The sequence below is a fragment of the Camellia sinensis genome, chromosome 5, assembly GCF_055761805.1.
Source record: "Camellia sinensis isolate YWXY chromosome 5, ASM5576180v1, whole genome shotgun sequence".
Lineage (NCBI taxonomy): Eukaryota > Viridiplantae > Streptophyta > Magnoliopsida > Ericales > Theaceae > Camellia > Camellia sinensis.
In genome coordinates this window covers 19,154,914-19,227,002 of record NC_138965.1, presented here as the reverse complement: position 1 = coordinate 19,227,002, position 72,089 = coordinate 19,154,914, and the positions used below count along the sequence as shown (strand labels likewise).

Here is a 72,089-nt window from a genome sequence, read left to right as displayed (position 1 = left end):
AAGCACTCGCATCAATAAAAGAGAAAGATGTGAAAAAGTTTGTTTGGCAAAATATTATAACCCGATTCGGCATACCCAAAGCACTGATATCTGACAATGGCACCCAGTTCGATGGCAAAATCTTCAGAGGCTTTTGCGAGGAATACAAAATAGAATTCTACAACTCTACGCCAACATACCCTCAAGCAAATGGCCAAGCGGAGGCATCAAACAAGGTCGTCCTTGATGGTTTGAAGGAAAAGTTGAAAAAAGCGAAGGGAAAATGGGCAAAGGAGCTTCCTCATATGTTATGGGCTTATCGTACCACACTTCGGTGGTCAACTGGAGAAACACCTTTTTCCTTGGCCTATGGCATGGAGGCTGTAATCCCACTGGAAGTAGGCCTCCCCACTGTCAAAAGTGAAAATTTTGACCCAGACTAGAACAAAGAAGCCATAGCCTTGGAACTCGACCCTGCAGAAGAAAAAAAGGGAAAGAGCTCTAGTTCACATTGCCTCATACCAGCAGGAGTTATCTAGAAAGTATAACAAAACAGTGCATCCGAGGCAATTCAAGATTGGGGATTGGGTATTACGCAAAGTAATGAGCAACACTTTGGTACCCGAAGATGGAAAGCTAGGACCTAACTGGGAAGGATCATACAAAGTAGTTGGTTTGGCAGGAAAATGGGCATATCACTTGGAGGATGAAGACAGCAAGGCCATTCCCCGGCCTTGGAACACTGTCAATCTCAAGTTATTTTATTTTTAGCATTCCCTTAGAATATTTGTAATTTTTTCCCCCTTTTTCAAATAAAAAAAGTAGCTTACTTTTTTAGCATAAATCTTTCTATTGTAATAGTTGTTCTCAGACATTGCCAACAAAGGGCAAATAGAAAGTTTGGCAGGGATAACCAAACATTGAGCTCTCTTCAACCGAGATCAAGATCTAGGCTGAAGAACGTTGGCCGGAATAACCAACATTGAGCTCTGTTCAGCCGAGATCATAATCTAGGCTGAAGAGGTTGGCAGGAAAAACCAACATTTATCTCTCTTCAGCCGAGATCAGGATCTGGGCTCAAGAGGTTGGCAGGAAAAACCAACATTTATCTCTCTTCAGCCGAGATCAGGATCTGGGCTAAAAAGGTTGGGAGGAAAAACCAACATTTATCTCTCTTCAGCCGAGATCAGGATCTGGGCTAAAGAGGTTGGCAGGAAAAACCAACATTTGTCTCTCTTCAGCCGAGATCAGGATCTAGGCTGAAGAGGTTGGCAGGAAAAACTAACATTTATCTCTCTTCAGCCGAGATCAGGATCTAGGCTGAAGAACGTTAGCCGGAATAACCAACATTGAGCTTTCTTTAGCCGAGATCAGGATCTAGGCTAAAGAAGTTGGCAAGAATAACTAACATTTAGCTCCCTTCAGCCGAGATCAAGATCTAGGCTGAAGAAGGTTGGCAACAATAACCAACATTTAGCTCTCTTCAGCCGAGATAAGGATTTAGGCTAAAGAGGTTGGCGGGAATAACCAACATTTAGCTCTCTTCAGCCGAGATCAGGATCTAGGCTGAAGAGGTTGGCAGGAATAACCAACATTGAGCTCCCTTCAGCCGAGATCAAGATCTAGGCTGAAGAATGTTGGCTGGAATAACCAACAATTAGGTCTCTTCAGCCGGAATAAAAATCTTGGCTGAAGAGAGTCAGTAGGTATGATGGATATCTCGGTCATAAAAATTGAGGAAATGGCAACCGAAGAAAATGTTGTAAGGCAATTATAAGAAAAGGTATTACCGAACAAAAAGATTGGAAATTAGCATATTTCATTCCAAATGAAAAATGTGCATTACAAAAGGAGGTGCCTTAGCCCGGTTACAAATTCTTTCAAAAAATTAGCATTAAAAGAAGAAAGTACAAGATCAGGAAAATAGATCATCCAGATCTGCATCCAGGTCAACCCGAGCTTCACCACTCGGCAGCCCAGTTCCAGCAGGAAGGTCGGTCACCACCACATCTTCAACCGTAATGGGCACCGGTGGATCCACCCGAGCTGACTGATTAGTTTGGAGACCGTGATCAATAGTAGCAGCTGGGGCGTTGTTTGGTTCTGGGGATGCCTTTTTCTCTTCCTCCCCTACTTGAAGAAATTTTTGTTGAATGGCATTGGCGTAGTCCGCCATGTAACTCGGAATGAAGTGAGGAGGAGGATTCTGGAAGACCTCGGTTTCTTGGCCATAACCGAGCTTTGACAAAGCTGTCTTCCATCCGCATTTGAAAAATATGTCCTTTACGGCTTCGCATTATAGGATGTAGGTGGCCTCCCCTTCCTTGTAGCCGCGGTCCTCAATATCATCCGCGCTCTTCTTCAGCTTGGCGATCTCGGTATTTTTTTTCTGTTCAAGCTTGGCTAGTTCGCGCAGATAACGGTCTTTTAGCGCGGCCAAAGACTTCTGCTTGTCCGTTTCCGCCGAGTTGACCTGCCCGGTAAGACAGGCGATTTCAGCCTGTAGCTTAGTCATTTTTTGTTTGGCTTTCTCTAGTTCGGTCGTCTTAGCGTTGGCTTCTGCCACGGCCAAACGAGTTGTTTTACGCAGCTCCAACACGCGCTTGTGAGCAACGTGATTCTTCTGCATGACCTGCAAGAGGAAAGATAACAATTATGATCGAGACCGAGCAGACAAACGTATGAAATAGAGAACATATGGGGCACTTACCAGCACCATCGATTTGGTTACCGAGCGTATAGCCTTTAGCTCAGTTAGGTGATCATGATGCTCCATGTCAGTTGGTAAACACACGCCTCTTGCAAGATTGAAGGCAAGCATGTGATCTTTGTCTGCAACCATCGACTCAGTGTTTGAAATAGCCCGATTCTTATATGTCAGTTTTGGAGCCCATGTGGAAGGGCTAGCTCGGTCGATGTGGACGGGCTCAGGTCTCGGTGGTGTTGTTTCAGGAAGCACGAGGTCCTCTTCATCGATCAACCGATGCTGCTTGATTGATGAGGTACGGGTGCGCTTATGCGGCCGAGATGAAGAAGCCCGGGTTGTTAGGAGGGCTACCACGGCCTCCTGTGTTTGGCCAGCTTGTGATATCACGGTTTGATCCCCGTTGGCTGGAGCTGTTGTTTCGGTTATCAAGGCATGAACAGCCCGACGCTTTGCCATTTCTTGCTCGTCGGTTAGAGGAATGAGATTGATCTGTGGTAAGTTTGGGTCTGCTTCTGGTGATGGTTCGAGAAGGAAGTCGGCTACCCTGGTTTTTCTCCTGCCACTGTATCTATATGTCAGTTTAAAGTTTAAAAGTTCGGCCCAACCTCGATCACGGTATCGAAGCGCGGCGCGAAGAGCTTCTAAGTTAGGGTATTGGTATTGTGACTTTAACTGGTTCAAATTTGCATAGAGAAAAAGGCCAATGGTTAGCGCAGTGAAGAACTTAAAAACAGCAAGTGCAAAAAAGGAACAGATTGAGCCGAGGTGTTCATACCGACTGTTTCTTTATTCCAGTTAATACCGTAGCCCGGTATCTGGGCTTCCTGGTCTTCAAAATTTCTAGAAACCTAGAAAAGGTCGTCATCATTCATGTCTTTGTCCGGTGTGTTTTTAATTATTTTCTCTCGGCGTCTTCTTATTCTTAAATAGTATACCCAGCCGTCTTCATTCTGGCCAAGTGAGTATTGGTGAAATAGCTCGGTTAAATCGAGGTTGAGTCCAAGCCGGTGATTTAGCTCGGCGATGCCGTTTATTATTCTATATGAATTGGTAGAGAGCTGGGTGGGGCAAAGTCTTGTCTGCCTAAGGAATTCACAAAGGAGAGGCTGGACTGGGAATCGGAGATCGGCCTCAACGATGGATATTACGGTGAATAGGACGAAACCTAGTTTTCCCCAGGGAGTAGTATCTAGTTCGGCTAACGAAAGGTGAATATCATCAGGGATGTTGTAGTCCTTGCGGTATTCGGCAATGGCCCTAGGTGAGTTTACTAGGAACCGATATTTGCCCATTTATAAATTATGTATAACTTAGCCTGGATTCCTAGCTCGGTGTTGAGATGACGTTGAGTATCTCGATTGAGCGTGCAAAGGTGTGCCTGGCCAACCTAATCAGAGTTTGTAAAGTGGGGATAAAAAGTGTTATGCCCAGATCACTGGATCGGGCTAAAAAAGAAGGGAGGATAAATAAATGAAAACCCTAGTTCGGTTAAAAGGGTTACAGCCCATCCTTAGTTCAATCATAACACAGGGTGTGACTCCAAGTTTTAGCTCGGTCATTGAGCAGGAAGGTTCTTAGTTCGGCCATAACACAAGGGGTCGTTCTAAGTTCTAGCTCGGTCATTTGAACAGGTTCCTAGTTCAGTCATGGTGTTATTTTCGATCAAAAGCATCACATTACAAATTATTTGTGAATCCAGTTAAGAGTGAGATTGAAGGCCTATTAGGTGGTTCATGGGGGGTTTAGGTGGTGCTTACCCATTCGTGTGAAAATCATGGAGTATGTTTTGAAAAACGTATGTATAAATATATATACATATCTATATCATACATACTCATGGAGTAAATGAAAAAAGCAAGGATTAAGTCACTTACAGTTTTGAGATGAAGGGATGAAGATCAAAACAGTGAGGATGCCAAGCTAGAGCACGAGCTTTGCAGGCGCTGTGGTCGTAGAAATGGAGGTTCAGAGCACAGAAGCGTGAAGATGAACAGTGGTGTGTAAGGTTCAAAAAGTAGGGTTTTTGTGTAAAGCATAGGTTTGGGAGGGACTGTGCAAAATTTGCGAAGTACGAAGACGGCTGTGATAGCTATACTTGGCCAATGGGAGCTTGCCACGTGTCCAAGAGAATAGAAAACGATTCAGGCGTGCAGGACAATTGAAGAGACGTTTTTGGACCGGGCTCATCAGTAGCTCGGTGGAGGTTGAGGACAGATGGCTAGAATGTTTCTAGCTTGGCTACAGAAGGATAGTCCCAAGTCATGCGTTGCAGATGGCATTAAAGGGCAATTGAGAGGGTAAAATGTGTAAATTTGGGCCGAGCTAGGTGAAGTCATTGCAATGGGTCGGTTAGTGGGCCATAGTAAAAAGGACATCGTGAATTGGACCTAGCTTTCTTAGCTCGGTCTAAGTATGGTGACAGTTGCCTCGGTTGAAGAGATGGCTGTAAAATAGCTCGGTCCATATAGTCTGGTCCAAGGTATAGTTGGATAGTAACCGAGCTAAGGCATCGATTGTGGACACGTCGAGCAGAATTATAAGAGCAAGGTGGGACCGAGCTAGGTGAAGCACGGTTAAAGCTGCCACCAAAGTATAATGAAGTTAGCTCGGTTGTTTTTGTCATACTACCGAGGTAAAACCATTTCACTTGTTTAAAGCAGTGAGGAGGGTGTTGAAGGGTAAGCATTATCTTTCAGAAGTATGATTCCTAGGAGGACTCTACATTGATGAATAAGAGTCCTACTAGGATTGTGCCAGGCAAATTCCATAAAAGCTCATAGCAGGACCTATGGACAGTTATCACAATCACAATTCTTACTTTAGAGGAGATAGAGCTTATTGTTTATTGTTTAGTTGCTGACTTAGGTACCGGAGGGGTTTCCAGCACACACCCGTCGGCTAGCTCACATTTGTGTTTTCAAGAAGTAAAGCGACGACGTTTAGAGGAGCGCAAACTTGATCAATAGGATCATACGAGAAAAATTATTTCGTGCTCGTACAATTACCATCTAAAAAAAAAGGACCAAAAATTAAATGACTGAACATTATGATGAGTTCATTCAAACCAAGTTTGCTAACACATTAAATCGCAGAAAATATAAAATAAAATAAATAATAGATAGATAATTGATAATAAAATTTGATTTTATTCAAACCACCAAAAATTAAATTATATGACCAAACATTATGATGAGTTCAATCAGACCAAGTTTGCTAGCCCGTAAAATCACAAAACATAAAAATAAATAATTAATAATAAAATTTGATTTTATTTGCATATTTTTAAAATTCGTAAATAAAGCACAACTTTCTATTAATTCAAATAGTAGAGTCAATAATTGTAGGCAGAGAAAAAACACTCATAACCTAATATTTTAGATAAAGAAAAAACTATTTTATTTGAACAAAACTATTTTCCCTTCTATCCCTCATCAGTCCCTGTCAGTATGATTTACATAATTGATACCACTTATCAACTACATTCAATAATACAATAATAGTAATAATAGTAATGTTACGAATACAAAATAAAATATAATAGACCCCATGTTATGTGAGTCTCACTTCTTGTGAGACATCTGTATCATATTTTGTGTGAGATTTTTGTGCACATAATGCAATAATCACTTAAAATTGGTGATATCAAAAACACCAAAGCACAATCTTCCAAAAGACAAGGCCGATAGATATGGGCCAATGGCCCGCTAAGACTACCCGAGCCCACCCATGATTTGTTGGATTTTTTTTTTTTTTTTTATAGATAGTATGATTTGTTGGATTTAGAATTATAGTTTAAATTTATAGGATTGAGTTGAAATATATATATATATATATATATTCATTTCTTAATTTTATCTCCTCAATTTCATCCTCAATAATGCAAAATTAGAGGAGGCTAAAGATGAGAGAAGAGAAGTGTGAGACCGTAGATCTTAATCACGTCATTGAAGGTAGAATTGAGAAGGTAAAATTAAGAGATGTAGTATTACTAAAAAAAATTAGGCACAATTATAATATGGGTCAGATTTCAAAAAAAAAATATTTTAAGCTTAGCCTTGCAGGCTCGCCCATAAACTATATTATATAAAATATTTATATGTATGTTTTTACTTTTAAAAATAGTATTAAAATTACATATTTTCAAATGAGAATATAACCCAACCAATCCAATTCAAAACAGATGAGATTTAAAAAAATGGGTCACCTGACCAATATGTTGCATTGATTTCTTGCCCAATCTTGCCTAAAAGAAAGCAAAATGATCAACTAAACAAATAAATCGATAAAATAAAAATAAAATTTAATCTACCCATTGTAGCTACAGCTCTCAAAACCAATTCCTCATTATCTTCAACATCACTACCCAAATCTAGTTTGTGGAAGAAATAAATTGTAACCTCCCATTCACATAACCAATATAAATTTCTTGTCCGCAATATGGATCTCAAAGATTGAAATAAAACCTAGAATGAATTGTACAAAAAAATAAAATAAATAAATAAAAGTTATTAGGGCTGTTTATGCAACTTATAGAACTGCTTATAATTTATATATTTATTTTTAATTTTAAAATTTGTGTTAGTCTGTTTGATATAGTTTTTACTTACAATAATTAGTTTAATTAAGTATTAAAAACATTAATTATCTAAAAATTAACTTTAAAAAAAGGCAGAGCAAAATAGATCCGTTGTAAGTAGCATTATATCGAGCAGCTTATGATCACAACCACAAGGTAATAGTCCAAGCCCACAATTGTTTTCACAGTACTGCAATGGGTGATTTTAAAATTTTAGTTCCTATTATATCCTAATGTAAATTTATTAATAAAAATAATGCACATTAAATCTTAAAATAAAATATTATTTTTTTCTCATGGTAAACCCATACGTGTTATTTCTATTCAACTCTCTCCATCTTCTTCTCAAATTTTCAATTATTTTCTCTTCATCTTTATATTTACTCCAAAACTCAAATTCACCCAACCAAAACTTACCATCTAAAATCAATTTAATGGTTTTCCTTAACTTGTGCAGTGGAAATTTGAGGCCAATCAAAATAACTTTTAGAAGCCAAAGACAGTTTGAGGAATGCCGCAACAACTACTTTGTGATCAAAACTTGGGACTCTCTTACCAAAAAAAAAAGAAAAAACTTTAGACCATGTGTTGTTAGCTATTTACCTTGACCAAGTCTCTTTTGATCATATTTTCGCCTCTGTTTCACTTCTTTATTTCTGCTTATTCCTAGGAAGTCCCTCTTTTCTCTATTTCATTTTTTTTCCACCAAGCTCAAGAATACGTTGAAACATCGATGCTACAAGTCATAAGATAAATGAAAATACAATAAGTTACCTCCCCAAATAACTGAAAATGATCAATTGAAACAAGCATAAAAAGGGTTTTTGAAAGAGTTTTTCAAAGTGATGTAATTTAGGATTTTGATTTATTTATTATTTGGGTATACACCTTGAAGGGTAATTTGAGAACAAAAATAATAAATAAATAAATAAGATGTATTGACAGTAAATTATAATTCTAAATAATTTATTAGCACGTGAGCATATTTAATATTTTTTGGGTGGAAATAGAATCCTCCTAGTACAATTTAAGTGAAAGTTGTGGCCTGAGCCACAACTATTACTTGCACCAAGTACAATTTTCACTATACTCTATGAATTTATGATTTGAAAAATTTTATAATACTCAACCCCTTTTAGGGTGTGTATTATATACCTCCAGTTACGACGTTTGTAATTATGAAAGGGGAAATTATCCACAGGAAAAAATATGATGGCGTGTTTTTTTCCTGACTCTGCAAGAAAAACCAAAGTTAATGATCACCCCTAGAACCAACTATATAGCATCTATATCAAGAATTTAAGTATTGTATACGTCATTAGTCTGATCTTTTGTAAGAACTACTTGAAATTACGAACTTGTAAAATGAATCTGTTTATTTCGACGATCAAATTAATATACTGATCGGCCATGATATGAAATAGATATTGACTGTATTTAATGGATTTCTTGGCTTGCCTTGGTCTATCCATGTGCTTTACCTACTTCTCTTTTAAAGTTTTTTAGTTCTCATTATGTTCGTGCATTTCTCTTCTTTTTTTTTTTTTTCTTTTTTTATAATTTGAGGGTTCTACCTTCATTAGAAGTCACTTGGGCTGGAGGCAAACTTGTTTTTGGCTATTGATCATCGAATTCGTGTTCATCGGACGGTGAGGATGGTGTCAGGTCATTGTGGCCAACTTGCTTTGTATTATGATCCTTGGATGAAAATGATCTAACAATCTTAGTTGTTTCCAACGATTTACCTTCTAAAAGAATATATTTCTACTTTTTATTCTTCCTACGCGCCTAAGTCTGGACCTCGCTTGGGCTGATATTCGTTTTGGGCCTACTATATACATTTTAGGGCTTTTGTCTTCTTTGAGCTGAGATATATTGAATGGGCCTTAACCTATATTTTTTTCCTCTACAGTAATATTTGATTATAATTTGGTATTAGTTATGACTCATTGTGATATTAGTTATGATCTATTGTGATTATAAATTTGATTATGATTCAAAAGGTCTTTAATTATGCCTTATGTAGCATTTAGTTATGATTGAACATGATTTAGTTATGACACTTGTGATAACTTGTATATGGTACACACTTTTGTTATAGTGTGTATATTAGAATGGCCCTATATTTTTTACTTCTCACTAATCTTATATTTTTTTACTAGGTTTTAGCCTTAAATTTGTTATTAAAATAATAACAATTTGCTTAAAAGTCACTAAAATTAAAATAAATAAAAATTAATCGAAAATGATAATGGTGTCGTTTGGTATAGCTTATTGTAAATTAAAAACTGATGATTTAAAAGCAAAAGTCAAAAATATCTTTCACTCAGCTTTTTGAAATTAACTTTTTTCTTCAACTTATTTAAGTTATTTTTGTTTAGGGTTATTTATACAAAGATCCCCTAAACTATTGAGAATTATCACTTTAATCTCATAAATTATAAAACGTACAAATGAATCCTTTAAACTACTAAGAAGTATTACTTTAACACGATAAACTATAAAAGCATACAAATGGATCACCTAAATTATAAAAACGTACCAATTAGACCCCTTAATGGAATGGGTCAAATTGAAATACATCAATAGTTTAACGAGTCCATTTGTATGTTTTTATAATTTTAGAGGCAAAATGATATTTCTCCATAATTTAAGAGGTATTTATATATTTTTATAGTTTAAGAAGTCAAAATGATACTTTTCAATAGTTTAAAGGGTCTTCATAGAAATAACATTTTTTTGTTCAATAAATTATAAATAAATAATACACTAAACACTTTAATACAAACTTTTAAAATCAGAAAGTTATAAATAACTCAAATAAGTTACACTAAACCGTCCAAATATGACAATAAGAAATTAAGAAAGTCTTTAAAGGTGAATCAAACGATTCCAGACAATGATATGGAGTAACATCACAAGTTCCAAATATAGATAGGTAAATGATGTACATATCATTTGTCATTGATGCATCAAATTATTAAGGCAAAATTGCCCACGGGAGAAGTGAATTCTGTATAGATTCCAGTAATTCAAATAATGCACCCATCAAAAAAAACAAAAAAACAACGTGGCAAACACATATTTAATCCCATCCGTATCAGTGCCACTGTGCCACACTATCCATGCAATTAAAGAGTAGCAACCACAGTTGTTTACATATTTTATCATATTAAACTTATCAACCTTATTTGTTAACATAAAATTAATCAAATGGGTCCTATCCACAAACACACGCGCGCACATATAGCGAAATCAGAAAATTAAATTAAGAGGAACACTTATTAATTATAATATTAAATATTTTTATAAAAATATTTTATAAAAATTTTCATAATTGATTTTGAGAAATGTTTAAAAAATAATGTTATTTGTAATTAGTGTATCATGGATAATACATAAAAAAAATATAGATATAAGTATTAAAATAAATTATATAATGATAAAAGAAATTTATTCAAAATTTGATTAAAAATTCAATATAATGGTAATAACAACACGACATCATTGATATGTGATATCACTAACTTATAGTACATAAACACATAGAGAAAACCTCACATGTCAAATGTAACTAATAATTCAATAAATTTCATAACTTTATAGTGAGATTACCATATACTTGCATATCAATAATAATAACATCACCGTTATATTCAAAAAATTTCATAGATAATATGATTTATAGTAGTCTTTTCATTTTCAATTAAGATAATCATTATTATTCTTATAATATTTAAAATGTCATTGACATTTCACTCTAATAATATTTTTGTAATTTTTTTATTTAAATATTTTTTTATGTTTATAAAAAAATTTAAAAAAAAAATCCCAAAATCCAGGGGAGCACATGACCTCCATGGGCTTTCACTCCCTCCACCATTGCCGGTAAATAATTTGAGTAAGTAAAAAATAAATTAATATCATAATATATGTATTATACAAGTATTGGAGTCTTTTTTTTCTTACACCAAAGATCTTGATTTTGAGCCTTGTGCACTTCTCTATATAACTTTTTGTTTTAAATAGAGAAATGAAAGACACATGGCATTAAATAAAAAAAATAAAAAATAAAAAAAGTAAGAAAAATTTGGATACGAAGTCCATCCTTCACTTTATACTATTATATAATAGTATAGATCGTATACATATATATGGGCGAATTACACTAATAGTCCTTATAGTTCGGGACTCGTGTCACTTTGGTCTTTGAATTTTTAATTGTGACATATTTAATTCTGAATTTTGAATCTTGTTTCAAATAAAGACAATTAAAAATACTATTACTTAATTTCAAATGTAAAATCGTCAATTTGATAAAGTATAAACTAATTTGACTAAAATAAATGTAAAAAAAAATATATATATTTTAAATTTTTAAAAAATTATTTCTATCCACCAAAGATAAAATTATGAAAAATTGATAAATATTTTAGACTTTTTTATTTTTTTATTTTACCGAATTAATTTTTATTATGTATTTGGATGATAATGATATAATGGTTGCTTGTTAGGATTTTAATGTGTAATCAATATATTTACTATATGAAATGTTTTTAGTTTTGAATTTTATGATTTAATAGATTAGTTTAATAATGATATCAAAGTTGTCGCCATATTTGACTTTTGGAAAAATAGAAACTAATTTAATGAAAATAAAAACAACTACTTATGACATGATCATCATCCAAACACATAATAAAAATTAGGGCAAATTACATATACACCCCTCGAGGTTTGGCTAAATTACAGATGCCCCCCTGAGGTTTGAGAAATTACGAATTCCCCCCTGAATGCTATATTTGCATAAGAAATTAGGGGGTAATTTGTTATGAAATATAAACCTCAGGGGGCAAATTGTTATAAAAATACAAACCTCAGGGGGCGGGATGTAATTTCCGAAACCTCAGGGGGGTATCTGTAATTTAGCCAAACCTTGAGGGGTGTATATGTAATTTGCCCTAAAAATTAATTTGGTAAAAAAATAAAAATAAATAAATTTCTAAAAGATTTATCAATTTTACATAACTTTATCTTTAGTGAGTAGAAATAAATTTTAAAAATTTAAAAATATTTTTTTGACATGTATTTTTGTCAAATTAGTTTATATTTTTATCAAATTGACGATTCTACTCTTGAAATTAAGTATTGGTATATTCAATTGTCTTTATTTGGAACAAAGTTCAAAACTCAGGATCAAATGTGTCACAATTAAAAAATCAAAGACCAAAATAACACAAGCCCTCACAATATAAGTACCGTTAGTATAATTCACTCTAAATTTATTAATAATGCAGGTAGTATAGATATATATTTATTTATAATGCAGTGTTAATAATTAGAATCACATATTAGATGATAAAATAAAGATCATAGAAAGAGATAGTATTAGAGTAATTCCAATGTTACTCTTCATTTTTTTATAGTCTAATGTACAAAAAATGTACATTACTTAACCATTTTACCTATGGGCTTCAATTCTACTAGTTATTTATTTGTCCACACAAATTGTTCAAAACTCTCCAAATGTAGTTATCTTTGAAATTTTTTGTTAAAATAGTGATGTAGTAGTTAGTGCGTTACAGAAAATAAAATAGGATTAAAATCCCCTAAGATACTAATCTAATAACTAATTACTAACTTTCGCTGATAAAAACAAATAAATAAATAACCTCTTTTAAAATGTCATATGGTAGCCAACAAGCCTCTTTTATGACTTGAGATAGTGTTTGGGTTATAATGGATGACAATTATAATTTTAAGAATATATATTCATTTTTTGTAGTATAAGTATAATTCAAAAAAATAATTATCGATATGCTATCATCTTAATTGTTTGTATTAATATTTTACTTAATAAACCTTAAAAAAATAAATAATTTGAATCACTGAGATCGGTTTCAACATGGACCCACCAAACCCAAACACTCTGTTGAATTAATATGGCTAACTCGAAAGAATTTAAAATCAAATGATAAATATAACGTTATTATTATCAATGCTAGAGTTACATGGAGACTAGGGGTCACGTGCCCCCTAAGTTTTGGATTTATATTTTTTTTATTATTGGTTTGTGATATTATGTCGATGATGATGTACTATCATTATTATATAAAATTTTTACTCAAATTTTATAAAAATTTAATTTATCTTGCCATTATATAATTTATTTTAAAACTTAAATATATGGCCTTTTTACATTATTCATAATACAGTAGTTACACCTGATACTCTTTTCGATTTTACTTGAAATTAATTGTAAAATTTTATGTGAAATACTTTTATAATAATTTATTTAAGTTTTTGTATTTAATATTAATTCAAAAATTATTATTATCTTCTTATTGTTGGTTATGAAAAAAAAAACTAAGTATCTATTCTGATTAGTTTCCTGACTCCACTACTAATTATTATATTGAGAAATGTTAGAAAACCCACAATTCTAGACTTACAAATTCATTCATAATGATGTGGTGAGTTGTATCTTATATGAGTATGTAACAAATCAAAAGTTAACATTTACCGTACTAAATCATCCACAATTTTATTATTATTATTATTATTATTATTATTATTATTATTATTATTATTTTTGAATTCAAACATTTTTCTATTAGATTATACCCTAAAAAAATTATTTCTATTTGATTTGATTTTTAAAATTTATTTTTTTAAAAACTAAAAATTAATTTGATAAAAAAATAAAATCACTTATTATTTTTATATAATTTCATTTTTTAAAAGACGTTTAACTTTTTAAAATTTTAAAAATATCTTTTTAATAATTATTTTTATTAAACAAATTTATATTTTAAAAAAAATTAAAAAGATTTCAAAAAAATCAAACTAATAATCATGGCGATAGGGTGGGCGCGGATCGGTTACGACCACGAAATCTCTAATCCGCCATCCATCCATCAAATTGGCTAATTGGAGAAAATCAATCCATATCCGTTCGCCAATCCAGCGGATGTAGATTGAGCGGATTTATGGATGAATGCGAATTGGTTTGGCAGTTTAAAATTTTATAAATTTTTAATATAATTCAACTTGTGCATTTCCTATAAAAAAAAAAAAAAGTATTACAGTCAATGACTTTAAAAAATATTATAATCATTGGATGCCTTATCTAAAGAAAGAAAGTTTGAACTTTAGAATATTACAATTACTACATGTTTCATCCACATATTACAATCACAACGTGTTTCATCCATATAAAGTATTACAATTTGTGGTTCTTAAAATATAAAAATAATTCAAACTATCAAAACTATTAACAGAACAGTAGTAGAGATTGTATGCCTCTGTATTGTTACATCTAAATCTGTTTTTCAAAACAAAAACCCAGTGTGTTTGGTTAGAGTTTTTTGGATTAAGTTTTTTCAAAACTAACTTTTTTGGTTTTCGTGTTTTTCTTTTTGTTTTTAGTGAATATTTTTTAAATTTTAAATATTTTTTTTACTTTTTTAGATGCATCTTACTTAGATGCATCTAAAAAGTAAAAAATTTGTGAAAAAATATTTTAAAAAATTAATAAATACATAAAAATACAAAAAACGTACTAAATTCTTGTATTTTTTTTTGTATTTTCAGTATTTAGTGAATTTTTAAAAGATTTTTTTTAATAATTTTTTTACTTTTTAGGTGTATTTATGTTAGGTGTGTCTAAAAAGTAAAAAAATTGCTTAAAATATTAAAAAAATTCAGTAAAAACAAAAAAACATAAAAAATAAGAAAGTAGAATTTTCTGAAAAGTATTTTTTGAAAAGTGGAAACAAGCAAGGTGATTATTTTTAGAGTTAGATTTAAAAATAAAAAAATATATTCAAGTTGAAAGCTCTTTTTTTAATAGGATATATTAAACATAATATTTAAACTATTTTTCAATTGAAAACACAAATAGAATAGCTAAACAAATTGAAAACACAAAATCTTATAAATTACTAAAGATACTCGCGATTGGTGGTTCGGTTTGCTATCAAAGGAACCTCAAATCTGCCATTCGTCTAAAATTAGGTGAATTGAAAAAAATCAATCTGCAATCGTCCTCTTATCATCACGCATTCGTCCAAAATGCGACGGATTAGTTTGGTTTAGTCGATTTGGGCGGATCGATATATTCGCTGTTCACCTCTACATGACGATTATTAGTTATGCCAGGCATTTCAAATAATTTACTAAATTTTTTACCAAATCTCTTATACACATGTGAGTTTAGATGAAACTTACATTATTATGTAAGAGATTTGATAAAAAATTTAATAAATTATTTAAAATATAGCATTTTCGAATGTAATATTATTGCAAGTGAAAAGGTTGTCTCAAACTGAATCTAGGGCCGGATTAAACCGCCACGTGTACGAAACTGCGCGACGGTGTCACTCGCAGGGCGTACCAGATGGTGACATGAGCGCCAGTGGCTTCGACCGGGAATAGGCCGTTGCAGGTGTGCGGTCCACTGCCGGTAGCCGGTAAAAATAGCGTTTAGGGCAAACACAAGAGCGTTACGAAACTCGCACGTGCTTGTTTTGTTTGGGAAAAACCATGGAATATTAGGAAAGAACACCTTTTAAATGAAAAGTAATAAAATTTCTTATCTGTTTGGTCAAAGTACCAAATTATCCCTGGATAGTTCTTTGACTTGCGATCACAAGCTGATACGTTCGGACTGTTAATTACTATGTTGCCCTTTGTTTTCTCACTATTTTCCAACTTTTGCTAGTTTTCTTCTTTTTTTCAATTTCTTTCTTGTTTATTTCTTTATTTTTGCCAAAGGAATTTGAGATTGGCCCAGTTATTCTAAAAGACAAAGGGAATAACAAACGCATTTTTGTGATTTGCTTAAAATATAAATTATTTTATATGATTTAAAAAATTATAAATATTTTATTATTAAAAAAATTTAGTTAATAGAATTAATCAAAAAAATAATTTTTTTAACTGATCTTATATATAATGATAAAATTATCAGAATTATTAATTGAAAAAAATTTCTGACATAATTAAAAATGGACGAATTATACTAACAGTCTATGTAATTTAGAGTTTGTGTCACTTTGATTCCTGACTTTTTAATTGCGATACATTTGACTATAAATTTTAAATCTTATTTCAATCAAGAACAATCAAACATGTTTTATTTGCAAACGGTCCATTTTAAGGGTAAAGTTATCATACAACTTATTTTATGTTGGTTAACTTGTATAGTTTTTGAAATGTAATAACCTTTTTTCAATAAATAATGTTGAAACTTTTTTAGTTATAAGATTTTGTTTAATTTGGTTTTCATAAATTTTTTCTAAGAAACTAAAAATTAATTTGGAAAAAAATTAAAAACACATCATTTTATATAATTTTATATTTTGGGAGGGTAGAAATAATTAATTTTTTTTTTATTAAATTAGTTTCTATTTTTTCAAAAGTCAAATATGGCAACAACTTTGATGTTATTATTAAACCAATCAATTAAATCAAAAAATCCAAAACTAAAAACATTTCATATATTAATAATCATCTATTACATGATAATTATCCAAAAATATCTGTTAAAAACAAATACAGCCATCTATTATATGATAATCATCCAAAAGTATTAACAAAAATAACCGCTCATTACATGATCATCATTCAAACACATACTAAAAATTAATTTGGTAAAAAAAATAAACAAATAAAAATGTAAAAGATTTATTCTGCTTGTTTGGTTCTAATTTTCAGAAAACAATTTTCAAAAAATCCTACTTTTTTATTTTCTGTATTTTAATGTTTTCAATAATTTTTTTTTAATATTTTAAGCAATATTTTTTTAATTTTTAGACACACCTAACATAAATACACTTAAAAAATATAATATTGGTGAAAAACATATTTAAAAAATACACTAAATACCAAAAAAATATGAAAATTCAATACATTTTTTGTATTTTGTGTATTTATTAATTTTTAAAATATTTTTTTCACAAATATTTTACTATTTAGATACATCTAAGTAAGGTGAATCTAAAAAAGTAAAAAAATTTGTTTAAAATTTAAAAAATATTCACTAAAAACAAAAAAAAATACGAAAAACAAAAATCTCAATTTTTAGAAAACCTAATTCAGAAAACTGAAACTAAACACACTGATTATTTTTATATAATTTTATCTTTGGCGGGTAGAAATAATTTTTTGATATTTATTTTTGTCAAAATAGTTTTTATTTTATCAAATTGCCAACTTTGCCCTTGAAATGGAGTAACAATATTTTCAATTGTCCTTATTTAAAACGAGATTCAAAATTGAAGATCAAATGTATTACAATTGAAAGGTTATGGATCAAAATGATGCAAGCCCCAAACTAAAGAGACCGTTAGTATAATTCACCCATTAAAAATTGTTAATTGACTTGATAATTTATTAATAAAATGAATTATTTGTTATGAAATTAAAAATTTCAAGGGATGAAATATAATTTTCAAAATTACAAGGTGCAAATCATATTTTGAGCAACCCCTGTAGTTATAATTTACCCTTAAAACTAGGGATATAAGAAAAACTGATAAAATCAAGCCAATCGATTGAAACCGACCGAAATTTTTGTTTTTGGTTTGTTTTTTATAGCATGCAGTCTGTTTCGATTTTGAAATTTTTTGTACCAATACAAACCAAACTGACCGAATATTATATTTAATTTTTTTTTTTATATTGTAATCTCTTGAACATTATATGAGAAGTAATTAATCTAATATACTTTTGTAATAAAATTAGGGAGAAAAATATTTATAGAGCAATTTTTATATATTTTCTTCATTTTATTTTTAATGTAAAATTATATAATCTACTATAAAATCTTTTAAAATTTCATATAAATTTTTCTTCTACATCAAATAGACAAAATCGATAAAACCGAGCCGTAATATACGGTTTGTATCGGTTTCTCAATCATAAAAATCAAAAATATCGATTCGATACTAAAATATACTCTCAACACTGGTCGAACCGAACTGTTTCCCCTACTTAAAACAATGTAGATGTTTATTTCTGTCTTTTAATTTTGAGGGATTTGACGAGAAGTCCCCGTTTTGGTAATTTATGTGTAGTTAACCCCGGGAAATTCTATTTCCCCGCACTCTTTTATCTTTGTGTACATAATTTCTCAATGCACACCCTTTTGAACTTGGTTTTATGTTTTTATTCTCAATCCACACCTTACATGTTCCAACTATACCCTAAACTAACATCCTTGTACACACACCACTTAAACCATTTGTTCCACGGAGAATCAATGGTGTAGACCCATTTTTTATTTCACCCACCTTGAAAACACAGCAACATCTTTCACAAGAAATCCCTCAACAAATCGCTCTATGAATCTTTAGATTATACAACAAACTGCCTCTTTTGATTTCCAATTACATCATCGAACTGATTCCTTCAATCAACAATCTAGTCAATATCAAAAAAATCATTAATTGGTATCGACTTGTATCAACATAGATCTTGAAACAACATCGTTTTGTATCAAAGTCCTTTAAAGGCGTACAACTCCATCTATCTCTTATTTTTTATAAACTCTAGTTTTTTTTTTTTTTGGAAGCAATTTGATTTTGCTTATTCGGTACTAGTTATCCGAATGAAAAAGTTTTATTCGATTTTTAACTTCTGAAACATGTAAAAAAATTTAGAACTTGGTTTCCGAAATAAATTCTTAAATTCGAAAATTGAGTTCCAAATTCAAATTCGAAACTTGATTTTCGAATAGAATTAATAATTTCAACAGTTGATATCCAAAAAAAGTAACTGTTTCGGCATTGGCTTACCAAATTAAAATTGTGATTTTTGTTTTTTGCGCAAAAAACGTACATTTGAATAACTGCTTTTGTTGCAACCAAGCATATTGTTATTTGAATTTGAATTTCTATTGATTTGTAACTCTTCCATCACAAAAATAAAAAATTATGGTGGATTTTGATGACAAAATGATATAATCAATGTAGTATAAAAAGAGTAAAGCAAACAATGGAAAAACTAGGGTTTATTTTTTTAACTCAAAAGGTATATATTCAGATTTTTTTATTGTTAAAAGATGTGTACAAAGAATTTTTCTACATAATATTATGAGTGTTGCTGGATGTCTATTATGATCATTTTTATTTAGAATATAATTGTCATTAAATTAATATTTCATTTGTGGGTGTTGATTTTTTGCCACATAACCAAACGAGGAACTCAGCTGAAGGGCACTGGCAGAATAGATTAAGCCCAACAACCTGCACGAGAAGATGAGAATCCGGCAGTGGTTCATCCACCCAGAGGCACTCCGATGATCAAGTTAATAATCAATATCTCTCAAAGATAGCAAAGAGTACTCAAAACTCACTAGAAAAGAACTTGCCTTAGACCCACGAGGATGCCTTGCTTTTATAACCAGTAGTGACCTGATCCTTTTAGAAGCCTCACTTTAATGGACTCATGCTTCATGCTCATCCTGGACCCTTATCTAAATAAAGATAAACTCTTCTTGAGCCCTATCTCTATCCAGACTGAGATCCTCTCCTGTTCTAGGACTTTTGTCCCTTATCTGCTTATCCCCTTATCTGCTTATCTCGGATTCCGGTATCTCCGCAGATAACCTGGGCCTAGTCGAGATCATCTCGACGCATAACCAAGCCATGTGGCACCTCAGCTAACATTTTGGCGTCACCTTAGCCATGTGTTGTCATTCACAAAATATTTCTCCACACCTACCCCCTAGGTTCTATTACCTGTAGACGTCCCCGAACGTCCCGGGAGGGATGAGTCCCGTTCTGTTCATTTGGGGTTCACTACAGTTTGAACTCTCAAATTGTCACGGTTCTAAATCTGAACCAAAGAGTCCAAATCCGACAAATCGTTTTGATAAAACAGATTTTGAAAGAAGTGCCAAACATGGACTGCTTTGACAGATACAGAGTCGCCACCTAAATATTTTATTGTTGGGAAATTTAGAAAACCCTGACTCGTGCCTAAGGCCACGTGTCCGTCATCACCAAAGTTGCCTCGGCTCGGGAACTTGGATACGATTGGGGAAAGTCATTTCGTGAGCACCCCCGCTCGCCCGATCAAAGATCGGCCTCTACTAGCCATGATATCTATTTTTGAAAACATTATGTGTTCTTATTTCGGTTATTAGCCTAGATTTACTATGTGATGCGCACAGCATACAAGTATAGACTGGATCGTCTGAATTGGAACAAAACATTTCATGTTTATTTTTTAAAGTGGTTTGATGGTACTACCCGCAAGTAGGCTAAGACGTGGATTTGCCACCCTCGGGCGGGCTTAGAAAAACATGATTTTGCCACTATCTAGTGGGCTTAAAACACACATTTGATGAATTGTTCCAATTGAAATAACCCAACCTTCACCCACAGGCATTCAGGCAGTTATATCACATAAGCAATTAGCCTCATGGTAAGCATGCTATCATGGCAGTCACTCACACGCATGCAAGGATGCTAAAGCGTAAAACTTACCGAGTACTCCAAGCCAAAACAGAAGCTAGGTTAGAAATCCATGCATGATCCTAACTATACAGAAATGTCTAATGCAACACATGCAAATATGCAACTATAGCAGGCTCGGCTATTCTAAACATGGCATATGAAATGCTACAGCTAACATATATTCAACTTGAAATTGAAAATACAATGCAGTTAGTATGATGCGCCGAGCCCGGTGCATGCAAAACAGATGAATGAATGCAAACATGCTATCATACTGTATGCTAATTGAAATATGCCCTAATCTAACCATCATAAGCTGGTAAATAAAAGGGAGAAAGACGTGGGGTTGGAAGACATACATCACACACACGCACATGCACACTTATTATAATATTGCCCTCACGTGGAGGGTCCAAATAAATAATATACAGTCCCAAATGAATAATTACAGTCCAAATAAGTACAAAACCCTAATTAATTAACAAATTAAATTAGGAAAGCAATAAATTGGCATGCAAGCCAGGGACTGCCTCAAATCTGCTCTGGGTGATGAATGATGCATGCTCGGGTTGCCTTTGTCGGAAAATTCCTTGTGATTCCCCAGTTTGCCTCTGTTTGCAATTGTTCTTGGAATGCGCGCCAAGCTCCGGAAGGCTGTCGATTTCTAATTTACTGCAACAGAGAGCAACAAAGGGGCATGGCAAAGTATTTTCACATATGTATGCATGACTACTCTTCGGGAAGTGTAGTCCTCGATCCTCGTGCTACCAATCACGCATATCGATGCATGATGGCCGAGGAGTCGAGTTGCACAACTCAATATGAAATGAATGCACATATAAACACAACAAGACCTAAACTCCATCATGGATAATCCGAAGTGTCGGTGACTGGGAATTGAGACACATTCCGTCACTCGAAGTACGAAACGTCCCTCGTTTCCCGTACTCGGGCTAACTCCTATCCCAAGCACAATGCAATATGCATGACATGCATGAATGCAACTAATATACAACCTAGCATGCACAATGCTTTGAGACGGCATACACAATGCACGATGTAACAAGGCATACGCAATGCTCTAACATACAACCTAGCATACGCAATGCTATAAAATGAAATGGCATACTCAATGCATAATGGACTTACACCAACATGTGTGGACCTCAGCCACACTCACATTAGTAGCCATTGGATGAAAATGAGACACTCGAGATGCGTGCACATGTGTACGCAAACCGAGGACTAAACCTAAGGCACAAATGCCACTCTAACAAAACATGGCAGGGCATGGAATATGGAATACAAGCATGCAAATTTCAGTACCAAAATATGATGCAAAAAAGCCCCGAAACATGGCAATATGGTACCCGATGCATGAAATAAGACCCGAAAAGCAAAACTAGGCACACGCAATGGCCTATAGCTATACAAAGCATGCATTATTTGAAAATGAAGTGTAAGGACAGAATCAAGGCAGTCCCAAAACATGCATATTTCCAGTTTTAAGCAAGGCCAAAAAGTGAACACAAATAGGTCTAAGTTAGCATGCAAAAATGGCCCCGTAAGAGAGATAATGAAGCAAGTAGCATCTTCTGGCCCTAAATGGCCAAGAGCCCTTCAACAAAGTTGAAGAGAGGATCAAAATGAAGCACTTTACAGTTTACAACAAGCCACGAAAACAAACACAAGTATGGCTAAACTATTGTGCAAGAAATGGGCCAAAAGGGAGACAAAGAAGCAAGTGATGGTTGCTGGCCTCAAACAGAGGAGGGCCCTTCAACAAAGTTGAAGAGGGGCCCAAAACATAGTATTTTACAGTTAGTGAACAAACCCAAAACAGTGAACATGCAAGCTTAAAATACTATGCAAAATAAGGCCTAAAAAGAGGTTTAAACACAAAGAGAAAAAAGGGAGCTTCAAAAAGCAAAATTACCTTGATAAAACATAAAGAGGGGGTCAAAATAAGTCTATTTACAGTTCAGACAAGAGCCCAAAAATACAAGCAAGAGGGGCTAACAAAACATGCAAAAATAAGGCCAAAAGAGGGATAAAGAGGCAAGTGACAAAAGGAAGGCTCAAATAGTGAAGAGCCCTTCAACAATGTTGAATAAGGGATCAAAATAAGCCACTTTACAGTTTATAACCAAGCTCAAAACAGTTTACAAATAGGCCTAAAATACTATGCAAGAAAGAGGCATACAAGAGAGGTAAAGAAGCAAGTGTAAAAAGGAAGCCTCAAACAGGGAGAGGCCCTTAAACAAACATGAAAAGGAGCTCAAAATAATGCCATTTTCAGTTAGGGTCGGAGCCCAAATATGCAAGCAAGATGAGCTAATATATTGAGCAAACATAGGGCCAAAGAGAAGGATAGAAGACTTACCATTGAAGACCAATGCTTCAACAACTCTTGGACCAAGTTTGGGAGCCCTTGACCTCTGGAAATGGCCTTGAAGCTTCTGGAATGGAGTGTGGATTGGTTGGCTTGGAGATGGAGTAGAATGGATGTAGGATTTGAGAGGTTTTGAGGGTTGGAGTGTAGAGAGAGAGATACAATGTAGGAGGCTTAAACCAAACTTTCTAACCCTTCAAATGGGAGCTGGAGGGCCTGGATATATAGGCAAAAGAGGGGGGAAAAAAGAGGGGAATGGAATTCAAATTTCTTCCCAAAAGTTGGCCATCTGGATACAAAATTTGGGGGGAAACAGAGGGCATTTTTGTAAAGTACCTGGAGAGAGGATCATGGCCGGCCGGTTTCCTAGGGTTTAGGTGGCCGGTCGGCCAAGGGTCAATAAAGGTTAATGGCCGGCCATGCCAAAAAGAGGGCCTCTCATGTGTGCACAACACAACCATATGGTCAAAAACTGGAGAGAATGAACCAGGAGAGAGAAAAGGTCACTTTTAGGAGGGGTTCAAACGGGTCACACATAATTACTGGCCGGCCATATGATATTGGTGGCCTCCCAGGTGTGTACAACACAAATATGTGGTTTGGGGCAAGAAAAAGTGGCCTTAGGGTGGTCAACATTGGCTTTCAAGCGGGAAAAACGGGCGACGGAGAGCGATGGAGGAATAAAACATGGTTGTCAGAACAATTGCTGGCCTCGCACCCTTCTATGACCTTCCTAACAATGAAACAGAGGTCCCTGCCAAAAATGAGCCCAAACCGATGCAAAATGAAGGTTCGGGGGCCGAAACGCGCAGCCCGAGGCCCCGAAAACTGACTGTTAGGCACCGGAAGTGGTGTTCGACCACGAAGTTGGTCTCTCGAGCCACAGTGTCCCTCAAAAGGGAGAAAATAAGATGCATGCCAAAAACTGGAGCAAACGGAGGTGGTTAAGCGGTCCCGAACCGAGGCACACGGCCAAAGGCTCCGAAAAATCGGAAGCCGGACTCCAAATGGGCAAAAATGGCCTACGACCACGAAACGTAGCCTACGGCCACTGAGAGATGATCTACGAGACCTCTCCCTCCCTTCAGGAAGAGAAAACAGAGCCTGGTTCACAAACCGAGGCAAAGCATGAAAGAGTCCGGAAGTCCGGAGGCGAGGCTCGCAGCCGAGACTCTGAAACCTCTAAACGAGCACGATATGCAACATCACCAAGCGCTCAATCGGTGACGTCTGAGTCTTAAGGTCGGTCAAAAATGGGGTGTCTACATTACCTTGGCAACCTAAGGTGATAGAACCTAAACCATTTATCAATATAGCATGTCAACTAAAATTCACTATTCTCTCTAACCAAGATCATGACTCGTCGGCTTCACGTAACTTAGAATCAATTGCCCAATCTAGCAAGAACCAAGAATCAAGGATCAATTTCTTTAAGCATCTCAACCAAGATCATTCCCATAACCGAGGTTATTGTCTTATTACTTCAAGAATTTCAAGAGTTCTAACTATGCATGAGCTGTCACGTATAGTCTTTTCAACCGTTTCCTCCACTTGTCCCTTCCTTATTAGGTCGTACCTAACACGAGTTATCAGGGTGCGGTTGCCTAAGGTGTATTCATTTCACTTTGCCGCCTTTTCAGTTTTTAACAAAACTCTCTCTCTCTCTTCGTCTTCTCACTTTTGTAATCTTCGATTTCCCTTGTCCCTCAGACTTTCTCTCTCTAAAATTCCTCTTCCAAACTTCCATTTTCGTGCTTTCTATATTGTCATAAATCTACTTATTTGTTTCTTGCTGTTCGAAATTCTTTATTCTTCGATTCTGATTGCCATATTTGGATATTGCAAATCGATTCTTGTTTTTGAACCCATTTTAGATATACTGATCATTTGTTTCCGCAATATCTCTTGCATTTGGATTTGCCCTATATCATATCTGTAATTACTCCTGTGTTGCGATTGAATCTGTATCCATACTTGTGCTCTATCTCTGAACACTACCTTGGATTCCTTTGTATATCATGAATTGATGCTTGTCATTATGTTTCTAGAGTGTCTGGCAATGTCCTTTGCCATGTTTATGTGTCTCTCTGTATTTCTGCTTTAGTTGGTTCTTGAACTTTTCTTGCCTCTGATGTTTGTTGATTTTGAACCATGCTCCTCTGTTCTTGTTTTTCAGATCTTTGGCCCTTGATTCTTGTTTTTGTAGTTTTAGGTTTGGGATTTGCTTTAGAACCTACATCTTTTAGGAAAATTGAAACAAAATTTCCCTCGGATCTTCAAAAATCCTCGTCCTAATGCTCTATAGGGTTTAGCTGAGGTCTTCAAACCTACCCCAGTCACTCTTTTCTAAAATCTTGTACTAACTTCATTAAACTGACATCATGGGTATGTTTAGGTAGAGGGTAGACACCCCGGCCAAATTAGAGTACTGCTGACAAGAGTTCTTCATCCCAGTCGACGTTCAACTCATGTTGGTTGGGGAGGAGGATTCTATTATGCTTGATGGAGATTCCATGCCCTTCTCAGTAGTTGCCTTCATAAAGTGTGGGTTTCCCTTAGAACCCTCTTTAGGGAAGTTCTCCACTACTACAAACTCAACCCCATGCAGCTAGCCATCAATTTCTATAGGATTATCAATGGTATAATCGCCCTAGCATGTTGAGAAAAAGCTAGGATTACACTAGTCGACATCTAGTTCTGTTACACAATGTGTGGCCTTAAGTTTGAAAAAGACTACATATATTACCTCAAGCCCAGATCCACTACCTACAAACTCATAGCCGACCTCCCAAACTCCAACAAGGGTGGTGGAGATGATTACTTGATCGTCTCGGGCAACTGGGAGTTTGCGCTTGATGACGATCTTCATCTCTTTCCTCTGCGTCGAGCAGTGTTTAAAGAGGGTGATGGTAAGAACTGAGTCATCTCATAACTTACCTTTACTAAGACTTGCTAGTTCATCTTATCTATACTAATGTTTTCTTTTTGTTTCTGTTTTGCAGCTCTTCCCCAGCCATCAAAGGATTTCCGCCAAACTTTCTACCCCAGCCTTGATTTGAAAAGGCTTCTAGGTTTGGACATTGATAAGCGCAAAGTCCCTTTGCTGCTTGATTATATCCCGACCTACAAGTCCACCTTACCCGACGTTCCCCGTCGAAGTAAGACTTTCCCATCAGCTACCACCCCACCAGTTGCTTCATCGCCAAGGCCAAACCAGGTCTTTTCTTCAGATCCAGTTAAGCTGCCTTCCACTTCTGCCCCCACCTTATCCTGACATCCCAGCGCCAACACCGACGTCGTGTCCCAGCAAATGCACCAACCGGTAGAACTCAGAGCCGCAAACGTCGAGGATCTAAGGTGTCAACTTACGATCCTACCAATCCCCTAATTACCCTTCCTACGATCCACTTCGGTACCAGAGTCACCATCGCTGCAACTGCCGACAACATGGGCTGCAGCAAAGCCATTGTGGAAGACCTCCTGGCCGACTTGCCAGGAGTGATTTCTATTCAGTCCTCTCCATCACAGTCCCAACCCAAACCAAAAAAAGTGAAGAAGGCTAAGACCAAGGCTACAGCAACTCAGGTTGACTCTGAGGACACTGTACCGATCTCCAAGCTGGTTGAGATCGAGAAGAGCTCGACTACCACAGAGAAGAGTCTTGTTGAGGCTGAGTCATCTGACATCGCTTGATCAAAGAAGCCGAGGTCCAAGGCAACCGCAAGCCCAGGTGCTTTCAAAGCCGATGAACCTTGGGCCTCTACAATCATAATTGGGGACTAACCAATCAAGGCCGGTGACAGTGCCATCGATAGTATTGAAGTTAGCGCCGCTCTCTTTACTACCGTTCTTCTGCCTACTGATCTTAATCGCATGGCCGAGATCACTGAATATGAGAACTTCACTTTGATGATGCAACACTCTGTTCTAGTAAGTTCTCAACACTTGTAATTTTTTCATTTTGGTTTTTTGCCCTTATTTAAGCAATTCTAACTTGTTTGTTTTTTCCTTTTTAGGCCATCCAGCATGCCTACTCCTTTGCCATGAAAGCCGAGGACACTAAAAAGGAGTTGGTTCAAAAGACCAAGGAAGCTACTGGCTTCCTCTCTTCCTTCAACAACGCCGAGGTCAAGATCAAAGCCCTGATAGATCAGGCTAAGGCTGCCAAAGCTGCCCAAGACAAAGCCGAAGAAAGGGTTGATGCGACAGAGGCAGTAGTTGAGGTGCTTAAAGTCGAGGCAAAGGAGGTTGAGGCCAAAACCGTCAAGTTCAAGGTGGAGCTCCAGGAGGCTCTGGCTACCAAAGAGGCCAAGATTAAGGCAGCCGATGAGAAGGCATTCTCTGAGGGGTAGGCTGTCGTCCGCGATGCATACAAGGCCCAGGTCAACCAAGCTTGCAACCGAGGCTTTTGTCTCAGCTGGACAGTCGCTTTGAATAAACTCTTAATCCCAATGAATTCTCCCATCAGAGACATAAACCAGCTCCAAGTACCTTTCCCTCCCTCTCCAAAAGACTCTGAGGATGAGGATGCCGAGGCTGACGATGCTGATGAAGAGAAGGTTGTTACTGGGGCCAAGTCCCCCCCTTTGAATGAGCAAGTCCTAGACTTGACTTAAGATGTGGAAGATGAGGTCTTCAAGAGTGCCTTCCCCAAGAAGACCACTTTTAAAGCCGAGCTCCAGACCGCAGAAAAGAGTCTTGACCTGACCCTTCTCGAGATCGAGGCTGAGAAGATTGTCGAAAAGCTTTCCCAACTGTCTCCCAAGGCCGAAACACCGTCAATTGCTAAAACAAAGCAGTCTACTTAGAAAATTTTCTTACTTTGTACTTTTTTCTTTCGCTTTTGAACACTTGTAACAGTTTGTTTGTTTGGCCAAAGTGCCATCTCTTATACTTGGACAAATAGTCTTTTATTGCCAGGCCGACGTGCCTTTTGTATCCGAATAAGTTTATTTGTTGAATGCATGCTTCTTTTTATAGCGATCCCAGTTTTGATCTAGCATTTGTGGTAGTCCGGACTTGAGTTTATGGTTTCTGAATGTTGTTCATTGTCTTTTCCTCTTAATTCCTCCTTAAATTTGGTTATTTGGACGTGTTGAGTGTGTTTGGAATAGGTTGGTTGTTTGGTTTTCAAACCTTGTGTTGCTTAGAATTTTGGTCCTCCGCTCGAGCGACCTTTCTTGCGCTCAAGCGGGATTTGTAAAACCTCAGTACTTTGCACATCTTTAAAAGTATTAGAGGGGTGTTTTCTACGCTCGAGCGGCATTTCCTACACTCGAGCGGGTGGGAGCTCGAGCGGCCTTTATTGAGCTCAAGCAGTTTGTCTGTTGTCTGCAAAAGTGTTGGAGGTGTGTATTCTACGCTCTAGTGGGATTTCTTGTGCTCGAGCGGAACAACTTGTTGTGTCTGACGCTCGAGCGTCAACTCTTATGCTCGAGTGGACTGTGCGTATATTAGATCGCAAAAATGACATTTTACATCACTTTTTCCAATCTTTTCATCATAAAACCTAAAGTTGAGACCCTCTCTCTCTAAAACACTCCCCCTCTCTACATTTACACTTAGATCTAGTGACCTCTACACTCGTGTGCCTTTATTAAAAAGAGAGTGCGTCTCAAGAGATTCCTTTTGGTCCGATTGAAGCTTGATTTCGACGTCTTTGAAGATTCTCCATCTCTCCCTTACTCTTTTAAGCTTGAGGTAGGGATATTCTACACCTTAATATGATTTTTAGCCTAGTTATTTGTTGTTATATATAAATGGTGGAATATTGGGGATATTTGTGGATGAACCTAGGGCTTGGGTGTGGAATGAAAGAGGGGTTTTCAAATGCAATTGGTAAAAATGGTTTGGGTGTAGATGTAAAGGCTTGTTGTTAAAAAAGGATTGATTTGGACACTTGAGTTAATATTTGAAAGAATAAGAGTTGTGCTCTAGATAGGTCAATTTGTGTTTTGTATAAATAAACGAAATTGATTATGCAACATGGGATTGGATAGTTGTTGATATAAATGGTGGAGCCGGATATGCGTTATCTCACTCCAATAGAAATTTGAATAAATTATCTGTCTTGAGATTAAATATCTGTTTAGAAATATCTGTATTGGGCTATCGGTGGAGAATAACTATGATTGTTGTAGAAATTGCATGAGGATTAGGTGAATTGAAACTGATCATTTAATTGTGTCATTGAATATGACGGTATGCTAAGGCATTGAATATGTATAGTCGATAGTCATTGAATATGACGGTACTTTTAAATACGATGTATATGTATAACATTTTGACAGGAGAAAGGGGATGCACTTTATGTTTTGGAAGGAGATAGGGGATGGACTCCATTGAAATTAAGTTGGTCGAAGTGTATAGGGTGAAAGTCCTGAAATCATATGTATACATGGGTATCGATCCCGCAGACGAAATTTTCGTAAAATGGCAAGATTGAAGTGCTTGTATGATGATTATGTTGATCGAGAACCATTGAGTTGTAGTCTCAATTGGGTTATTCGGAGAATTATGAATTTGGCCCATGAATTGAAATGAAATGAATTAACTTGAAATGAATAGATGGGAATAGATTGAGACGTGAACATCAGTACCGTAGGGTCATGTGGAGAATGAACGTTTTGTCATAGATATTGAATATACACTTGACACTTATATCTTCGTTAAACCTCATATATTGTGTTAAATTGTTTCTACTGGGCTTTGGCTCACCCTACTTGGGAAACCATTTTCAGGTACCGATGACATGCTTCCTCCAACGAATTAGCTTGGGAGGATCTAGGAGCTAGATGCTTTATTTTGTTATTTTGTACTTAATGTTTATTCAAGCCTAAGGCTTTATATGTACAGAGCTTATGACTCTCTCTTTCATTGTAACCAAGTAATGTCTTGGAAAGATGTAAGCCCGTAGGGCATTTATTATGTTAATTATTAACTGGTATTACATGCTATAGATTCATGATGTATATTTATGAATGTATATCGCATGTATTATCTTTTGTACTACGAACTCTGATGAATGAAAACATATCGTTTTGTTATTACTTCTCTTATGAGTTGGGTTTGTAGTATTATTTTGAGGGCGTTACAACTTGGTATCAAAGCGTTTCGAGTTTGAATACTTTGAGTACGTGGAAAGTGGTTAGTACCACAATGGGTTTGTCTCGCTTGGTTGAGACGTTAGTATGTATTGTACGTTTATGTGATAGCATACTTATTTGATCATATGGGTATGAGATTTAGTTCCTAAGATATTGATTGAGTCTACGAGTTTCTAAAAGTCCTATTAGAAGAGCACTTGATCACTGCTATTTCTAATTGGAACTCTAGTAACGCCGCAGGACGGTCATTATCTAGAAAGGAAATTTGTTGTGTTTATGTGATTGTATGCTTATATGGAGTGATTTACTGTTGTCCATTGCATTAGGATGTGAGTGAGTTAGCTTCGGCACATTTATAAATGTGCTAATCTCTTTCGTTACCTTTATTAGGATGTTAGGACGTGAACGTGGTGGTGGTAAGCGTGGTAGGCCTAGAAGGCATGAGATGCCTCTACCGGATGATATTCTGACAGAGGAAGAAGGGGTTGGTCAAGCCAATGTGGCTGAACTGGTTGGTCAACAGGCTATGGGTACCTTAGCCCGCGAAATGGCCAGATCTTTGCAAGAATTCATGGACATTCTCAGGACTGAGAATCAAGTCCAGGCCCAAGTAGCTGAGGCAGGACCGTCTTTCTTGAAAAGAGAGTCTTTCCGGTCGAGTCCGGACGAGTTTTTGGGTGATCCCAAGGAGCCACTGAAGGCAGATGAGTGGTTAGAGCAGATAGTGAAGACGTTTGAGATGCTCGACATCGAAGACGGAGGTTGAAGAGTGACCTTGGCATCCTTCCAGCTGAAAGAAGACGCGGGTCAATGGTGGAAATATGCGTGACGGCGCATTGGAGGGACTTGGAAGGCTTTTGTCGATGCCTTCCAGGACAAGCTCCCACAGTTAGGGAGAAGTTGAGAGATTAGTTTTCTAAGATGGTGCAGTTGAATACACTAGTGGCTGAGTTTGAGGCCACATTCACTAGTTTGTTGAGGTTTGCACTGGAACTCGTGGCAACTGAGGAGTGTTGTTGTCTAGAGTTTGAAAAGCGGCTAAGGATCTCATGTTTAGAGTGGTTTGATCCATGATTAGGGATTATGGGCGCCTTGTGCAGGCTGCAGCCCATCTTGAGACTATCATGCAGACGGAGGATGAGAGAATGAAGGGCTCCAGAAGGAATCAGGATAATCAGGGGGACAACAAGAGACAGAGGGGTTCTAACCCTTAGCCATCCTAGGGAACTCAGTCGAGGTCTACTTTTCCAGTATCGAGTTCGGGTTTTGGGAGAGGTGGCCAAGGGATTTCACTTGTTTCAAGTGTGGTCAGTTAGGCCACAAGTCTCCAGCTTGCCCGCAAAGAGGAGGAGGGCAGCGAGCAGTATCGTCTTCGACTCGTTCTCAGGGCCAGAGTTAGAGGAGAGGCTAGCTGCTCACTTGTTATCAGTGTGGGCATGCGGGGCACATGAAGAGATTTTGCCCACAGTTCAGTGGCACACCTGGTGCATATAGTTCAAGGCAAACACAGAGCCACCAGCCAGCATAATCAGCACAGGCCTCGAGGGCCAATTATGGAGCCTCTTCAGCTTAGTCAGTGCATCAGTCCTATACTCCGAGGGGTGAGTAGGTAGATCAGAGGCCTACAGGACGTGTGTATGCTGTTACTGCGCCAGATCTAGTACCAGCGCCTTCTATTGTGAGAGATACTTTTTTGTTTTGCAATTCAGTTGCTAATGTCTTGATTGATACGGGTGCATCCCATTCATTTATCTCGTCTGCATTTGCATTAGTTTTGGGGTTAAAGTCGGCCCAGTTAGCATCTCTTATTTGTGTGGTGTCACCTATTGGGGTTGAGATGGTTCTGAAACAAGAATGTCGGGGTTGTGATAGAGGTTGCCGATCACGGACTTCCCTTTTCATTTGTCTTGATGGATATGTCTTGTTTTGATGTTATGTTGGGTATGGACTGGTTGTCTTCATACCGAGTTGTTATAGATTACTACCGTCAAAGGGGTACTGTATATGCCTTGAGCGGTGACTGTTTTCATTTCTTGGGGGACCGAGTTGGTAAAGTCTTATCACCGGTATATGATTCGCGTGGGTGGAGTAAACTTAGTTGTCTCCTTGCTAGCTTCTCGATTGGTGAGTGTGATGAAGTTTGGGTTGAGTTGCCAAGAGTGGTTTGTGAATACCAGACGTCTTTCCCAAGAATCTTACTAGTTTACCACCTCACCGAGAGATTGAGTTCTCTATTGATCTAGTGCTTGGCACAACACCGGCTTCTATGGCACTGTATCGGTTTGCACTTGCTGAGTTGAGTGAGCCGAAGGTTCAACTCCAGGAATTGTTAGATAAGGGTTTCATCCACCCTAGTACTTTGCCTTGGGAAGCACTAATTCTCTTTGCTATAAAGAAAGATGGAGCGTTGCGACTTTGTATTGATTATTGGAAGTTGAACCAGGTAACTGTTATCAACAAGTACCCAATGTCTCATATAGATGATTTGTTTGATCAGTTGAAGGGGTCTTGTTGTTTCTCTAAGATAGATCTGAGATCGAGTTATCATCAGTTAAGAGTGAGGGAGGAGGACATCCCAAAGACGACACTTCGTACGCAGTATGGCCATTACGAGTTCTTAGTGATGCCTTTTGGGCTGACTAATGCACCGACTGTATTTATGGATTTGATGAATCAGATCTTTTGTGAGTTTCTAGACCGCTTTGTGATCGTCTTTGTGGACAACATCTTGATTTACTCACCCTTTAAGGAGGAGCACGAGGAGCACTTGCGGATAGTACTTGAGTTACTTAGGGCCCACAAGCTATATGCTAAGTTTAGAAAATGTGAGTTCTGGTTGAAAGAGATTAAGTTCTTAGACCATGTGGTATCCAGGGAAAGGGTGACTGTAGACTCATCCAAGATCGAGGCAGTTCAAGATTGGGAACAACCTAAGAATGCTTTCAAGATCCGTAGTTTCTTGGGGTTGGCCGGGTATTACTGTCGATTTGTGAAGGATTTTTCTAGACTAGCCTTACCTTTGACTAGATTAACGAGGAAAGGAGTTAAGTTTGTGTGGAGTGAGGCCTGCGAGAAATCATTCCAAGAACTTAAAGTTAGATTGACTACCGCTGTAGTTTTGATTATTCTGGAGAGGGGTTTAGGTTATTCAATAGATTGTGATACCTCACGGGAAGGTTTGGGTTGTGTGTTGATGTAAAGGGGGAAGGTAGTAGCCTATGACTCGCGGCAGTTGAAAACACATGAGAGGAATTACCCTACTCACGACTTAGAGCTAGCGGCGGTGATCTTTGCCTTAAAGATTTGGAGGCATTACCTTTATGGTGAGAGGTTCGAGGTGTTTTCCGATCACAAGAGCCTGAAGTATCTCGTTACACAAAAAGACTTGAATCTGAGACAGAGGAGATGGATGGAGTTCATAGAGGATTATGACTTCGAGCTGCATTATCATCCCAGAAAGGCCAATGTCGTGGCCGATGCATTGAGTAGGAAATCTATTAGCAGCATAGCTTGCATTGTCATTCGGGAATGGGATTTTGGGTTCTCTTGGGGAGTTTGACTTGGATCTTGCCAATTTCGTTGAGTCGGCAGCCTTATTCACGATAGTTGCACAACCTATACTTGTGAATCAAGGGATAGAAGCACAGAGGGGTGACCTTGAGGTGGAATCTCTCTGGGGGAAGATTTCCAATGGGAACGTAGAGAAGGACTTGAATGCGTATCTCGACCAGAGTGTGAGATACCGAGATCGTTTATTCGTGTCGGAGTCTTGCCAAGAGGAAGTACTCCGAGAGTTTTACCATTCACACCTTGTAGTGCATCCGGGAGGCACAAAGATGTATCACAACCTTGGTCGCCAGTTTTGGTGGAGGGGTATGAAAAAAGATGTGGCGGTATTTGTATCGAGGTGCCTTACTTGTCAACAAGTGAAAGCCGAACATCAGAGGCCAGTGGGTTTGTTGTAACCCTTGCCTATAGCCGAGTGGAAATGGGAGCATGTTACGATGGATTTCGTTGTGGGTTTTCCTCGAACTCAATGGGACAGTGATGCCATTTGGGTGGTAGTTGACCGGTTGACCAAGTCGGCACACTTTATACCTATGTGTGTGAGTGACTCAGTAGATTTCCTTGCCGACTTGTATATTTGGGACATAGTGAGGTTGCATGGGGTCCCAGTAACGATTGTATCAGATAGAGATCCGCATTTTACAGTTCGGTTATGACAAAGCTTACAGGGTGCCTTGGGCATTAGACTGACTTTTAGCACAACATATGATCAGATTGACGGGCAGTCAGAGCGTACCATTCAAATTTTAGAAGATATGCTTCGGGGTTGTGTCCTCCATTTTAAGGGTTCATGAGAGAGGCACTTGCCCTTGGTAGAGTTCGCCTATAACAATAGCTTCCAATCGAGTATTGGCATGGCACCATTTGAAGCCTTACATAGCCACTGTGTAGGTCCCCTGTGTGTTAGGCTGAGGTGGGTGATGCACCTTTGTTGGGTCCAAAGTTGGTTTGGGAAACAACGAAGAAAATGGTACTTATCTGGAAGCTGTTAGTTATGGCTCAGAGTCATCAGAAAAGTTATGCCGACCGTAGGAGGTGAACTTTGTCTTTTGAGGTAGGAGATCATATCTTTCTAAAGATATCACCTAGGCAAGGCTTGATGAGGTTTGGGAAGAGTGAGAAGTTGTCCCCTTTATTTATTGGACCTTTTGAGATCCTTGAGCGAGTTAGAGAGGTAGCTTACCGTTTGGCGTTGCGGCCGCAGCTTTCTGGGGTTTATGATGTGTTTCATATTAGCATACTTCGGAAGTATGAGTCAGATCTATCGCATGTGTTGGATTGGACTGACTTAGAGGTAGATGAAGATGCCTTATATGAGGAGAGACCGATGTGAGTCTTGGATACCTGGGACCAAGTCTTGCGAGGCAAGACAATTCCTTTGGTAAAGGTATTGTGGAAACATCACAGGGTCGAAGAAGCGACTTGGGAGCGTGAATTGAAAGTCCGAGAGAAATATCCGGACTTGATTGTTGGTGCTTGAGCATGTATTGAGATTTTGATTATGTTAATGAAATGTATATGTTTTAAATTGTGAAAACATTGTATATGTTATGGAAGTTTGGAAACATGAATTCAATATAAACATTGTATACGTTTTAAGAATATGGAATATTGTGTGCGTTGTATCACTTTTGGGAGCATTGTATATATATTGAGAAAAGTTTGGAAAAAGAATTTGGGTTTGATTTAAACATTGTAAATGTTTTGAGAATTGTAATTGGCACGCCTGTTACTAAAACTTGTGTATCGAGTTGGTAAGAATGGATGACCGGTGAGTGGGTCATGATGTAGAATTAGCTATACTAATATTGTCGCGCATGGTTTAATAATGATTCTAAGCTTGATTTGAAATTTCGGGGACAAAATTCTTTATGGGGGGAAGGTTATAGCGATCCCAGTTTTGACCCAACACTTGTGGTAGTTCAGACTCGGGTTATGATTTTTGAATGTTGTTCATTGTCTTTTCCTCTTTATTCCTCCTTAAATTTGGTTATTTGGACGTGTTGAGTGTGTTTGGAACAGGTTGGTTGTTTAGTTTTCAAACCTTGTGTTTCGTAGAATTTTCGCCCTCCACTCGAGCGGCCTTTCTTGCGCTCGAGCGGGATTTACAAACTCTCAGTACTTTGCACGTCTACAAAAGTACTGGAGGGGTGTTTTCCTAGCTCGAGTGGCCTTTCCTACGTTCGAGTGGCCCTTATTGCACTCGAGCAGTTTGTCTGTTGTCTGTAAAAGTGTTAGAGGTATGTATTTTGCGCTCGAGCGGGACTTCTTGCGCTCAAGCAGAACAACTTATTGTGTCTGACACTCAAGCGTCAACTCTTACGCTCCAGTGAACTGTGTGTATATCAGATCGCAAAAATGACTTTTTACATTACTTTTTCAGATCTTTTCATCATAAAACCTAAAGTTAAGACCCTCTCTCTCTAAAACACTCTCTCTTTCTACATTTAGACTTAGATCTAGTGACCTCTACACCCGTGTGCCTTTATTAAAAAGAGAGTGCATCTCAAGAGATTCATTTTGGTCCGATTGAAGTTTGATTTCGGCGTCTTTGAAGATTCTCCATCTCTTCCTTTGCTCTTCTAAGCTTGAGGTAGGGATATTCTACACCTTAATATGATTTTTAGCCTAGTTATTTGTTGTTATGTATAAATGGCGGAATATTGGGGATATTTGTGAATGAACCTAGGGCTTGGGTGTGGAATGAAATATGGGTTTTCAAATGTTATTGGTAAAAATGGTTTGGGTGTAGATGTAAAGGTTTGTTGTTGAAAAAAGGTTGATTTGGACACTTTAGTTAATATTTGAAAAAATGAGAGTTGTGCCCTAGATGGGTCAATTTGTGTTTTGTATAAATAAGTGAAATTGATTATGGTAACATAAGATTGGATAGTTGTTGATATAAATAGTGGAGCCGGATACGCGTTATCTAGCTCCTATGGAAATTTGAATAAATTATCTATCTTGAGATTAAATATTGTTTAGAAATATCTGTATTGGGCTATCGGTAGAAAATAACTATGATTGTTGTAGAAATTGCGTGAGGATTAGGTGAATTGAAACTAATCATTCAATTGTGTCATTGAATATGACGGTATGTTAAGGCATTGAATATGTATAGTTGATTGTCATTGAATTTGACGGTACTTTTAAATACGTTGTACATGTATAATGTTTCGGGAGGAGAAATGGGATGTACTCCATGTTTTGGGAGGAGATAGGGGATGGACTCCATTGAAATTAAGTTGGCCGGAGTGTCCAGGGTGAAAGTCCTAAAATCATGTGTATACATGGGTGCCGATCCCACGGACAAAATTTCTGTAAAAAGGCAAGATTGAAGTGCTTGTATGATGATTGTGTTGATTGAAAACCATTGAGCTGTAGTCTCAGTTGGGTTATTTGAAGAATTATGAATTTGACCCATGAATTGAAATGAAATGAATTAACTTGAAATGAATAGATGGGAATGGATTGAGACGTGAACATCGGTATCGTAAGGTCATGTGGAGAATGAATGTTTTGTCATAGATATTGAATATACACTTGATACTTATATCTTCGTTAAACCTCATATATTGTGTTAGATTGTTTCTACTAGGCTTTGACTCACCCTACTTAGGAAACCATTTTCAGGTACTAGTGACATGCTTCCTCCAAGGACTGAGCTTGGGAGGACCTAGGAGCTGGATGCTCTATTTTGTTATTTTGTACTTAATGTTTATTCAAACCGAGGGCTTTATATGTACAGAGCTTATGACTTTCTTTTTCATTGTAATCAAGTAATGTCTTGGAAAAATGTAAGCCCGTAGGGCATTTATTGTGTTGATTATTAACTGGTATTACATGATATAGGTTCAGGATGTATATTTATGAATGTATATCGCATGTATGATCTTTTGTACTACGAACTCTGATGAATGAAAGCATATCGTTCTGTTTTTACTTCTCTTATGAGTTGGGTTTGTAGTATTATTTTGAGGGCGTTACAGTTTTTCTCTAAGTGTTGAATGCTTGTTTTCATGTATGCTTACTGCTTTCCTTTAATGCTTTTGCATGTTTTCACACTTAGAATATTCTTGTAATTTTCCAAGTAGCTAAACTGTGTAATCACTTCGGGTTAGAATACATTTGACATGTATCACCTCCAATTCACTTCATCTCGGGTGCACCATTAGTTGGCCACTTCAGACCAACTTACCTTGGAGTTCACCTTTTACAGTGATCTCGGCCAAACAGCACTTAAAAATATTTTATGCTAATATTTTTACAAGTGTTCTTCCTTCACTTGTACTAGCTGTCCTTTAGCAAGACCTCACCCTTTCAAAGATAGACTAACCTAGTTGGTGATCTCGAGTATCTCTTACCTGGATACCTCGACTGACTCCAACTTGTCAATTTTTCTAAAAATTTCAACAAGTGTCAAGCCTATTCCTTATTCCTGCCTCCTAATGTGAACCTAAGTGCCATTTATGTTCACATTAATCATGCAACTCCAATTTTTGCCGAGGTCTGATTCAAACAAAGATTTAGCCAAGTTTTACGACCTTGGTTTCTCTGTTAATCTAATTAGATCAAACATAGTTCAACTCTGCCGTAGTGGCAAGTCTAAGTTACCCGTAATGTTTTAATCAAAAACATCGCAAACTTAGTTTAAATTTATAATATTGCAAGTATAATTCAACTCTACCATATTTGTCATGTTTTAACCAGAAACATCGTAAACTTAGTTCAACTCCATCATATGACAAGTATAATTCAACTCTACCATATGATAAGTCTAAGTTATTCAATATGTTTCAATCGGAAACATCGCAAACTTAGTTCAACTTTATCATATGGCAAGTATAATTCAACTCTACCATACGATAAGTCTAAGTTATTCGTCATGTTTCAATCAAAAACATCGCAAACTTAGTTCAACTCTATCATATGACAAGTATAATTTAACTCTACCATACGATAAGTCTAAGTTATTCGTCATGTTTCATTCGGAAACGTCGTCATAAGACTACTTCGATCCTATCGTACAAATATCAACAATAATAAAAATAAAATCAAGCAAGTGTTTTATTAAAATTTTGGCTAATAAAATTAGTACATAAACCTAAAAGCAAAAACTAATGATAGAAAAACTTCAGACAGCAAGTGTTCTAGGTTTGTGGCAACTCCTTGCCATCACTGTCTTCTAGCCGATATGCTTCGTTGCTGACAACCGAGATAATTCTGTAAGGCCCTTCCCAGTTTGGGCCAAGCTTGCCCTTCCTGGGATCCTTTTTATTGCCGACAACTTTTCTTAAGACGAGGTTCTCAACCTTGAACTCTCTTGGGTTGACCTGCTTGTTGTAAGTCCTAGCAAGCTGTTGCTGGTATGCCCTAAGCCGAATTGCTGCTCTCTCCCTTTTTTCCTCTAGCAGGTCCAGATCTCGGACCAGGAATGCCTTGTTGGTCCCATTCTCTACTCCTTGGATTCTGAATCCAAGGATGCTGACCTCCAAGGGGATAACTGCTTCAGTGCCATAAGCTATGGCAAAAGGAGACTCCCCAGTTGATCTTCTCGGTGTAGTCCGCTATGCCCATAGCACATTGGGCAACTCTTCCACCCATTTTCCTTTTGCTACTTCCAGCCTCTTCTTGATCCCATCCAAGTTGGTCTTGTTGGATGCTTCTGCCAAACCATTACTCTAGGAAAAACTAGGAGTAGAGTAATAGTTCTTAATTTTGTACTTGACACAAAAGCTTTTGATCAATTTACTGTCAAATTGGGTGCCATTGTTTTCTACAATGGCTCTTGGAATCCCAAACCTAGTGATTATGTTCTTCCAGATGAAATTCTTTACATCTATATCTCTGATTTTGGCCAAGGGTTCTGCCTCTACCCATTTTGTGAAGTAGTCTGTGGCTACTAACAAGGGTGGTGTTTGGGAAGCAAGTTCCCAAATTTTTTTCTCATTTTTTCCACTAAAAGACAAAAGTTTTGCAAAACCAAAAAAAACACATCCAAACAAAATATCACATCTAACCCCATAATCATTTCACTTTTTCTCTCACAAACATCACATCCAACCACATAAAAACCCAACTATCTTCCCAAACACCAAAAATTTTTTATCTCATAAAAACCTACATCTACTAAAATCTACATAAAAACTCACTTCCCAAACACCATCAAGAACTTTCTTTGTCTAGTTGCATGGGGCAGTTGTCCCACTAGGTCCATGCTCTACTAGGAAAACGGCAAAGGACTGGACACTAGGTTCAGATCTTCTGTTGGCTAATATATCAAAGGTGCAAACCTTTGACACTTCTCACATTTCCTCACATAAGCTTCAGCATCTTTTTGCATGTACAACCACCGGTATCCTTGAGATATGGCTCTATGGGCTAGTGATCTGCCCCCGGCATGGCTTCCACATACACCTTCATGTATTTCATACAGGAAGTCCTCAACCCGGGAGGGATACACACATCTCAAAAGAGGCCCAATAAAGGACCTTTTATAGAGGTGGCCTTCTGCTGTTAGGCTAAACCTGGCTGACTTCAATCTGGTCTTATGCGCCTCTTTTCGGTCATCCGGTAGCTTGACATCCCCGAGAAACATTACTATTACATCTATCCAGCTTAGACCCATCTCCACACATATTGCTTCGTACTCTGTGATTAGTGGTTCTACACTTGGTCCTGACAAATAATCAACCATTATTGTCATTGCCTCCCTTGATTTCATTGCACTAACCAGGTTAGCCAAGGCATCGGCATGACTATTATTATCTCAGCTAACCTGTTATAGCCGACAATCCTAGAACAATGCTAGCAGTTAGACAACCTCTTTGACATGGGCTATCACTCAGTCATCTTAGGCTGCATACTCGCCCATTGCCTGATTCACAATAAGTTGGGAGTCACAGAAGACTACCACTTCATCGGCTTCCATTGTTGCTGCTAACTTCAACCCTGCAATTAGTGCCTCATACTCTGCTTCATTGTTTGAGGTCTTGAACCCTGAACGAATAGACTGTTCTATTATTCGCCCATCTGGCAATACTAACACTACTTCTGCCCTTGCTTCTTGATGGTTTGAACTTCCATCAACAAACAGGCAGAAAAAATCATCGATGTAGATGTCGCAGGGTTTTGCTTGCTCTGCCTTCTTCTGTTTTGTCGGCGTGGTGTCCTTGGCCCTAGTTGAGTTTCTTCTGGTTCTTCTAGACAACCTAAGCCACGTCTCACCAAAGCCCGAAATGGGATCGCACCAGGGGTGAACTCGGCTACAAAGTCAGCCAGAACCTTGCCCTTAATCGCTGTTCTAGGCTTGAATTCCAAGTCATACTGGCCCAACACCACTGCCCATCTAGTTACTCTGCATGTCAGATCTCCATGCTGCAACAAGGACTTCAAAGGTTGCTCAGTCAACACCACAATCTTGTGGGCTTGGAAGTAGTGATTCAGTTTTTTCAAAGCCATCACCAAGGCTAATGTTAATTTCTCCAAGGGTAGGTACCTAGTTTCTGCACCTGCTAGGGTCTTATTTACATAGTATACCACCTTTTGTTCTTCCTTATCTTCTCAGATTACTACTGCGCTCACTGCGTGTTCTGAAACTGCCAAGTATAGGAATAATTCTTCTCCAGGTACTGGATTTGATAGAACTGAAACTGTTGTCAAGTACTTTTTCAAGTCGGCCAAGGCGATTTCGTACTCTTCTATCCACAAAAAATCTGTGGCCTTCTTTAACAAATTAAAAAATGGTTTAAACTTATCTGAACTTTGGCTAATGAACCTGTTCAGGGTTGCTGTCTTGCCGGTCAAAATCTGGACCTACTTGGTTGACGTCGGGCTCTTTAAGTCAAGAATGACTTTAATTTGATCTAGACTTGCCTCAATGTCCTTTCTGGTGATAAGTATCCCAGGAACTTACTAGACCCGACTCCAAATGCACATTTTGAAGCATTGAGTCGGAGCCGATATGTTCTTAGAATATCAAAAACTACCTTCAAGTCGGCCAAAAAACCATTGGCCCCTGGTAGTCGTTGGTCCTAGGCTTCTTTTGCTAGACCTAATACACATGCTGCAGGTGCATCACTCTTTGAGTCTCCCCATGCACCTCATTTTCATTGACCTTCAAGTGAATCACATTGATCACCCGAGGTCCATCTGCTTGCTATGGTGGTGGTGGTGAAGGTGGTGCTGCCGGTGCCTGGGGCAGCCTTGCCTTCTCTTCCTTTGTTCTAGTCTCATCTACTAGGTCTCTCAGATGACCCTATCTGACCAGATCCTCCAAGTGCATCTTCAGAGCCCTGTACCCCTGAGTAAAGTGCCCATCCTCATTATGGTAGGCACAGTGCTTCCCAAGGCTCCTTTTCATAAACTCGCCAAGGATCTTTTCTAGCGCTCTATAATACGACTGGTTCCTGATTCTTTCTAGAACTTTGTAAACCGGAATCTGGAACACAGTGGTGACTACTTGTGCAGCCCTCAAGCCTATCTCTTGCCTGTTAAAACCAGTGTTACCTCGACCTTACTTCAGCAAGTTGTTTCTCTTCTCCTACTTTGGTGCCTTTGCTCCATACATGTTTTCTTTCGCTCTGGCATATTTCTTAATTCATGCCATGAGCTCATCCATACTCTTTGGTAGAGTTTTTGCAAGTGACTTTCAAAGCGGTCATTCATCCTCTAGGTCATTTTTGAAAGATACAACCGCCAGCTCCTGGTTGCATGCTGGTATTCGGTTGAACACCTCATAATACCGTTTGGCATAAGTCTTGAGGTTTTCACCCTCGCTAATGTTTAAAGCCAGCAGGGAGTCTACCCTTAGTGGCTGCAACTTATTTGTTACAAACCTGGCCACAAACATCTAGGCCAGACCTTCCTAACTCTTCACAGTTCCTTTCGGCAACTTGTGGAACCAATCTAATGCAATTTCCCCAAAGGATGAAGGGAACATCTTGCATAGCAGCTGCTCGTTCTCACTATACAAAGCCATTGAATTTAAATATAAGCTGACATAAAAGTTCGAATCAGACTGACCGTCATAAACCTGGAACCTCGGCATATGAAACCTCTTTGGGGCCTCAAACCTATCCAACTCCACTGAGAACGGCGTTCTTGATTTGATGAGGGATGTGACCTCGGCGTTGAGTCACTTTCTCTAGAGGTAGTCTCTCAGATCCTCCTTCGTTCAACTGGGGGCTCGGCTATCAATGAATTTTAGCCTTTTTGGTATGCTGCTCCCGGCGTCGTGGTGTGTCCTCTTGGATTTTTCTTCATTCACTGTATCAAAGCAAAGTCCCTTCCCCTGGACATACCGATGTTCCTTGACATAGGTTCCCTTGGTATGAGACGTCCTCTACGATTCACCTCTCACTGACTCTGCTTGCCCGACATCCCGTGATGGCCAATGTGAACATTCCTTCTCTTTGTCATGCTGAGAGACTACTGGGATTGCTTTCTGCCCCCTTTTTGGGCATCAGTCTTAGCAGTTGATATCGGCGTGTGCTGCAACGGGTACGGTGTTTACATTACGTTGTTCTGCATCATGAAGTTGACAACTGATTACAGGTCTACCAACTTGTTTGGTATCCCTTTCATCTCGCCATCCCTCTTCAGGCATCGGTCTTTCTATACTTGGAGGTCGCTCTCGTTGCAACACTCATCTCGGCCTGCTTTCTTTGTGGCGTCTCCCTCTTTGCCAACGTCTTTCTCCCCAGGATTTTGATCCCGTGCTCCTTCATTACGGTTTTCTTCCTCGATGTTAGGATCGGCATATTTACCACTCCCACCTGGGACGTCGTCCTCGATCTTTTCTCCCTGCTCGTTGTTGGCCATCTATTCTCTTTAAGTTCCCACAGACGGTGCCAAATTATAGGTGTTGATATTTGACCACACAACCAAACGGGGAACTTAACTGGAGAGCATTGATAGAATAGATTAAACCCAACAACCTGCACAAGAAGATGAGAATCTGACAGTGGTTCGTCCACCTGGGGGCACTCCGACGATCGAGTCAATAATCAATATCTCTCAAAGATAGCAAAGAGTACTCAAAACTCACTAGAAAAGAACTTACTTCAAACCCATGAGGGTGCCTTGCTTTTATAACCAGCAGTGACTTGATCCCCTTAGAAGCCTCACTTCAATGGACTCAGGCTCCATACTCATCTTGGACCCTTATTTAAATAAAGATAAACTCTTCTTGAGCCCTATTTCTATCCAGACTGAGATCCTCTCCTGTTCTAGGACTCTTGTCCCTTATCTGCTTATCTCAGATTTCAATATCTCTGCAGATAACCTCAGTATAGCCAAGATCATCTTAGCACATGACCAAGTCATGTGGCACCTTGGCTAATACTTCGGCATCACCTTAGTCACGTGCTGTCATTCACAAAATACTTACCTACGTTATTAAATATATATCCTAAACTAATTAGGTATGTGGAAATAGAATTTTCCGTCAACCACCCAAGTCCCAGTTCATATGCATGTTCCGAAAATATCCTGTTAAAAATCAAACCTTCTCAATTGAGGCTAGGGCTTTTAGTAAGGTTCCTCATTGCTGCAAAAAAGAAAAGCCAATGGATTAGATCAACGATGTCTTTTTTGGTTCATCTACCTCTTGTGTGAACAAACAAATAATTTTTTTTATTAAAATTGATAAATTTTTAGTGTCATAAAATTGAGAAGTTTTTCAATTTTAAAATTGATAAATTAAAAGATAAATTACACTTACCTCTCTTGAGATTTATCTTAATTACAATACCTTCCTTGTAGTTTTAAAAATTATACAGACTCCCTTACTCTTGAAAATAATAGTCAGATTCTTCATTCTGTTAACTTTGTTCCAAACGGTGTCAAAAATAACATTAAATGACTAAAATACTCCCATTCCATCTTTGTCTCTCTATTAACCTAACTACTCCAATATTGCCTCATCTAACCCATCAAATCCTACAGAAAGATAAATTAGTAACTTACTATCCAAGACTATTGTCAATTTCTATCTCCAAGTGAGTTTACATTTAAATTTAAGGAATTATTACACATTCCTAAAAAAGTTTATGTTTTTAATTATTAATATTATAAAATTTACCATTTTTTTTATAATTATATTTCAAAACCATTCCTAAAATAAAATTTTCCCTAAATTTAAAGCTAGCATAACTAACCTTTTATATCCCACTGTATAAGGCTATAGAAAAAAAGAAGAAAAAAAAATCTCACAGAATATAGGAATATAGTCAGTATTACTAAACTTTTAAATCCTAATTTGTTTGGTTCCATTTTTCAGGATTTACTTTTCAAAAAGTTGAAATTTTTTATCTTTTGTATTTTTTTAGTTTTACTAATTTTTTTTTAATATTTTAATATTTTTTTTTTAATTTTTAGATACACCTAACATAAATACACTTAAAAAGTTTAATATTTGTTTAAAAAATCTTTAAAAAATTCACGAAATACCAAAATACAATATGTATATATATATATAAATTCAGTAGAATTTCATATTCTTGTATATTTATTGTTTTTTAAAATATTTTTTTTATAAATATTTTACTTTTTAGATACATCTAAGTAAGGTGTATTTAAAAAAGTAAAAAAAAAATGCTTAAAATTTTAAAATTATTCATTAAAAACAAAAAATATATAAAAAAATAAAAAATTCAATTTTCAGAAAATTAAATCTAGAAAATTCAAGCCAAACATATAAAATGTGTTTGGTTTGAGTTTTCTAGATTAAGTTTTTTGAAAACTGAGTTTTTGGTTTTTGTATTCTTTTGTTTTTAGTGAATATTTTTTAAATTTTAAACATTTTTTTTAAATTTTTTAGATGCACCTTAGTTAGATGTATCTAAAAAGTAAAAAATTTGTGAAAAAATATTTTAAAAAATTAATAAATACATAAAAATATAAAAAATGTACTGAATTCTTATATTTTTTTTATATTTTTGGTATTTAGTGAATTTTTAAAAAAAAAAATTTACAATTTTTTTACTTTTTAGGTGTATTTATGTTAGGTGTGTCTAAAAAGTAAAAAAAAATTGCTTAAACTATTAAAAAAATTCAGTAAAAACAAAAAAAACACAGAAAATAAGAAAGTAGAATTTTCTGAAAAGTGTTTTCTAAAAAATGAAAACAAGCAAGCTTATTAGATTTTTTATATTTATTTCTCTTTTTGTTTCCTATTAGAATTCTTTTTTTATTTCTCTTTTTGGTTTTTAATTTTTGTTTTTATTATTATTTAAAGGTCAAAATATTATACTATCATAACCAACCTTTCCAATACAAAGCAATTCAAAACATATATATGCACTATATAGGGAAAGTGAATCATAACACTTTTTGTTTGGTTTAATTGTCATAATAATTTTTTTAAAAAAACAATTACGAAAAAATAAAAATTAATTTGGTGTGAGAAATTAAAATTAAAAGAATGTTCATCATTTTCACATGATTTTTTTCTTTTTTAGGTGCAAAATTAATTTTTAAATAACCTACATTCCTGTTACAAGGCAATTCAAAACATATACATATATAAAAAATTAACTTGGTGTAAAAAAATACTCATCATTGTCATGTTGTTGGGAGGAAAAGTTTATAGGTACTGAAAAATTGGAAGGAAATGGTTACAAGGGTGTGTATTGTTTGATAAGGGATGTAGAGGGTATTTAGGGCATTTTGTGTTTATTGTTGTTGATGTCGCTCTTTTTGGTTACTTTTGTAACGTGCTTCTAACAGAAGGGAAATTTGACTATTATTTTTAAAAATAAGGGAGGTTTGTGTAATTTTTTAAATCATAAGAGACGTATCTGTAATTAAAGTAAACCTCAATAGAGTTAAGTGTAATTTACCTTAAATTAAAATGAATATTTATGTATTTCTCATTTTTTTGTTATCTCTTCTCTTTTTCTCTAATAACACACTAGTGCAAGTTTAAAATTTACATAAAAATTGAACAAAATTAAAAAGATTTATAATTTTACGAAAAAGGAAAAAAATTCAATTTAGCAAAATTGATAAATTTTGCAATTTTAAAACTGAGGACTTTTTCAATTTTGCAAAACAAAAATTTCTTAATATTTTTCAATGCTCCATCCATGTGGTGTAGCGCATTATTGTCGTGGCATCTCACGCGTCAACCCTTTAAGGTTAATTTGGTTCATAAAACTTTTTGAAATAAAAAATTTAAGCTGTGAAACTGGCGGATGGGGTAATTGCTACGCTAAAGGCATAGTAGTAATTGTTGTATATTAATTTGAAGTGTATTATAGATTTATTTTTATGATCCAAATCGTTTATTTTGTAGGGTTTGTTGAGTACTTTATACCTATCAAAAATCATATTAATCGGATATCAATAATTATATGATCGAATTGCATATTTTTTATGCTATTTCTCAAAAAAAAAAAAAACTTATTGTTTATTTTTTTGGTTAACGATCATATAGTTATTGATATCCGATTAATATGATTTTTTGGTAGGCGTGAAGTACTCAACAAACCCTACAAAATGACAGTTCGGATCATAAAAAGAAGCCCATAATATACCTCAAATTGTACCTTTAACACAGTCACTGTTGTACCTTTAACACAACAGTTACCCCATTTCTGTGAAACTAATAGGACATCTGAAAATGGGATTTCTAGGCAATTAAACCTATGTTTTTTTATAGTTATTTTCAGTTATGTCCTAAAAATTAATGATTACAAGAAATTGGATTAAGAATCGTAAAATTAGATCAAGAATTATAAAATTTTACTTTTACAAAATAAAGTGTAAGAATATCAATAATGATAATATACGTTAAATAAATTTAAATTAGGGTAAATTACAAATACATATGAATTGCCCTGTATGATTTAGAAAATTACAAATACCTTTCTGTAAAAAAATTTTATTTAACAGAATTAATTAAAAATGTAAAATTTCTAACTCTTCACCTATACAATAATAACATTATTTGAATTATTAATTGAAATAAAATTTTAACATTATTAAAAATTGTTAATTAACTTAATGATTTATTAATAAAAGGACCTATTTGTTATGAAATTAGAAACCTTAGAAGGCATAATTTAATTTCTAAAATCACAGAGGATAATTTATAATTTAAGTAAACCTAAAGTGGTGTGTTTGTAAATTACAATTACAAGAAATGGTTAAATTGATCTAATGTATCTTCTATACTAATATAAATTATTATATAATGTTCACTAATAATGTTATAATTAATAAAATGGTCGCAAATATTGATTTAAAAAGAAAATTAAGTTTTCAATTCTCTCTCCAAATCATTTGATTCAAATATTAAATTTTGCATGATTTTGTGATAAGAATAGTAGAATAGGAATCATAGTAGAATTGAGGCGGTATTGATTCTACACAATTTTGTGATTAGAATCATAATAACTCAATATTAAAATTTTAAATTTTAGTGCAATTCGGATCATTCAGTTAGTGATTGGTCGTTTCACACACCAAAAATAAATACTAAATTATATCAAATTTTTTAAAAATAATAGCAAGTCCAAGGATCGATCCGCAGGGACAAACGGAAAATTAAACTAATTTAATTGTTAAATTCCTAAATCAATCTTGATAAAAAGATTGATTGTTTATAACTTAATAATAATTAAATTAAACAAAGCGCATATACTAGCAATTATAAATAAAAATTTACCGATTTGGGGAAAAACCTAAGACAATGAGTTCACCACTAGTTACGTAAAAAAAATTTCAATTTGAAATCAATTATGCTACAGTTCAAACTAAATAATACTTCGCAACTACAAGTTCGATGCATTTATCAAGAGAGTTATCACGTTCAATGTATAGGCACGAACCATGTCGTTCGCTCTAAACTAGGGTAGCAAAACGACTCGTCCCCCGTAGCATGGCTCGTCTGATATCTTGAATATGAAATAAAGAAAACCATTGTATGGAAAGTATTCAACAATTACAGAAAGCCGAATACTCGAAGAAATAGTAGAAAATATATATTTGAAACTTCTAGAACACCGTACAATTGTTCAAACCTTTACATAATTAAATACAAAACAAAAAAAAAACCTAATTTCATAGCTAGGGTTTCATCAAAACCCTAGAAAAAAAGAGCCTAGCCACTCATAGAGGAGTGGGAAGAGGTGGAAGAGATGAAACCTTCCATGGGAATTTACTTTGAAGATTGAGAATCACATTTTTCCAAACCCTAGCCTCTTCTTTCTCCTTTAATTTTTTAGAACCTTATTCCAACCTATTTTCTGTCTTTTTATACCTCTGTTGTCTTCCAAACAGGTTTAAAACAGTAGCACAATTTCCGAGATACGGCCACATGTGCGGGGGTGGTCACTGTACGTGCGGGAAGAGGTGTTGCATGTACGGGAAAAACCCTCCGCACATGTAGGAATAGGCCTCCGCACGTGCGGGAAGCAATTTTTTGCTCATTTTATGCTCCCACTGTCTACAAACCTAATTGACATTAAACAGGTATAAAATGCATAGTTTGTCAAGTAAGTAAAGTTAAGAGATCCTAATTAACGGCCTCTGTGTTGCACAATTCGGCCTTAATCAGCTAGACTGACGTCGTAGATCCGAATTGAGATTCTAATATCGTCTCTAATGCTGCACCTTTTCTTTCATCAAATTTAAATTTTGTGAAAAGACTCCAATTTTAGTGCTCCAACGTAGTCATCAAATCAGTATCAAATTAAGAATATGTTAAACTTTTCATCAAATTGGGGATGGCAGGAGCTCTTTATCAAATCACTGTAAATAGTCGTTGGAGATGCAAAGCAGGCAGTAGCATCGGACGACCGACCGAATGTCCGGTTGGTTGTCCCCCTAGATGTTCACTTCCTTGCAATTTACAGTAAAAATTGACACTAGCCGGATATCCTCTCAGTCGTCCTCTTGGTCAATCGGTGATTAGATGAAAATTTAGAATCCTGCATTAGAAGGCTTGATATCATATCAAACTTTTACTTAAATTTTTATTAAAATTTAGTGGAAAAAAAAGAGAAGATAAATGTTGAAGATGCTCTGATATGATGACAAATATTATCCACTTGCAACACTAAAATTACTTACCAATTACTTTAAATGAGAGGCTTGTGCACTAGTAAATACTTGAGATTTAATAAACAAGGTGTATTCTTTTTTTGGGTGAATAATAAACAAGGTGTATTCATTCAAAAACTTGTCTTTGTTTTTATTCTAATTTGTTATTTACTGTATAGAAATTTAATTTTTCTTTTTTTAATTTCTTAATTCAAATATATATGCACACCATAGCATATTAGACTTCTAAAGGGTCAAGTGTTTTTTGGGCAAATCATATCAGTAATTCTTATACTTTATATCTTGTGTCAATTTAGTTTATATAAATCTAATTGTAACAATTTAAGCTTTTAATTTTATATCTTGTGTCTAATTAGTCCAATTAATAATGTTTGTCAATATTTTTTTGGGGGGGAGGTGTAACAACCCTCATACTGTTTATCGATTAATGACTGATTGATTACCGATAACCATCGATTAGCGTTAAACTGAATTGATTATGACTGATAATTGGACTGATTAAAGTACTGAACTGACTGACTGAAAAACTGGAACTGAATTGACTGAGTATGTGTGTTAATTTGTATTCTATCTGTTTGATTGTTTCTTTGATCTGTTCACGTGTTATGTTTAAACTGCTAATTGAAGGCCTTATCGGTGGTCAAATCCGAAATTGATTAATGTTTTAGGATCCTCATAATTAATGTGATTTTATGGTATACTTATCTGAAAACTGATTAGGTATGATTAAATGAGATTAAAATGAGTAAACTACATGAACTGGAGTTATTACCAAATTGCCACTCTTAGTGGCCCACTCAATATAACACATTGGAGCCCTTGCATGCTTGAATCAAAACATTTCATTAGTTCTCCTTGTTCAACCGGCCTTAGAGAGAGAGGAAGGGAGAGAGTTGAATTGTTCTAGTGAATTGGCTTGAATTGCTTGGAATTGAAGTGCAAATTGTCAAATTGGACACCTAAACCTTGGACACAAGACTAAGGTAGGACATTCATCTTCTTCTTGTTGTTATAGACTTGATTCTTGCATGATTCATGCTTCATTTGTAGAGTTAAGCCATGTTTTAGTTCATACATGTAGGATTAGAACATAATTCATGCATGCATGTTTGAATTGATGAGTTTTGAGTTGAATCCATGGTGAAATGGAACATGCATGTTCATAATTTTGTAATGGTCCATGTTTTCAACTTGTTTTTGGATCAATTGGCTCCTTAGAGCATCAAATTGGAACTTTCAATGATTTGAATTCATGCATGTTTGCGTGTTCATATTGTTCATGAAATTGGTTTGAAATTGAGGTTGAATTAAACACCCTTGGGCCTTGATTTCTCAAAATTGAGCTTTGAACTATGGTATTCTATGTGTTTATAAATGTTTTCCAGAAAATGGGCCCAAGAGGATTGGTTTTGATGCATTTGAATGTGAGTTTGAGCTTGGAGGTGCAATCTGGAATTCCCAGATTCTGCACTTCCGCTCGAGCGGGGGAAGTGCCGCTCGAGCGTGGAATCCGAGCATCCAGTATCTCTGCACTGTTTTACAGTCCGCTTGAGCGGAGGATTGGGCGCTCGAGCGGAGTCATGTCTCAAGCTCGAGCAGGCGTCGAGTGGAGATTTCACCCATCCAGTACTTTTACAGTACGCTCGAGCAGGAAAGTTGAGGCTCGAGCGTGTACCTTTGTTGCATGACCGCTCGAGCGGGAAAACCTGCGCTCGAGCGGGACTCTGTTTTTCTGAAAATCCTGAAACAGTCTTCTGATCACATCGTTGCATTCTTAGGCCTAGTTTAAGACATCTCGTTGAGGATAGATGTAGAACACACCGAGGCATTATGGGTTAAATTATGTTATCTCCCACCTGTGTAGCTTAGTGTGTGTGTTCAATCTGTTAACTGTGTAGGGTTGGCGACTGGGGAGACGCGCTCTAGCATACTATAGCCCAAACTCTGTGAGTAACAACTGTGTAAAGATATGTTCAAAAATGATTATCTTCTGAACAATTGAACTGTACTGCTTTTTGAACTGTTACTGTTAATTAAATGAATGAATGTCCTCTATTCTGAACTGTATTGTGGCATCCTTAGCAACTACTGTTACTGACTGTTACTGTTACAGAGATCTCTGTCAGTTCCCTCGTGGAACCACTACTGTTTACTGATTGATGGCCATCATTACTGTTTGGTCTTTAAGACCTACTGTTTACTGCTATGCTAATGGATGTACCACATATGATTGAATAACTGTTCTGACTGAAAGACTGAAGTATTGTTTAATGAACTGATTTCATTACTGTAAGGACATTTCATTCTTAACCTCTTCACGCATTATGTTATTCACTGGGCTTTAGCTCACTGTTTATATATATATATATATGTAGGTGCTCAGCCACCAGATCGGAGCTAGGAGCGCGGGTTAGACTCCAGTTTTGTCAAGCCACCCTTTGTGCCTCACTGCGAGGTTCCGAGTTGCCATGCTATGGCTTTGGGGTGTCTTGTTTTTCCCCCCGTCTGTTTGGTTTACTGTATAGACTGTCAGCTGCTAACTGTACTGTTATCAAGGGATTTAGGCCCTGTACTGTGTGACTGTGAATTTTGTGTAGACTGTACTATTTGTATATATGAATGCATGAAAAATCTTTTTGGCATGCAGACTGTCACAGCTCAATGGACATTATTTATTTACTGTTTTGGCTTCCGCCAGGCCCTGTACTCTGTTTTACTATACTACTGTTCTGCAGGCCTTCGGTAATCTCGGATTACTGGCCGGTTACGGTGCTAAACCCATAGGGCCGGGTTTAGGTCGTGACAGAGTGGTATCAGGGCGATACTTAACCACGAGTTATACCGCACACGCGTGTCCAAATGAGCTATAGGGTGTCCTAGAGAAGTGATTAGGGCATTTCATGAACTTGAAAAGTGTGTGGCTATGTTATGACTGAATACATGTTGATGTGATAACTGTCTAAATATGCAACTGTTTATGTTACAATTGTTATAACTGTTATAACTGCTTATAGTGAAATGGACAATGCAAATGAACCTGAATCCTCATCTACTGAGGCAAGAATGGAAAGAATGGAAAGAATGATGGAACTGATAACCGCTAGACTTAAACAACAACAGAACCAACAGCCCCCACCTCCTCCTCCGGTACAGCCGGAACCTAATGCGAATGCGAATGATGGGGATATTATTGCTCTCACCTATAAATTCAGCAAGATGAAACCGCCATCCTTTCAGGGAGGACTGGAACCGCTAAAGGCTGAAGCTTGGGTGCTGGAAACAGAAAAACTATTTGAGGTGTTTCCGTGCTCAGAAGCGAATAAAGTATTGTTAGCTACCTTCACCCTACAAGAAGAAGCTAGAAAGTGGTGGATGTTGATTCGCGATACAAATACTGTTATGACTTGGGCTCAGTTCAAGGAGTCCTTCTTTGAAAAGTATTTCCCTCAGTGTGTCAGGGATAGAAAAGTGACTGAATTTGAACAGCTGAAGCAGGGCATAATGTCCGTTGCGGAATATGAGACGAAATTTACCGAGCTTGCTAGATATGCACCGCATATGGTCGATACTGAATATAAAAAGGCCAGGAAGTTTGAAGGCGGCCTTAATGTTGCAATTCTCAACAGAATAAATGTTTTGAAGCTACCGAACTATGTAAATGTTCTTGACCGAGCCTTGATGGCTGAATCAAACATTGAAGCACTGAAAACTGAAACACCAACGTCGGAATGGCGTAGTAAGAGGCAGGGTTTCAAATTCAAGAAAGGCAAGCACAACCCGGCCAACAAGAAACAGAATACGGGGTCGACGACCAACCCCAGCCAAGGGAGTGGGTTCATACCACCCTGTTCTGAGTGTGGCAAGAAGCACAAAGGGGTCTGCTACAAACTATCTGGAGCCTGTTACAGGTGTGGCAAGGTGGGTCACATGCTTAAAGACTGCCCCTCTGCCCCACCAGCCAGTAGTAAAGCTGCACCAAGCGTGGCAGCATCAACTGTAGCACCAAAGCCTAACCCCAAAGCTACCGGGAAAGAACCCATGAGGCAGGGCCGAGTGTTCGCCCTAGTGCCGGGAGACGTGCAAAATACTAAAACCGTTGTGTCAGGTATCCTCTCTATTTGTACACAAAATGCATATGTATTGATTGATTCGAGGTCTACGCATTCTTATGTATCGCATGCTTTCTCACGGAAATTGAATAGACCCTTAGAACCCATGAACTATCTGCTAGCCGTATCATCACCCGTAGGAGGATCCATGACATGTGCTTATATGTACCCCGCATGTGAAATCATTGTTGGGGATATGCATCTGTTTATTGATTTATTACCATTGAACATTGATCATTTTGATGTAATATTGGGGATGGATTGGTTACAAAATATCATGCCACTATTGATTGTGTGACCAAGCAAGTTGTTTTCCGTCCACCTGGTTTGCCTGAATTCATGTTTAATGGGAGTGGAGTAGTACCTCCTCCGTATTTGATTTCGTCAGTGAAAGCTGTTAAATTAATTAGAAAGGGGTGCAAAGGATATCTGTGCTCTGTGCTGACTGTGTTTACTGATGATAGTGTTAAGACTGATGTGAATTGCATTCCTATAGTCAGGGAATTCCCAGATGTATTTCCAGATGATCTTCCAGGGGATTTGATTGACAGAGAGATTGAATTTACCGTTGATGTGATTCCGGGTACACAGCCGATATCGAAAGCTCCTTACAGAATGGCTCCAACTGAACTGAAAGAATTGAAAGTGCAACTGCAGGAACTGCTGGATAAGAAGTTTATCAGGCCTAGCACTTCGTCGTGGGGCGCTCCTGTTTTGTTTGTAAAGAAGAAAGATGGCTCATTGAGATTATGTATAGATTACCGTGAACTGAACAAGGTAACTGTGAAAAATAAATACCCATTACCGCGCATTGATGACTTATTTGATCAGTTACAGGGTGCTCAAGTGTTTTCTAAGATCGATCTCAGATCAGGATATCATCAACTGAAGGTTAAACCGGAGGACATTGATAAAACTGCTTTTAGAACGAGGTATGGCCATTACGAATTCCTAGTTATGCCTTTTGGAGTCACGAACGCACCAACTGCTTTTATGGACCTCATGAACAGAATTTTTAAACCATACCTTGACAATTTTATTGTTGTATTTATTGATGACATATTGATTTACTCCAAGAATATAGAAGAACATGAACATCACCTGAGACTTGCCCTACAAACCTTAAGAGAACAGAAACTGTATACTAAACTGTCTAAATGTGAATTTTGGCTTGACCATGTTATGTTTTTGGGGCATGTTGTTAGCAAAGATGGGATTTCTGTTGATCCGCAGAAAATTGAAGCTGTAGTGAACTGGCCTAGACCAACAAATGTGACTGAAGTCCGAAACTTTTTGGGATTGGCTGGATATTACAGAAGATTTGTCAAAGATTTCTCTAAGATTGCTTTACCGTTGACTCAACTGACACAAAAGGGGATATCATTTGACTGGACTGACCAAAGAGAATCTGCTTTCCAGGAGTTGAAAACTCGATTAGTGACTGCACCTGTTCTTACCTTACCTTCAGGCACAGATGGTTATACTGTATTTAGTGATGCTTCTCACAAGGGTTTGGGATGTGTTTTAATGCAGAATGGGAGAGTTATTGCTTATGCTTCCCGACAGTTGAGACCACACGAAAAGAACTACCCGACCCATGATCTGGAACTTGCTGCAGTGGTATTTGCACTGAAAATCTGGCGTCACTATCTGTACGGGGTGACATGTGAAATATACACCGACCACAAGAGTTTAAAATATTTCTTCACACAGAAAGAACTAAATATGACACAGCGCAGATGGCTAGAACTGATCAAAGACTACGATCTACAGATACTGTACCATCCGGGAAAAGCCAATACTGTAGCCGATGCATTGAGCCGAAAGTCAATTGCCAACTTAGCTTGTTTGCTCACCGGACAGAAAGAGTTACTTTGTGACCTTGAAAAATCCGAAATTGAAGTTGTCTTACGAGAACAAGGTGGAACCTTAGCTGCTATTTCTGCCCAACCGGCACTGATTGAAGAGATTAAAGAGAAACAGCAACTCGATGACTTCTTCAAGGAGGTCATCGAAGAAAGAGAATCTAAACCGAGACCGGGATTCAAATTTGAGAACAATGTACTGAAATTTCAGGAAGACTGTGTGTACCAAATGATATTGAACTGAAAAGAAGAGTTCTGCAAGAAGGCCACAATTCAAAGTTTTCTATCCATCCGGGGAATACGAAAATGTACCAAGACCTGAAATTGAATTTTTGGTGGCCAGGAATGAAGAAAGAAATTGCCGACTTTGTGTCCAAATGCCTTTATTGCCAACAGGTCAAAGCTGAACATCAACGACCTGCCGGATTATTGCAACCCCTACCCATACCAGAGTGGAAATGGGAGCATATCACGATGGATTTTATCGTTGGATTACCTCGCTCCAGAAAAGGTATGGATTCAATTTGGGTTATTGTTGATAGACTGACTAAATCTGCTCACTTCTTACCTGTCAAAACAATTTATAATGCGGATAAATTGGCCGTGATTTATATTGATGAGATTGTGAGACTGCATGGAGTGCCTGTGTCTATTGTTTCTGACAGGGATTCGAAGTTTACATCGAGATTTTGGCAGAGTCTACAGACCGCATTGGGTACTGATTTGAGGCTGAGTAATGCCTATCATCCTCAGACAGATGGCCAATCAGAAAGGACCATCCAAACTCTGGAGGATTTACTGAGAATGTGTGTCCTTGATTTTCAGGGAGATTGGGAGAGTCATCTGCCATTAGTTGAATTCGCTTACAACAACAGCTACCATTCGAGTATTGGTATGGCGCCTTTCGAGGCATTGTATGGCAGAAAATGTAGATCTCCGATTTGCTGGGCAGAAGTTGGAGATGGGCCTTTGCTTGGGCCCGAGATTGTTTATGAAACAACTGAGAAAGTGAAACTGATACAACAGAGATTGAAAACTGCACAGAGCCGTCAGAAAAGTTATGCGGATGTCAGAAGACAGGACAGAGAGTATGAAGTGGGTGATCACGTTTTTGTGAAAGTAACACCAATGAAGGGCCAGACTCGTTTTGGAGTCAAAGGCAAGTTAGTGCCAAGATACGTCGGACCATATGAGATCATTGAGAAAATTAATCCGGTGGCGTATCAAGTCGTGCTCCTTCCTGAAATGGAGCATATGCATAATGTTTTCCACATATCGATGTTAAGAGATTATCTCCGGGATCCCTTCCATGTGATTGAGCCTACTCGAGTAGTGTTGAGTGATGACTACACTTACGAGGAACGGCCTATACGGATTGTAAATAGACGAATCAAGAAGTTGAGAAACAAAGAGATCCCGTTGGTGAAAGTCGACTGGCAGAACCATGGTGGCATGTATGCCACTTGGGAAAGGGAAGACGACATGGCTAAAAGATATCCTGAACTGTTTCCACTGAACCCTATTTTCTTCCAGAATGAAGGTAACTCAAGTTTAGAGGACTAAACTCTTTATAAGGAGGGGAGACTGTAACAACCCTCATACTGTTTACCGATTAATGACTGATTGATTACCGATAACCATCGATTACCATTAAACTGAATTGATTATGACTGATAATTGGACTGATTAAAGTACTGAACTGACTGACTGAAAAACTGGAACTGAATTGACTGAGTATGTGTGTTAATTTGTATTCTATCTGTTTGATTGTTTCTTTGATCTGTTCACGTGTTATGTTTAAACTGCTAATTGAAGGTCTTATCAGCGGCCGAATCCGAAATTGATTAATGTTTTAGGATCCTCATAATTAATGTGATTTTATGGTATACTTATCTGAAAACTGATTAGGTATGATTAAATGAGATTAAAATGAGTAAACTACATGAACTGGAGTTATTACCAAATTGCCACTCTTAGTGGCCCACTCAATATAACACATTGGAGCCCTTGCATGCTTGAATCAAAACATTTCATTAGTTCTCCTTGTTCAACCGGCCTTAGAGAGAGAGGAAGGGAGAGAGTTGAATTGTTCTAGTGAATTGGCTTGAATTGCTTGGAATTGAAGTGCAAATTGTCAAATTGGACACCTAAACCTTGGACACAAGACTAAGGTAGGACATTCATCTTCTTCTTGTTGTTATAGACTTGATTCTTGCATGATTCATGCTTCATTTATAGAGTTAAGCCATGTTTTAGTTCATACATGTAGGATTAGAACATAATTCATGCATGCATGTTCGAATTGATGAGTTTTGAGTTGAATCCATGGTGAAATGGAACATACATGTTCATAATTTTGTAATGGTCCATGTTTTCAACTTGTTTTTGGATCAATTGGCTCCTTAGAGCATCAAATTGGAACTTCCAATGATTTGAATTCATGCATGTTTGCGTGTTCATATTGTTCATGAAATTGGTTTGAAATTGAGGTTGAATTAAACACCCTTGGGCCTTGATTTCTCAAAATTGAGCTTTGAACTATGATATTCTATGTGTTTATAAATGTTTTCCAGAAAATGGGCCCAAGAGGATTGGTTTTGATGCATTTGAATGTGAGTTTGAGCTTGGAGGTGCAATCTGGAATTCCCAGATTCTGCACTTCCGCTCGAGCGGGGGAAGTGCCGCTCGAGCGTGGAATCCGAGCATCCAGTATCTCTGCACTGTTTTACAGTCCGCTCGAGCGGAGGATTGGGCGCTCGAGCGGAGTCATGTCTCAAGTTCGAGCGGGCGTCGAGCGGAGATTTCACCCATCCAGTACTTTTACAGTACGCTCGAGCAGGAAAGTTGAGGCTCGAGCGTGTACCTTTGTTGCATGACCGCTCGAGCGGGAAAACCTGCGCTCGAGCGGGACTCTGTTTTTCTGAAAATCCTGAAACAGTCTTCTGATCACATCGTTGCATTCTTAGGCCTAGTTTAAGACATCTCGTTGATGATAGATGTAGAACACACTGAGGCATTAGGGGTTAAATTATGTTATCTCCCACCTGTGTAGCTTAGTGTGTGTGTTCAATCTGTTAACTGTGTAGGGTTGGCGACTGGGGAGACGCGCTCTAGCATACTGTAGCCCAAACTCTGTGAGTAACAATTGTGTAAAGATATGTTCAAAAATGATTATCTTCTGAACAATTGAACTGTACTGCTTTCTGAACTGTTACTGTTAATTGAATGAATGAATGTCCTCTATTCTGAACTGTATTGTGGCATCCTTAGCAACTACTGTTACTGACTGTTACTGTTACAGAGATCTCTGTCAGTTCCCTCGTGGAACCACTACTGTTTATTGATTGATGGCCATCATTACTGTTCGGTCTTTAAGACCTACTGTTTACTGCTACGCTAATGGATGTACCACATATGATTGAATAACTGTTCTGACTGAAAGACTGAAGTATTGTTTAATGAACTGATTTCATTACTGTAAGGACATTTCATTCTTAACCTCTTTACGCATTATGTTATTCACTGGGCTTTAGCTCACTGTTTATATATATATGTAGGTGCTCAGCCACCAGATCGGAGCTAGGAGTGCGAGTTAGACTCCAGTTTTGTCAAGCCAGCCTTTGTGCCTCACTGCGAGGTTCCGAGTTGCCATGCTATGGCTTTGGGGTGTCTTGTTTTTCCCCCCGTCTGTTTGGTTTACTGTATAGACTGTCAGCTGCTAACTGTACTGTTATCAAGGGATTTAGTCCCTGTACTGTGTGACTGTGAATTTTGTGTAGACTGTACTGTTTGTATATATGAATGCATGAAAAATCTTTTTGGAATGGAGACTGTCACAGCTCAATGGACATTATTTATTTACTGTTTTGGCTTCCGCCAGGCCCTGTACTCTGTTTTACTATACTACTATTCTGCAGGCCTTCGGTAATCTCGGATTACTGGCCGGTTACGGTGCTAAACCCATAGGGCCGGGTTTGGGTCGTGACAGGAGGGAGGGAGGGGTGTAAATGAGATTGACACCCTCTAAGGTTACTGTTTAATACAGATTCTCCCCTCACGTTTGAAAAATTATACTTACCCTCCTATCATATTAAAATAACATTTTTGCCTATTAGCCTTTCTACATATAAAATGGGTAAATTAAATTTTAACCCCTTATGGTTTATCCAAAAAACACAAGCCCCCTTATTGTTTCATTTGTAACACTTAAACTCCTAAACTTCATACTAAAGTGCAATTTCGGACGAAACTGTTTATTTCAACAAAGCGTGTGTTGCACGATCACAAAATCAATATTTTCCCTCCTCAACCACACTAGATAATTCATTAGATTCTTCTTCTTTCCATTTTTTTTTGAAAACTAGAAAAGTTGGTTCTCTCTCTAAAATGCTTCCCTCTCTCTCTAGCTTATCTTCCTTATTTCTTCATCTTTCCCTTTCATTTTTGTTTCATTATTCTTCTAAAATCTATGTCTATCATTCTCTTAACTCAAATAAAGTTAACCCAAAATACACTATGTTTTTTCAAACTAAAGCCATGCACACACATACATATATATACACTATGTATAGGTAAATATGTATTATATATATCACTTAATATATATGTAGAATTGAAACTACCCATCAATTTTTTCTTTGGCTATATTAGTAGCAGTTTTTGTCTTTTTCTTTTTCTTCTTCTTCTTCTTTTTTTGTTTTTGTTTTTGTTTTTGCGTAGAAACTACGATGGCTGTCCAACCAAATTAGGCAAGAAAATGATGGTATGAGAGGTATGTTTAAAGAAAAATGAGAGAATCTTCTAGTTTGTAATGGCATTAAGAAGAAAATTAGAGAAAGAAATTAGGGTAATTTACACTTTTTACAACTTCTGTTACGTCCGTTCGAAATTGCACTTTGGTATGAAATCCAGGAGTTTAAGTGTTACAAATGAAACTATAAAGGGGCTCCTTGTTTTTTGAGTAAACCACAGGGGGTTAAAGTGTAATTTACCCTATAAGCTATTAAAATAATACTGATATTTTGTTCATGTCATTTCAAAAGAAATAATAATCATCTTCTTTGTTTTAACTCACTCTAAAATTGAATTTCTTTATTTTTCTTTTTATTTTTATTTTTACTGATTTTTTTAATAGTTTAGGCAATTTTTTTTTTATTTTTTAGATAAACTTAATCTAGATATACTTAAGAAGTATAATATTTTTTATTTTTTTAAATCCACCAAATACAAAAAAATACAAAAATACAAAAATTTAGTAATATTGTAATAAATGTGAATGATGATATTTGGTAATACTGTTATAAATGTGAGTGAATAGACGGGAAAGAAAAATGATAGTAGAAATAAAATTGAAAAATTCTATTCATATATAAAAATTTATACAAAAATATCATAAAAATATTGTGATAGTAATGTCGTTGTAAATATAAATTATGTTTATGGGTTTTGTTTTAAAATGAAAGGTCATCATTAAACTATATCATTGTACTTGAAAATTTTATATAAAATTTATGTTTGTATATTATCACTCAGTAATAATATGTTCAGGTAGAATTTAATAATAGAAAGTAAATATAATCATTATGATATAGAGAAGAAATGATAGGAAAAATGGTAAAATTGTCATTTAGAAAATTTTAGGGCATGACATTAGTTATTCAGGGACAATTTGTAATGAGATTATAAATCTTAGAGAAATGAATGTAATTTTTCAAACATTAGAGAAGAATTTGTATTAAATAAAAATTTCAAAGGTGTCAGTGTAATTTATCTTTTTTTTTTTTTTTTTTAACCTAAAAAGCCATGTGCTTCTAGTGCACCCATTTGACATTAAAAAACAAAAAAAAAACAAAATTTAGAGCAACACGTGATCATTTTTCTGCAAATATGTTGGTGACTGTCACTTACATATTTTTTGGGTGGTGACAGACAATACTAGATTTTAAATTGAGCTCTATTTATGTGGCCATGAAAATGAAAAAGAAGTAAAAAAACAAAACAAAAAAAAAAAACAAAACAGGCCAAAACATTGCATCGGTGGATGGATGAGCCCTACCTGTTAGAGCTCCTTTAGAGCACTTGATTTAGAATTTCCAAATGTTTTTGATATTTTTTATCTTGTAAAGGACATTGATTTGGTGAGCATTTATCACGTGGGCTTGGAAAGATTTTTGTTTCTCTTTAATTACGATGTATAATATTATAAGAAGACCAATAAATTGTAATTATAATAAGGGTTAATTATTTAAAAATCTTATTTATATATGTTATAATAGTTCAGGTTCTACTTAAAATTTTTTGAACCAATAAATTATATTTAATAAAATTGAACATATTATCAGTTTTTTATTTTTATTTTTAAAACTAAGAATATAATTAATTTTGTATAGTAATGTATCCGATAATTATTTCACTAACTGATAAAAAAATAGAGTATGAGATTAAATATTTTTGCTCTTCTATTTATTGGTTTGATTCAACTATTTAACAAAATCGAGAACATTATTAATTTTTTTTCTAGTTTTAAAACTGAGAATATTGTAAGTTTTTTCATTTTTTAAGTTTTTTATTCTTTATTTTTTTAATTGTTTTGCACATCAATGTTCCATCATCATACTCCTTTATAGATACAAAAATTTTAGTTTTGCACAAAAAAAATAATTCAATTTTTTCAATTTTAAAAAAAAAATATTTCAGTTTTTTTTTTACTCATAATTTTTTTTTTTCAATTTGAAAGTTGATGTTTTAAAGTTTTGAAAATCAAAATAAATGTCAAATCATAATATTCCTTCATAGATAATTATAAATGATGAACAATTATTGTTTGAAGGGTAATTCTGACTATTAAAAATTTAATAGGACTTGAAGGTCCAAAAAAGAGAAATTCTATTTCTACACACCTAATTATCTCAGTACACACACTTAATGAAATACTATTTTAATGGTAATTATACCCTAAACGAAAATGACCATAATGGACTTCCACTAGTACTCATAATGTCATATAAAAATATTCTTTATACATATTTTTAAAAATAAAAAAATCTCAATGTACACCTTTTGAGTAAAAAAAATTATACCCCAATTTTTTCATTGTTGTCACTTTACTTGCTACACACTCTATACTCATCTATTGCTTGCAAATCAATATTCTCATAACAATTCTCATATTGTTTTAAGGGTGAATTACACTAATAGTCCCTATACTTTGGGGCTCATGTCACTTTGGTCTTTAATTTTTCAATTGTGACATATTTGATCTTAAATTTTGAATCTTGTTTCAAATAAGGACAATTGAAGATACCATTGCTTAATTTCAAGGGCAAAATTGTCAATTTGATAAAATATAAACTAATTTGACAAAAATAAGTCTCAAAAAATATTTTTGAATTTTTAAAAATTATTTCTATCCACCAACAATAAAATTAATAAATCTTTTGGACATTTATTTCTTGTTTTTTAACCAAATTAATTTTTCTTATGTGTTTACATGATGATTATGTAATGGGTGATTGTTAGGACTTTAATATGTAATCGATATATTTAATATATGAAATGTTTTTAGTTTTGAATTTTTTTTTATTTAATGGATTAGTTTAATAATGATATCAAAGTTGTCGTCATATTTGACTTTTGAAAAATATAAACTAATTTAATATTTAAAAGATTTATCAATTTTACATAACTTTATCTTTAGTGGGTGGAAATAATTTTTAAAATTCAAAAATATTTTTTTGACATTTATTTTTGTCAAATTAGTTTATATTTATCAAATTGACGATTTTGCCATTGAAATTAAGCAATGATATCTTCAATTATCCTTATTTGGAACAAGATTCAAAATTCATGGTCAAATGTGTCACAATTGAAAAGTCATGAACCAATATGACAACAGCCCCAAACTATAGAAACCGTTAGTGTAATTCACCATTGTTTTAATCTATAAATTTATACTCTATTAGTGATGAAAATGTTAGTTTTTTCATACAGAATTTTTTTTCCTTTCACGATTTTCAATCAGACAACCAATGCCGAATTATTTCATTATATGCAGACATTAACTATCGAATTATTTCATTATATTCGGACATCAACTGCAGAAAGTTTTTATTTTTTTATTTTTTTGGGAACAAATTTGTTGAACTAATCACTTTTATTCTGAAATTAAGTTTCGAATTAAATATATAATTTCAGAAAATTAGTGCCAAAATCTCTAAATCGAAAAATATTAAAAAAAACAAAAAAACAAAAAGAAAGTGTGAAAAGGAGGGTTGAGTGGTGTGTGTACAATGATTATGAATTAAGGGTATAATTGTAACTTTTAGTTTGTGAATTGAGAAAATTAATTAATAATCAAATTAATAAGTTTGTGTACTAAAAGAAGATGTGCATTGAGCTAATTAAGTGTGTGGAAATAGAATTTCACTCCAAAAAATTTTAGTTAGGACTTAATGGAATATAAATTCACAAATTAAGACTTGTGTGCAAATACCCTTATAATAAAAATTAAATGTGATATAATATATTTTATTATTAAAATAATTTTTTAAAAGAATTATACAGTACGAGTGAGAAACTCCAAACAAATATAAGGAAAAGAATTTCCTCACATGAGTAGAAATCCAAACCCCCAAATTTCCTAAGAATTTTGGATAACAAACTAACCCCCAATGGTTCAAATTCAAAACCTCAATCGTTGAGGAGACTACTATTAATTATACAATATGAAATTTTAATATACATCCCTTTAAAAAGGTATATTATAGGGAAAATTAGTCTAAGATCCCTGCCCAACTTTTGATAGGAGGAGAGATCCAATTTTGATGGCTAAGGTCCCTCAATCTTATTTTATGTTATAAAATATCTAATTTATCCTTCGTTATAACATAAGTTTGTTTGGATTTTGGCAAACTAAATATCCCATTGCTGACTTCACGGTGGAGATTTTGGAAATTGACTTCGCGGTGGAGATTTCATAGGGATTTTGCAAGTGTTGTAGTGAACTTGACGATAGAGATTGCTACGATCATGTTGGTGTTACAGTGTGTTGATCGTGTAGGTTTTTCAGTGGAGTTGAATCAGGTATGTTTTCGATGGAGATTCCACATGGATTTCGATTTTTGTTTTGAGTTTTATGTAAGGATTCCAATTTCATATTAGTTTTTCAAGTGTATTTTTGCATTAGGTTTTTGTTTTTAGTTTTGATCAATTTAAAAGAGAAGCTAGCTCAGTGAAGTTGTTTATGATTTTTGGAGTTGATTTTTCATTCTCTGCTATTGATCAATTTTAGAGAGAGACGAGCTTGATAGAGTTGATTTGATTTTTGGAGTTCATTTTTCATTTTCTGTTTTTTGATCAATTTCAAAGAGAGTTGACAGTGGAGTTGGTTTCGATTTTTAGAATTTATTTTTCGTGCCTTGTTTTTCATCAACATGCTTATCAATGATAAGTTTTGTTCTCTATTTTTTCAAACCAGAGAAATTTTTTTAAACCAGAGATAAGTGTAAATTTCTTATCATTTTTTGTTCTCTAAGTTTTGTTCTCTATTTTTTCTGCACTTTTGTTGGTATAGTCCAGAGAAAATTGTAAGTTTGTTATTATAATCCAATGAAAATCACACAGGAAATTATAAGTTTTTAATGCAGATAGAATCACTGATAAAATTGTAAGTTTGTAGTTCAGTGAAAATCACAGAGAAAATTATAAGTTTGTAGTTCAATGAAAATCATAGAGAAAATTGTAATTTGTTATGGACATGTTATTATAAGTTTATTATTTTTTATTTCTTATTTCTCTCAATTGAATGTTTTGTGAGCATAACAGATCTTCTCTATGAGTTTCTCTGCATTTGTGTGGAATAGTTAGCATTTTTGTCAATTTGATGTTAATGTGTTTTTGTTTTTGTGATCTTGAAAGTGAATATAAGTTCTTAAATTTCTTTAGACTTTTATTTGTAATTTAGAGAAAATTATAAGTTTGTTATTCACTTTCAGTTTGTAGTTCAGAAAAAATTATAAGTTTGTAGTTCATAGTGAATATAAGTTTTTGTTTCTTTGAGCAAAAGTAATTTTTTGTGTTTTTTCTTTCAGTTTAGATGGATCGTGCAGTGTTTTTTGTTATCTTGAAGGTGTATATAAGTTTGTAAATTTCTCTAGATTTTGATATGAGTGCAATATTGCACAATCACACAGAGAAAATTGTAAGCTTGTAGTTCAGTGAAAATCACAGAGAAGCTTATAATTTCATAATAGATCTTCTGTGTGATTTTTGTCTATGATTGTGTTTAATAGTTAGCAGTAAATTTCTCTGTGATTCTCTCTTGATTCATTAAGTTTTCTGTGATTTTGTTTTTGTTATCTGGAAGGTTAATATAAGTTTGTAAATGTCTCTGGACTTTTACTTGAGTCAAGAGAAAATTATAAGCATGTTATTATAATCCAGAGAAAATTATAATTATTAGAAATTTCTCTGGACTTTTATATTGTTCTTGTAAAGTGTTTTTATATTGAACAAATTATTTTTCTTGTTTTTTCTTTAAGTTTCGATGGGCAGTACAGTGTTGTTGTTGTGCAAATATGAGAATAATACTATTGTCATTAATGTTTCATGTGAATTGAATTTTGAGAAATTGGTTGGCATTTTGTGTAAAACATGAGAGAATTTGAAACCTGAGGCAATGCGTATTTCATATTCTATTGTGGGCCATCTGAATTGTATGGTTTGAAATAATATTGATTTTTTGAATATGTTGAGGGTTGTTTGTGCACGTGGTGTTGATATAGTTGATGTTTCAGTTATTAGGTGTAGCACTTCTGATTAAGAGGATGAAGTGGGATCTAATTGGGTAGATGTTGTCCATGGTGAATGTGATAGGCTAGTGGATATTGAAAGGAATTCAATCTCTAAGTTTTGTTCTCACTAAGAAAATGTGTTATTGTCAGCTGGTTAGCGAAATAGTATTACGAGTTGTTACCCAAAAGACAACCTAAGAGGGGGATGAATTAGGTTTTTACAATTAATAATAATAATACCCTAGTAAAATTTATGACTAGCAAACAGATAAATATAGTTAATGAAATAAAAATAATTAAAACAAGTGTTCTAACAACTATGTCAGTTAATGATTTTAGCACAATGAAAATGTGAACAGTTAATGATTTAATGAAATAAAAATAATTAAAACAAGTGTTCTAACAACTATGTTAGTTAATGATTTTAGCACAATGAAAATGTGAAATATAACTATGGCAATTTAAATAAAATAAAGAGATAAGAGAGAGGCAAACAAATTTATAGTGGTTCGGCTTCAACTCGGCCTACGTCCACTCCTCAAGCTTCACTTGAGATTTTCCATTATACTCTATCTTCACAGGGTGCTAGAAACCTTTTCACAGATAGAGCAATCCTCCACAGATTTTGCACAGTCTTTCTAAGTTAAGAATACTGAGTGTACTACACTCTTACAAGGTTGAAAAGAATGTGTTTTTGCTTTCACAGAAAGGTACAAGAATTATCTCTCAAAGATAGATATAAAAATGAAGTTCTGGATTTTCTGTAAACCTCACACAGGAAAGATGAGCTTAATGCTATAAGGCTCACTGAATAATTTTTGAGATAAAGATGTAAACAAAATTGAATAACACTTCTCAGAGAATTTTTAGAGAAAAGATTTTGATCAAGGAATTTTTGCTGGTTTCTGTGTGTTTTCACTGAGGCTCTCTGGTATATATAGATCAAGAGGCATATAGATCCGTTGCATTGATTTTGAATATAAATCATTCCATCATTGCTAATTTGAACTTGTGGGAGACAAGGCTTGGTCTGGAACAGCTTTAATTGGAATACTAGCCGTTGTAGTTCAGTCCCGTTGAGAGCAGAATTCGAAACGAAGCAGAATTGGGCAAAAATACCCTGGCCGGTTGTCCAGCCGGATGACCGGCTGGATGTCCACCCGGATGTCTGGATCTTTGACTTTTCTGAACCTTTTGAACTGTTGCTGTGCTGTTTAAACCTCTGTTTTTGGGCTGTTTGAACCTCTGATTTTGGTTTGAAATGAACTCCTGATTTAAGCAAATATTAAATACATTCTAACAAGATTTAAGATAAAAGTTTAGGTAAGAAATAATGAGACAAAATAAATTTTGATTATATTTTTCTCTTTGAAATAAATTAAAACATAATTAAATAAATCATCAAAATAAATGTTGATTCTATTTTTCTCTTTCACATAAATTATCAAAATAAATTTTGATTCTATTTTTCTCTTCCAAATAAATTAAAACATAATTAAACAAATCATCAAAATAAATAAGCCTAACAATCTCCCCCTTTTTGATGATGGCATACAATGATGTTTTGATTTGTTTTAGGAGTAAGAAAAGCTCCCCCTCAAGTCATGCTCCGTGAATTCATTTCTAAATATATAAGTTAGCACATGTGTAATAAATAAGCTTTAATTAGAGACATGATATGAGATTAAGATATCAAACTATAAATACATAACATCAGATTAGTTTAAAAATAATACCATAATACATAACATTATAATATCAATTGCCTCGGCGCGCTCTCCCTCTTGTCTTCTTCTCTTCCGTCTTCTTCTTAATCACTCTCTTCTCATTCTTCTTCCTCATTCCCTTCCATCTCTTTCTTCTTCTTCGTGAGAGAGATAGAACATAGAGACTATGCAGAGTAGAAAAGCTATCCAAAACTACCATCATTTCGATTACATCTCTTGCTTCTACTACATGGCCTCGTCCCGTCCCCTTACTCTCTTTCTAGACCTGAATAATCCCGTAAGCGTTGCTGGGCCGAGTGCCCCTGCTCCTACTCTTTCCAACCTTCGTATGATGTCGATTGAGCAAATAATGGCAACTCAATCAGACATTGAAGCCAATCATTTCACATTGACGTCCTGTATGGAGATGGTGATTGCAGTCACAAAATTAGCTCATCGATTGCAGAACAGAACGAGTGAGCTCCACCAGGTTAACGCCCAACTTTCGTTGCTTCAGCGCATGTACAAGGATGCGCAAGTAGAGATTTGCGCACTGAAGGCCGAAAATAAAGAGCTTAAACGAAAGATCACCTCCATGGCCCGATTTGGAGCAACGTCATACTTGGCCTTTGATAGTTAGCGGGGAGTCGTCGCTCTCGACGAAAACACGGGGGCAGGGCCTTCAAGGGTCACCCAAGGTGATAAAAAGAAGAAGAGATCGGCGAAAGAGGCGAGTAAGTGAGGTCGGCGTCTGGCCGTAAAAAAAAAAGAAGGTTTTTTTTTTTTTTTGTATTTTTTTGTATTGTATGTTTGTTTCTATGTAAAAATGTTTATTTGGATTTGCTTGTATGTATATATATAGATATTTTTTTTTAAGCACGGAAGATGAAATTAAAGGGCAGAAAATAATAAATAAAAATTAAGCCTAACGTCAAAACCAAAAAAAAAATAATAATAAAAAAATAATGAGAAGAAAAAAAATAAAGGAAATGAAGCCGATTAGCAAAAAATAAAAAATAAAATAAATAAAAGAAATTAAGCTTAATAGCAAAAATTAAAAAAAAATAAAATAAAAAAAATCAATATATGCAAAGTTAAATTAAGCTCAAGATGCAGAACAAAAGTACACAATTGTGAATAGCAAACTGTTAAGGATAATAAACGTATGAGGGACTTGAGAGCATTCAACTGATAAAATATTTCCATATCAATGTATCAATACACATATATCATTTTAACAAAAATTCAAGTTTTACAGTCACAACAAAATCTTTTAAGTAGAAATCGACATTCCAAGCTCGCCCCGAATAAAATTGAAGCGATCCTCGCTTAGGGATTTTGTGAAAATATCCGCCAATTGCTTGTCGATATTTATAAATTCAAGTACAATATCCCATTTTTGAACATGATCTCTTAAAAAATGATGTCGAATTTAATATGTTTTGTTCGTGAGTGTTGAACTGGATTTTTACTTAAATTGATGGCACTAGTATTATCACAATGCAAATCAAATTCCTCCAATTGTTGTTTAATTCAAAGTATTTGGGCACAACAACTTCCAGAAGCTATATATTCAGCTTCGGTCATTGATAAAGCAACAGAATTTTACTTTTTTGCTAAACCAAGATACTAATGAGTTACCAAGAAAGTGACAAGTGCCACTGGTGCTTTTTCTATCAAGTTTGCATCCGGCAAAGTCAGCATCCGAGTAACTAATTAAATCAAATGCAACACCTCTTGGATAAAATAGTTCCAAATTTTGAGTGCCAACAAGATATCTAAAAATTCTTTTAACAGCACTAAGATGTGATTCCTTAGGATTTGATTGATATTTAACATATATACAAATGCTAAACATAATATCGGGTCTACTTGTAGTTAAATAAAGAAGTGAGCCGATCATACCTCGATATTTTGTTTGATCAATTGATTTACCTTTTTCATCCTTGTCTAGCTTAATGGATGTGCTCATAGGAGTTCTACCTAATTTTGAGTCATACATACCAAATTTTTTGAGTAGTTCTTTTGTGTGCTTAGCTTGGTTGATAAAAATTCCTTCCTTACATTGTTTGATTTGAAGTCCAAGGAAATAATTTAGCTCCCCCATCATGCTCATCTCAAACTCACCTTGCATACAGTTAGCAAATTTTTTACACAAGGTTTCATTAGTAGCACCAAATATAATGTCATCCACATATATTTGCACAACAAGTAAATCAGCATTTTTAGTTTTAACAAAAAGTGTTGTGTCAATCGTTCCTCTAGAAAAATTATTTTCAATCAAAAATTTACTCAATCATTCATACCATGCACGCGGTGCTTGTTTCAAACCATACAAAACTTTTGTTAGTTTAAAAACATGATTTGGAAAGACATGATCTTCAAAACCTGGGGGTTGTTTGACATAAACTTCTTCATTTATGAAACCATTTAGAAAAGCACTTTTTACATCCATTTGACAAAGTTTGAAATCTCTAAAACACGCAAATACAAGTAACATGGGAATGGCTTCTAATCTAGCAACTGGAGCAAAGGTTTCATCGAAATCGATACCTTCTTCTTGATTGTATCCTTGTGCAACAAGTCTAGCCTTGTTTCTTATAATTGTGCCAGATTCATCAAGCTTGTTTCGAAAGATCCATTTGGTACCGATAATGGTATGATATTTAGGTTTTGGCACAAGCTTCCACACTTTGTGTCTCTCAAATTGGTTAAGCTCTTCCTGCATAGCTATCATCCAATGTTCATCGAATTTGGCTTCTTGAAAGTTTTTAGGCTCAATCTGTGAGAGAAAAGTCAGGTTACTACAAATGTTTCTTAGTAAAGAGCGAGTTTCGATACCTTTTGTAGGGTCACCTAGGATTAAATCCTTAGAGTGATTATGAACAAATTTCCATTCTTTTGGCAAATCATCATTGTTTTCTCCTTCTTCTTGAGGTGGGAGAATAGGTTGTTCAATCTTTTTGTTCAACTTACATGGTTGGTTCCCTTCTTTGTAGATACTTGAATCTTCCACATTTGGTTCCAAATCTATATCATCACTAACAATTTGCTTTTGAGCAGAGATGTTAGTTTCATCAAATGCCACATGTATAGATTCTTCCACAATAAGAGTTCTTTTATTAAAAACATGATAAGCTTTGCTAGTTAAGGAATAGCCAAGAAAAATTGCTTCATCAGATTTTGAATCAAATTTACCTAAGTTATCCTCACCATTATTATGCACAAAATATTTACAACCAAAAACATGCAAGTGACTAATGTTGGGCTTTCTATCATGCCAAAGTTCATAAGGAGTCTTTTTGAGAATAAGTATAATCAATGCACGATTTAAAATATAGCATGCGATGTGAACGGCTTCGGCCCAAAAATATTTAGGAAGATTATTTTCGCAAAGCATTGTTCTACTCATTTCTTCTAAAGTTCTATTCTTCCTTTCTACTACATCATTTTGTTGAGGGGTTCTAAGTGCTGAAAAATTATGTCAAATACCATGCTCATCACAAAACATTTCAAATTTCTCATTTTCAACTTCTCTACCATGGTCGGTTCGAATATTAGTTATAAGAAAGTCTTTTTCATTTTGAATTCTACGACAGAGTTTTGTGAAAGAAGAAAAAATTTCATCTTTGTGTGCTAAAAACATAACCTATGTAAATCTTGAATAATCATCAACAATACCAAGACAATAATGTTTACCACCTAGACTAGATGTCCTTGAGGGACCAAATAAATCCATATGCAATGGTTGTAAAGGTCTA

General features: G+C 35.7%; 1 protein-coding gene across 1 annotated transcript; it reads right to left on the bottom strand.

Moving 5' to 3' along the window:
* Window positions 1–38,940: 38,940 nt before the first annotated feature.
* On the bottom strand, window positions 38,941–40,487 carry LOC145791253 (uncharacterized). The gene is made up of 2 exons (XM_082871587.1): window positions 40,392–40,487; window positions 38,941–39,357 (listed from the first exon to the last, which is right to left on the bottom strand). The coding sequence occupies exons 1-2, from the start codon at window positions 40,485–40,487 to the stop codon at window positions 38,941–38,943; spliced, it is 513 nt and encodes a 170-aa protein (XP_082727713.1).
* Between the last annotated feature and the right edge of the window lie 31,602 nt (window positions 40,488–72,089).

Coding starts and splice junctions, on each gene's coding strand:
- LOC145791253 (XM_082871587.1), bottom strand. CDS start 40,487: ATGGTTGATTATTTGTCAGGACCAAGTGTAGAACCACTAATCACAGAG. Junction 39,358..40,391: donor TAAGCTGGATAGATGTAATA/GTAATGTTTCTC, acceptor CTATGGGCATAG/CGGACTACACCGAGAAGATC.